Here is a 72,089-nt window from a genome sequence, read left to right as displayed (position 1 = left end):
TATACCAAACGTTACCTTAATATATGGTATATGTATATATAGATTTTGGTAGATATCTAAATAGACTCGAGATATGTATCATTCAAATTCTATTACCCAAATTCTTCCTCGAATCTTCAAATTAAACACATCAGTCTAGATGCAGCCTAAAGGTATATTTTTGTGGTTCCCAAGACTCTGACTAGAGCGATAATTTTTTTTAAAAAAATTTTACATGCTACAAAGTTACATAAAAATGTGTAAATGTAATTTTATCCACAATATGTTTCAAAATTATATATTGGCTGTTTTCAGAATCGGACCGGTTCGAAACTTCACCAAAAATCGGTCCAACCAGTAAAAAACTGGTTGAACCGGTTTTTCGAAATTTTTTAATTTTTTTTTTGAAATTTTAAATTTTTTATCTTTAAAATTTAAATTTAATATTTTTTTATATATATAATATATACATGATTATTTGGAATTCGTACTTCATTAAAAAAATTATTTTAACAATTATTGGTTTTTTTAAAAATTAATTTTTTTTTATTTAAATAATTTTGAACTATAATTGATATTTTGAATATATTTACATATTTATTTAACTTTCAAATTATGATATAACATATATATATATATATATATTATAAATATATTATTATTATGGATGATTATCTTATTAAAGATATGTTGTGAGACCTCGTTTCTAATCAACTAATATCAGACAACAAGCGATAAGTGATCAAGAACCCAATATTTTTTTTTTTAAAAGGGAGGCTCGCGCGCCCGCGCTGACATCAGCGCGCCCGCGCCTACGCCCCGCAAATCCCAGCGCGCCCGCGCTCATACCTCGCAAAGAGGCCGCGCGCCCGCGCCGTCCCCTCGCCCAGAAAGGTTAAGGCACTGAAATAAACTCAATCAAAACCTAAACACTTGCATTAAGAGTATTTGACATACCAATAACAATACAAGAAAGGTTTAGGGAAGAGCAACATTCAATTCAATAGCACCTACATCGTTTCTTGCTTACAAAACATATACGAGAAGTTCAAATGACTAAACATGATCGCAAAACATAACTAGGTTGACATGCTGATTCGACTTCTAAACGAGTCTCACTTCTATCTCTTGCTCTGGATGCTAACCAGGTCTATGCTGACTTGATCATGCCCTTCCTGTTGCCAAGTACACATACAAAACAAAGCAACAGCCGGATAACCGGTGAGAATGATAATCCCAGTAAAAGCAACATATCAAGTAATGAATATACAAACATGCTATCAAACCACATATTCAAGTCGAAGTTAATGATATGCATGTCTTTAAAAACCAGGATAAAGATTCTGATAAACACGGGATTATTGCTCTGCTTTTGGGATCCCGAGGATGAGATCACGTAACGACTCACCGACTCTCCCAATTGAGGTGGTGCCACGTATCCCACTCCTCTAGACTTTGAGCAACCATAATGAGTATGCTAGCACTAGGCGAAATACTACAACCTAGGCCACTCAATCATAGTTCCCAAACGTCTAACAAAAAGGGCGGTTCTGCCCGCTGAAATCAAAGTAGGCTCAAGATGAATGCATAACAGAAACATAAACATAAGCCACATAACAAAAACTCAATCAATCAACAATTACAAGTTCCACGTGCTAGAACAAGTATCAATGCAATATGTGATTTAAAAAGGGGAAACTCGAGAACCAACAGTCCCGAGTATGCTATCCCACTACGATAACTGCTTTTACCTTTCAATGCAGTAATTCCAACTCTGGATAAGCTACAACAAAAGGTTTAATCAACAACTAAACAATCCAACAACAAGGCAACGGTTCAAGGTAATCTCTTTACCGTTCTTCGTCCAATTCTCGACGACCAAATGCTGCTAACACAGGGCTTGACAACTCCAAACGAATCTGTTCAGATACAATCAAAGATCAATTACCATGATCGACTTACAAGCCAAGTTCAACAACTTCAAAAACGGTTCAAATCTCCAAAACTCAAACCGACGGCATAACGGCTATAACTGAACAAACCGACAACGCAGACAGCAGTTCAATAGAGATATAACCTCATAAAAATTCTAAGACAACCAAAACAAAGCAAACCCATCAATCTCAAAATCCACATTTTCGAAAATGGCTTCCAAAAATCATAACAAATCCGAACGTCGCTCTAATTCAAAACCGACAGATAATAAACGATCAGAACTCTGTCTAGAACAACATACTCGAATCTAGAACGATTCTAACAACATCCAAAAACTAGAATGTATCCGATCGTAGAAAAACTTACGATATAACAGAGCTCTCACTGCAGTGATCGATAATCTGCCTTCAGAAATAAATTCCAACGGTCGGATCGAGCTCGGACTGAAATCTGAAAGCTTGGAAAAGGTTGGAGGCGTCTTCAATGGAGCTCACGGTTTGGAGGAGGAAGAAGAAGACTTTGTCAACCAATTTCTAAGAGTAGATAATATATAAAATCCACAATTTGCGTTTTAGTCCCTGAAAAATCCATTTTTTGCAAAAAGGACCCTGATCAAAATCGAGTCGGCTCGTGAACTCTGTAATCTCCGATTAACTCAAATAAACTCATTTAAGACAAAAATGAGGCGTTACATATGTGATCAATATAAATATGTAAAGATAATATTTGTACATAAATATTTGTATCTTGTAATCTTTCCCTTGAGTTCAATGAAATTTGCACCTGAGTATTGACTCATATGATTTCTCTCTAATCTCATGAATTCTCTCTACTCATCTCTCTATTTTTATTATGATTTATAACACGTTATCAGCACGATGCTGTAACCAACTGAGAATGAAAATAATTATCGTTTTATTGATGCTATTGAAATAGCACAACGTGTTGTCAATACTTAAATTTATGAGAGATATTCATTGGTGCTTTAGAAGTAGCACAAAGAGATATTCATTGGTGCTCTAGAAGCAGCACAATGAAAATAATTGATATTGATGCCCATGAAATATCATGAATATGTTGATGGCTATAAAGTAGCACAACATGATTTTATATTGAGAATTTGAAAAAATTCATGATCATGATATAATATATTGAGAATTTTGAGAGATTCCTGATTACAATTTTGATATATAGAAAAATATTCATGAATTCATGATATAATATATTGAATATTGAGATATTCAAGATTAAGATCTTGTATAAGATCAAATATATTGAGAATCTAAAGAGATTCCTATTTATAATATAATATATTGAAAATCTGAATAATTCATGATAGATATGTGATATATGATTTCGTATATTGAGAAAGTGAAAAAATCATGATTGATATCTGATATGATATCAAATATCTACAAATATCATTAAAGAAATAGATCTCATGTCAACATATATCAATATTGAAATATTGATAAAAAGATGCAAAATTTGATAATATTCTTGAAGAATATTAATATAAGATCCAAAATTTGTAAATATTCTCTAAGAATATAATTTAATGTCCTTTTGGTTGTAAAGGATCTTATGAATTGGGAAATTTAGTACAATTTCTCAATGAATATCTATATATGATCTAAAATTTTCAATATTCATAAGAAAATATTATTAAAGATATATATGAGATATATATCAAAAGATATTGACTTGATATCGATTCAAATTATATATTTGTTCTTAATGCTCTAGAAGAAGCATGATTGTTAGAACCTAATGGAGGGGGGGGGGGGGGATTTAGGTTTTATTGGCAACTTTAGCAATTTAAAGCGATTATGCAAATACGCAAGCGGAAGACTTAAAGCAATCAAATATAAGTGCAGTAAATAAATGCGTAATGTAAATAAAGCAGTAAAAGGGATAAGAGATGTTTATGGAAGTTCGACGATAAATCGTCTACGTCTCCCCTTCTTGATTAAGATCGATTAACCAAGAATCCACTAGCACTTCAACGTCTTGGCCTTGATGGCTCCAAGGATAACCGTAGAACTCAAAACGATCACCGCGCCGATACAACTCAACACTTGGCCTTAAGGGCTCCAAGGATAGCCTCAACAATCACACAACACTTGGCTTCACACTCAAGTGTTTACACTAACGATTTTCTCAACCCCGGATACAACTCGATATATGAATATATTTTGAAAGCTCAAAGGGGCTACAAATTGCTCGACAAATAGCTCAAATAATGCTTAAGAGGATTGAGAGACTTGAAGATGTTGGGATGCTTGAAATGGTCTCGGAATGCCTCTATTTATAGCTGAAAATTCGGCATCGATCGGAACTTCCATTCCCAGCATCGGAGCTTCCGAAATTTGAATTCTGAGTCACGCGGTTTGTACAGGATCGGAACTTCCGATCCCACTTCGGAGCTTCCGATCGGCGCATTAAATATGTTGTCGGGCAAAAGTCTTCCGGACAAGATTATCAGGCCGCCGTTGCAGATCGAAACTTCCGATCTATGATCGGTGCTTCCGATCTCGTCACTTCGTAGCTTCCGTTCTGCTTTCGAACAATATAAAATTTATTGAAAATAGATCGGAGCTTCCGAACTTTGATCGGAACGTCCGATCGTTCCTTAGCTTCCGAAGGTCCTTCTGATCCTGATCGGAGCTTCCAAACTCAGATCGGAGCTTCCGAACTTGTAGCAGTATAAGTCTTCGAAATTTGTTTCTGATCTTGAATAAACTTGTTCGCAATTGAGCCTTAATTCAACTTGAAAATTTTAACTCTGTAATAAGCTCATTGTAAACATTAGTAACATTTTAACCTAGTTTTGTTAATCATCAAAACATAGAGAAAAGGGCCTTGTTAATGCATTAAAAACATTAATCTCACAATCGAGATTTATATGTGTTTAAGGCGTAACAATCTCCCACTTTTTGATGATCCCAAAACTTGGTTAAAAATTAAAAATAAAAATAGACGGTAAAAAGCATATAAGTATTTAAATGCATTTAAAAACTCCCCCTGAAATAAGCAACAAAGTTTTTAACAAATAAATAGTTTTTACTCAATTTAACTGATTAACCAATTAATTCTCCCCCTTTTTGTGATAAGCAAAAAGTAATAATAAGTGAATAAAAGAGAATGAATATAAACTATTTTATTCCAATAAAATTTAAATTTTACATAAGACCAAATACAAGTTAAAATGCAAAATAAAAATCTAAGAGTCATCATCGCGAGTCGGCGGAGGATAGCGAGAGGTGAACTCATCAAATCGGGTCTCCAAAGAAGCAACTTTAGCAGTCAACTCGAAAAAGTGAGTGGGCATGCTCATCTCCATACGATGAAGTGTCTCGAATAGACGGTCGCTAGGGAATTGGTTTGCTGGGGTTGCAGGGACCTCACGAGTTTGGAAAGGAACATCTTCAAGGTTGGCCGCAAAGGCCTCAAAACCGAAATAAGATGGAATATCAGAGTTAGGAGGATCAGTCGGAAAACCTTTGATTTGGATAGAGTGAGGAAGATTGGAATATGGTAAATGAAAGGCAGAAATAGGTAAAAATCTAGAAAATACTCTTCCTCGATCTTCAACCCATCGAGAGTACACAGGATTCCAGGATAAATCCATCCTGGTGATAGACTGATGGTTAAATATGTGACTTGGTGGGATTTCAATAGAAGGTATCCCCTTAAATTCAACATCGAAACGACTCAAAATCCGGTTGATAAACCTGGCATAAGGAAAAGAAACCTTTTTCACCGTCTTTGCCGTGTGATGCATAGTCTGCATAACAAGGCGCGGAAGGTTAAAAGGTCGAGATGAAATGATATAAAATAGAATGTATAAATCTAAATATTTGCAAGTGGAGAGGTCTCCACTGCGAGGAATGATAGAAGTGGTAATGAGTTTTTGAATGATTTGAAAATCAGGACAAAGACTCTTGAGGTGGATACGATCATCAGCAGCAGTAGCTGGACGACCAAGAATGGTAGAAAGTAACAACTCGCGATCAAAAGTAGGATCATTTTGAGGCCAGTTTTGCGAGAAGTATTCACCGGGTCCATTCCTGAGAAGATCAAACCAGGAGGACAAATCAGCAGAAGAAAAACGAATATGCCTGCCTTGAACAATCGTGGCAATGGTGATCTCACCATGACCTAATTTGAGTTCAAGATTGGCATAAAACTCGTGAATGAGAGAAATGTAGATGGAGTCAGGGACAGATGGATGAAATAAAGATTCCCACTGTTGTGCCTTGATAAGGTCCAACAGAAGGAGATGAGACTGGTCCAAATAGGCGGAATCTAAGATACGACCAGGATGAATAGTACGACCCTGATAGTCTTCGGGAATGGGCCTAGAGATGGCAGGCTGGGTCGGATCATGGGATTGGGCTTGGCTTGTAGTGGCTAAAGCACGACGGCGTTTGGATGCCATTTGGATCGGATTAAAGGGAGAAAAAAAGATGATTTCTAGGTGTGAAAAATCGGAATGAGCGATCTGATATTTATAGGGACGGAATCGATCGGAAGCTCCGATCTGTGATCGGACGTTCCGATCGTGCGGTCGACTTAAATCAAGACACGTGTCGATCGGAAGCTCCAAACGTTCTTCGGACGTTCCGATCCTGAAGCGGTAATTAAATTTTAAGGCAGTGAAATAATTCAAAAAGCCGGATAAGATGTAGATCGGAAGTTCCGATTTATGATCGGAGGTTCCGATCTATGTCTTGGAGGGAAAAATAACCGCGCAGAATAGGAAATAGCGGGATAGGGATCGGAGGTTCCGATTCTCAATCGGTGTTTCCGATCCGGAATCGGTGGTTCCGATCCACCTGAGGTAAAATTGCGATTTTTGACTCTTTAATTCTAAATTTTGCAAATTAATTCTTAAACAGATAAACCATATAAAAATGTGAGCTTTATAATATTAAAAAATACAATTAATTTGTATTATCCAACATTAATTTGCTCGAATTTTAATATTAAGCTCCTCCTTAATATGACATTAAATTTAACTTATGTCTACAAGCGATTACAACTCAATCATGCCAAGTTCACCACGCAAATGAATAAAAGTATTTTCATCTAGTGGTTTAGTAAAAATATCAGCAATTTGATTTGATGTGTCAACATATTGAAGTTCAACTTCATTTTGTTCGATGTGGTCACGAATAAAATGATGACGAATGTCAATATGTTTGGTGCACGAATGTTGAATCGGATTCTTTGTAAGACATATGGCGCTAGTGTTGTCACAAAAAATAGGGATTTTTGAAAAAGATACACCATAGTCAAGTAATTGATGCTTCATCCAAAGAATTTGCGCACAACAACTACCAGCAGCCATATATTCGGCTTTGGTCGATGACAACGCAACACAATTTTGCTTTTTGGAAAACCAAGAAACTAAACAGTTTCCTAAAAAGAAACAGGTTCCACTAGTGCTTTTCCTGTCCACCTTATATCCACCAAAGTCGGCATCACAGTAAGCTTTTAAATCAAAGAAAGAATTTTTCGAATACCACAAGCCGAGATTTGGAGTATTTGAAAGATATTTGAAAATGCGTTTTAAGGCGAACAAATGTGATTCCTTTGGACATGATTGAAATCGTGCACACAAGCAAACACTAAACATAATGTCCGGTCTACTAGCAGTAGCATATAATAAGGAGCCAATCATACTACGAAAGGAAGATTGATCTACAGTTTTACCATTTTCATCCTTGTCGAGTCTGATTGCTGTGCTCATCGGTGTGGATGATGATTTTGTGTTCTCCATCCCAAACTTTTTTAGAATCTCCTTGATGTATTTGCTTTGGTTCACAAAGAACCCATCCTTGCACTGTTTGATTTGCAATCCGAGGAAATAGTTAAGTTCCCCCATCATGCTCATCTCAAAGTGTTCATGCATAAGCTTGGAGAAATCTTGACAAAGATATTCGTCAGTAGAACCAAATATTATATCATCAACATAAATTTGCACAATCAAAAGATCATTTTTGACATTCTTGGTAAACAAAGTAATGTCAATCTTTTCTCTCGAAAAATCATTTGAGAGAAGGAAAGTTGATAGTTTTTCATACCAAGCTCTAGGAGCTTGTTTCAAACCATACAAAGCTTTGTTTAATCTATACACATGATCAAGCAATAATGCATCAACAAAACCATCAGGTTTTTCAATATAAACTTCCTTTTTTAGTTCACCATTCAAGAATGCACTCTTAACATCCATTTGAAATAACTTGAAATTTCTAGAGCAAGCAAAAGCAAGTAGCATGCGAATAGATTCTAGTCTAGCAACAAGAGCATATGTCTCATCATAATCAATGCCTTCTTCTTGACTATAACCTTTTGCTACAAGCCTAGCTTTATTTCTAGTGATCGTACCATGCTCATCAAGTTTATTCCTATAAACCCATTTAGTGCCAATAATAGATCTATCATGTGGCCTAGGAACAAGATTCCAAACATCATTACGTTTAAACTCATTCAATTCATCTTGCATAGCAATAATCCAAGAATCATCTAATAAAGCATCATCAATGCACTTAGGTTCAACATGTGAAACAACAGCAAGATGATTGCAAATATTATTAAGAGAAGAACGAGTGGTTACTCCCTTCGAAGGACTTCCAATGATAAGATCTATAGGATGATCTTTGTGAAGCATCCAATCCTTTGGAAGTGGTGTTTCCTCAATAGAAACATTTAAATCATTTAGACTTGATGAAGCCATCTCTTCTTCGAGTAATTCTACATCATCATTGTTAGTGCGAGAAACTATTGACATAGATTCATCAAATACAACATGCATAGATTCTTCAACAAGTAAAGTACATTTATTAAAAACTCTAAAAGCCTTACTTGTTGTGGAATACCCAAGAAAAATACCTTTGTCGGATTTGGCATCAAATTTGCCAAGGTTGTCCTTACCGTTATTATGTATATAGCATTTGGAACCGAAAGCCCGAAAGTATGAAATGTTAGGCTTTGTTCCTCTCCATAATTCATATGGAGTTTTCTTGAGAATTGGCCTTATTGATACACGATTAATGATGTAACAAGCAGTGTTCATTGCTTCAGCCCAAAAATATTTTGGTAGAGAATGCTCACATATCATGGTCCTCGCAATCTCCACAAGTGTCTTATTTTTCCTCTCAACGACCCCGTTTTGTTGAGGAGTCTTAGGACAAAAAACATTGTGACCGATGCCTTTCTCTTCACAAAAAATTGTAAAACTCTCATTTTGAAATTCAGTTCCGTGGTCACTACGGATCTGTTTTATTGAAAGATTTTTCTCATTCTCAACACGTTTGACAAAAGTTTTAAAATAATCAAAGACATCATTTTTGTGGGCTAAAAACAATGTCCACGTGTAACGTGAGCAATCATCCACAATGACAAATGCATAAAGCTTCCATCCTAGGCTAGCGTTCCTCGAGGGACCACATAGATCTAGGTGAAGAAGTTCAAGGGGCATAGAAGTAGATACAAAATTTTTGCTTTTAAAAGATTCTCTTTTATGTTTGCCAAGTTGACACGCATCACAAACAGAATCTAATTTTAAATTGAGTTTTGGCATACCAACAACTAAATCAAGTTTAAAAAGTTTTTCTATGGTACTAGGACCAACATGACCTAGTCGTCTATGCCAAAGAATGTTGTCATCAACATTCAAGGATACAAGGCTTTTAATATTTGATAAAGATAAATTGTTTAAAGAAACCTTGTATACATTTTCACTTCTATATCCTTTGAAATTTATGGATTTGTCAGTCGTGAGTGATATAGTGCAGTGTTGGGGAGTGAATTTGACTTCATAACCTCTATCGCACAATTGACTTATGCTTAGTAAGTTATGCTTAAGCCCTTTCACTAGGAGTACATCATCAATAAAGCAGGATTCAGATATACCTATTGAGTCTATTCCTTCGATAACTTCTTTGTTGTTGTCTCCAAAGGTGACAGTTCCTTTCTCCTTTGGTTTGACCGATTGGAGTAGCTCCTTGTTTACCGTCATATGTCTAGAACATCCACTGTCTAGATACCATATGCTAGGAAGAACAGTTTTCCTATTTCCCTGCAAGAATTGATTTTGGTGCCCTTTAGTTCTTTTGGGTCCACAGTGTTAGAAAAGAGAGATACAAAATAGACTTCTAAGAGTTCAGTCTCTCATAGCAACATCATCGCCACTTTCCAAGAGTGCTCCCAGTAGTAGGTAGGGCTATGGACTCTTTAAAAACCTATTTCCTTGGACAGAGCAGCGTTCATCAGGAAGACCAGTCGCAAGTCAAGGCAGTTTAAACCGGTCTATGATGAGCTCCCTTGGATCATGATCTCATAATGCCGATTAATGAGTTGTTAAGTACTCTTAGGCCTCCATTTCATATAGCTATTTTGATCATATTGAAATTTTAAAGATCTACATTTATGTCTAACATGACCTATTTTACAACAATAAGAGCATGTAGGGTGTAATCTCATTTTTGCCTTAGCAATTAGGCTAGTAAAGTCAATTGATTTCTTACCATACCCTATTCCACCCTTATCAAAACTGCATTTTTGCATGCTAAGTAAATTATTCAAATTATTACTACTAACATTGAACTTATCAAAAGATTTTTCTAAGTGAGCTATGTCATCTTTTAATTTTAGGTTTTCATGCTCCTTAGTTTCTAATTCATGTTTGAGCTTTCTATTTTCCTTTCTAAGAGATTTAGCCATATCAAACATATGTTTATATGCATGTAGTAGTTCGTCATAGGAAGGTACCTCTTCATCGTCGTCGGAGACGATGTTATCACTTTTAGCCATGAGGCAGATGCTAGCTTCCTCCTCGTCATCGTCGCTATCACTCCAAGTGGCTATGAGTGCTTTCTTCTTTCCCTTGTCAACTTTCTTCTTGAGAGGACATTCATTTGCATAGTGGCCTTGTTGTTGACAGTTATAACATGTTACTTCTTTTTCGGTCTTCTTTTTAAAGTTGTTTCCTCGCATAAATCTTTTGAATTTTCTTGCAAAGAGTGTCATATCATCATCTTCATCTTTTTCTTTGGATTGGCTAGATAGAGCAATCCCCTTTGCCTTGATATCTTTTTTTTTTATTTCCTTCCTTGTAGAAAATTCCAACTCATGGGTTTTTAGAGTTCCATGGAGTTGATCAAGGTCATAGGAAGCGGTGTCGCCTTTGTTGGATTCTATGATAGCCGTCCTCTTGGCATCCCACTCCTTGGGTAAAGTGCGTAGAGCTCTCCTCCACACTTGCTTGGTTGGATATTGTTCTCCAAGTTGGGCTAGCTCATTGATAATTTGAGTAAGCCTTCGCAACATTGTGTCAATATACTCATTGGCTTCCATCTCAAATGTTTCGTATTTGAGTTGGAGTAGATCGATCTTCGTTTCTTTGACTTGATTAGTCCCTTCATGGCATATTTCCAACTTGTCCCATATCTCTTTAGCGGATGAGCACATTGAGATCCGATTGTACTCGTTCATATCTAAGGAACAATGAAGAATATTCATGGCTTTAGCATTTTGAGATTTAAGTTTCATATCCTCCTTAGAAAAGTCGTCCATTCCTTTAGGAATTTTGACACCCTCAACCTCTTTAGTAGGTATGTAGGGACCTTTCACAGTAACCTTCCAAAGGTCATAGTCTACGGATTGGATATATAGGGACATTATTTTTCCAATATCCGTAGTTTATGCCATTGAAAAGAGGAGGACGATTTGTTGATTGCCCTTGAGCATAGTCGCTCGCTATATTTGCCATAAGAACCTTTTTGAAAATATTTTGTAAAAAGGTGACTCTGATACCACTTGTTAGAACCTAATGGGGGGGGGGGGGGATTTAGGTTCTATTGGCAATTTTAGCAATTTAAAGTGATTATGCAAATACGCAAGCGGAAGACTTAAAGCAATCAAATATAAGTGCAGTAAATAAATGCGTAATGTAAATAAAGCAGTAAAAGGGATAAGAGATGTTTATGGAAGTTCGACGATAAATCGTCTACGTCTCCCCTTCATGGTTAAGATCGATTAACCAAGGATCCACTAGCACTTCAACGTCTTGGCCTTGATGGCTCCAAGGATAGCCGTACAACTCAACACGATCACCGCGCCAATACAACTCAACACTTGGCCTTAAGGGCTCCAAGGATAGCCTCAACAATCACACAACACTTGGCTTCACACTCAAGTGTTTACACCAACGATTTTCTCAACCCCGGATACAACTCGATATATGAATATATTTTGAAAGCTCAAAGGGGCTACAAATTGCTCGACAAATAGCTCAAATAATGCTTAAGAGGATTGAGAGACTTGAAGATGTTGGGATGCTTGAAATGGTCTCGGAATGCCTCTATTTATAGCTGAAAATTTGGCATCGATCGGAACTTCCGTTCCCAGCATCGGAGCTTCCGAAATTTGAATTCTGAGTCACGCGGTTTGTACAGGATCGGAACTTCCGATCCCCTCGGAGCTTCCGATCGGCGCATTAAATATGTTGTCGGGCAAAAGTCTTCCAGACAAGATTATCAGGCCGCCGTTGCAGATCGAAACTTCCGATCTATGATCGGTGCTTCCGATCTCGTCACTTCGTAGCTTCCGTTCTGCTTCCGAACAATATAAAATTCCTTGAAAATAGATCGGAGCTTCCGAACCTTGATCGGAACGTCCGATCGTTCCTTAGCTTCCGAAGGTCCTTCTGATCCTGATCGGAGCTTCCGAACTCCAATCGGAGCTTCCGAACTCGTAGCAGTATAAGTCTTCGAAATTTGTTTCTGATCTTGAATAAACTTGTTCGCAATTGAGCCTTAATTCAACTTGAAAATTTTAACTCTGTAATAAGCTCATTGTAAACATTAGTAACATTTTAACCTAGTTTTGTTAATCATCAAAACATAGAGAAAAAGGGCCTTGTTAATGCATTAAAAATATTAATCTCACAATCGAGATTTATATGCGTTTAAGGCGTAACAATGATATATTATTTGTCACTATTTTTATGAATATCGACTTGATGTTCAATGATGAACTGCATAGGCTATTGATTGACAATTATGAATGTGCGGTAGTAAGATCGCAACACTATCAATCGAAAAACAAAAATAAATGTTAAACCCAATGTTTTGGACCATCATCTATATTGGACAACGACGATGATGGATTGATGGTAGCCTATGCATGATGATGTCAATGGGTTGATTTATGACTAACTTCAAGTTATTTTATTTATTTATTGAACTAATTTATTTTTGGTAAATCAATTTTGTATTTGTTTAAACTAAATTGTGGAAAACTCTAGCATGTGTTGTGTTTTGATTCACATAAAATATTTTGATGATATAAAATAAGAACTACAAATTTTGTGAATCTATTCTATTAGTCAATATATTGCATAAGATATTGATTATGCAATTTGGTGATAAATTTTCTGATTTGAGAATTTTTATATTTTAAGGATATATTGGGTTGTTAAATCTTTAATTTATTTAATAAAATTTGATTATGGATTTTAAATTCATCAATTTTGATTGTGGATATAAATTTTGAATTTTTTAAATCATTTGATTAATCTATCATTTTTTAAATAAATGATAGAGTATTTTTATCACATATTATTATCTTACATGTAGGAACATAAATTTAATGTGAGATGACATTTGTTATAGATTGAATGTCATTGTTGAAGGTAAAAGATCTACTTGGTGTATACAAGAATTTTAAAAGGTACGTCAGATTTCACAATTTCAATTATTTTAATATAATATATTATTTATATTATTTTGTTCAAGGAATGACAATTATGACAATTGTATAATTAATGTGGTCCATTTTTTTAAGTGAATGTGACAGTGCCAATGAACACAATTGATACACTGTAATTTAATTCTTCAATGAAGAATATGTCATCTCGTATGAAGCGAGATATGAATCATAAATTCGCACAAAATATTGATATATACGTCATAATCAAGTATTGTACTAAACGTACATCGGTATCTCGTATCACTATCGTACCTGAAGTACGTAAAAAGATTTATTGATATCTATCAAGCAAGATATAAAAGTTTGTGGAGACCATTGATGTCTATCCAAATCATATGTTTCATCGTATGTTGATTGAATGTTTGAAAGATCTATAAGATCGCTTGATTGACGATGAAAAAAGATGATGTGCTTGATATTATAAAAAAGTGATACACAATAATGACGAATATGTATTTTTTGAATCTAGTGGATATTGATTTGGTTTAAATAGTATGTTACAAATCAATATTTCTAGAAAAGTATCATTGATACAAATACTTTCAGAGTTTGGCATAATGGATTGAATTGAGCATTCAAATTATATAAATAGTTGAAAAACTATTGATAGTGCACAAAGTTGTTAATGAACAAGCCAAAAGTTCCTGGATCGATAAATATGGATGTTTTTGAATCAAAGATCCAGAAGATTTTATGAATTCTTATTGCTTATTAAATTTGATATCACTATCATTAGCTCAAATTGGTAGAGAATCCCCATATTATCTGGAATGAATAAATAACATGTGCCCACGAAACGTAACATGATGTTTGCGAATACGTATTGAGAAAATTTCCAGAATATGTAATCAAGACAATCTTGATCAAAAGAGGATATGCATATCAATTTCATGATTATAAATACATTGGTTTAGTTGATTTATTTTGCCTCCAATCAACTATTAAACAATTAAAATAAATGCGTCATATTTGGGGATATCTGAAAGATATATTATAAATATTATACCAAATGCTCATGTACTGAAAGTTAATGTTTGTGTGAGAAATGCACTAAAATAAATCTCTTGAAGGGATTGTAAATATGTTGAAAATATATTGAATCTTATGATCAATTATCTTGAGAAATGAGATTTTATGATGCGACATTCTTATTTATTATTATTGTAAAACAATTTTTCTAACATTGAGGGGAAGAAAATAGAAGCTACAAGAATATTTGAGATCGATCCCAATGAAATATAAAGTGAACATGATGTTCAAAGTTTAAATCTCAAATACATTATTTGATCTTGTGTATAAGATCGTTTAGCTTCATTTATGTTCAAGTTGAATAATTTAAATCGTCTTTAGTGACGAAGAACCCCTTTAAAGAAAATGAGTGAACATCTCAATGTGAAAAGAACAATGGAGGCTGGTCGTTATGAAATAAATCGACGTCCTGCAGGACCATATTTTATATTACTTGCAAGTAAATGAAAAAGGACGCTAGAAGCGTGAACGATCAATTATTTCAATGAATCCAATTTGGATTATGTTATTCATGAAGAATAACAAGTATATCAAAATATGAGATTTCGCAAATTATTTGGGATTAAAATGATATAATCATTAGTGTGTTTTGCTATTACGAAAAATGATGATTATTTTGAACTACAATTTGTTGAACTTTCAATAACAATGATATGTGCCAATATGAGCAAATATTAGCAAAGTTTCTCAAAGTATTTCAAGCGGATTATGAGAAAATATTTGTACTTGTCGTTGATGCACTGATTTGATGGTGTTACATATAGAAACATCATCGAAGGATTCGATGCTCAAAATATTATTTTTGCCAACTTGAAAAAGAAGAAGAAAATATATTTGGTCTTGAAGTACCATATGTATGACAAAATCAGAATCTGAATCAATTTTTGGCAAAGTAGTGCATAATATTGAAATATTAAAAGTTAATAATTGAAAGTGATGCTTGCAAGAGGGGGAACAAATAAAGTTGTACTTTTTTTCCCTTGTCTATGATTTTTCTCACGTGGTTTTTCATAACAAGGTTTTTAATGAGACAATTAACAAGTATCAAGAGATGTACTCTTTTTACTTCATTAGGATTTTGTCCCACTGGGTTTTTCCTGATAAGGTTTTAACGAGGCGCATCCATCGTCGGGAAGATATCCAAAGAAAATATATGTTGTTGTACTCTTTTTCCTTCGTTCAGATTTTTCCCACGAAATTTTACTGTCAAGGTTTTAACGAGGCAACACTTAAGTCCCGATGAAGTTCCTAGACATGCATCTTGCCAAATGAAGATTTTGAAGAATCGATTGCTTGTGCAAATAATCATCTAAGGAGGAGTGTTACAAATATATTATTATTATAGATGATTATCTTATTAAATATATGTGATCAAGATAAATATGTAAAGATAATATTTGTACAGATTTGTATTTTGTAATATTTCCCTATAAATATGAGTAATCGAGTTCAATGAAATTTGCACCTGAGTATTGACTCATATGATTTCTATCTAATTTCATGAATTCTCTCTACTCATCTCTCTATTTTTATTATGATTTATAACAATATATATATATATATATTTGTCTATATATAGATTTGATATTATGAGCACTCATGATGTGCACTTTTGTGTGCACCGCTGACGTGACATCTTTTACATCCAATAGGTGAACGCCACATCAACAGGTGCACACATAAGTGCACATGATAGATGCTCACCATATCAAAACTCTGTCTATATATATATATAAATATATTTTAGTTTTTAAAATTTAAAATATATTATTTATTATATTATGTTATATAAACGATTTTCCGATTCGACCGTCCGGTTAAAACGGTCCGACCGATTGGACCATTTTTTTTAGATAGACCGGTTCAATCACCGGTTCAATTATGAAAACACTGATCACATCAACAATTGAAAGTTTGTCAGCAATTAATTCACATTCTTTGGGTCTATAATATATACTACTAGTAAGCATATACACAAGATTAGCGCACATAAATTAAAATTTTATTTAAAATATAATGTTATATTTATGCCTAACAAACTTTTATATAAAATATAATAATATTTGAGTAATTTATATTTAAGATTATGGTTTTTTTATTATTATTGAAAAAGAATTATGGTAGTTATGGGATAAAAATATTTTGAAAAGACAAAAATTGGTATGACATAACTTACCAAAAGCAGCTACTGTCCACGCCTAAACTTAAATAATTACTAATAAAATTGAAACAATTACTTAAGAATATAGATGAGATACTTAGTGATTGAACATACAAGAATCTATATAATATACAAAGGTGATGTTTGTAAGTTCTAAAATAGATTGATTATAATTTTATTTTCTTACAATTTTATGAATAATAAATCTATATTCATTTTTTTACGAAGTCGAAAACATTTCATCATTTATAGGAGGAAATGAATCGGAAAAACAAAAGGTCTTGGACTTTCAATGTACATTCATATGATGCCAAGAAATATGTGACAATCACTTATTATACATAAGTAGAAAAAAATCAACCTTCCAACTTTGAAATTTCAAACTAATTTAACGATAAACCTTAAATGCCCACGGTCTCATTTAAACAAAATAATCTTATTTTCATTTAATAAAAATATTAATTTATAACCATCATATATCATAATAAAATAATTCTTTATATTTTTCTATTTTTTGAGTTTTTAAGTGATCGTGTCATATAACTCATAATTTTTAAAAATATCATAAAAAACTATTTCTAAAGTTTCTAATTTTAATAGTATCCCCATATTTATGACATAAATAAATTATGTTGCACCAAAAATTCTAATATTTGTGCACATTGATTTCACGATGCTTTAAAACGACATCGAAGAAACGCCTCTTGTTACTAACCTCCAGCCACTCGATGACAAAAACAACCAACCCTCACCAAAATCATCCGACACCAACCAACAGAATCGTTACACGTGTCTCACATTTAAAATTCCCAAAATTAAATAAATATTTCATTCGTCTGTCGTCAATCTCTCCGTCACCGACGTGTGTTCTTAATACCTAAATCACCCATGAAATTTCCCTGCAAAGCATATAAATGGAGTCCAGCTATTTTCTCTCTCTAAAGATCCCTCGATTCTCTCTCTTCGTCCATCTCTGACCGAGATGTCATTGAGACGATCTTTCCTCCCGCGAAGAATCATCCACCGGTCCTTCACACTCTCCAAATCTTGCAAAGAATCCAAGTCCTCGGAAATCGAATCTATCTGCGATTTGGATAACGGTATCCTCCGGGAAGGGGGCAGCAAATTGGAAGGAATCGGTGATGATGATGGAAACGGGCAGCATCAGCGTGGCGGCGTGGCTTCTGGTGGATTGGGTGGACCTGACTCCGGTACGTGGGCGAGTTTGTTGCCGGAGCTGCTCGGGGAAATAATACAGAGGGTGGAAGCGAGTGAAGACAAATGGCCGCAACGCCAAAACGTCGTCGCATTTGGATGCGTTTGCAAGCGGTGGAGAGAAGCCACGAAAGAAGTGGTGGAAAAGACCTCTGTACATCACCCCGGGAAAATCACCTTCCCTTCCTCCCTAAAAAAGGTCGTTTTTTTAATTTCTTTTTCACCGATTTTTGCTTTGATTTTTGCATATACTTGTATAGTTTGGGTGTGTGATCCAAGCAGTTTTGGATGGATGCACATTCTGAATGGTAAATTAGAGGGAAATCGATGTCAATTATCATGATTGGCTGATTGCTCGTAAAAGTTGCATATGCTTGGATTGTTTGTGTGTGTGATCTAAGGAGTTTTGGATTTATGCGCATTCTGAATGGTGAATTAGTTTGAAATCGATGTCAATTATCAGGATTGGCTGATTGGTTGTGTTATTATATAAAATCGGAATACATATGTTGATCACATCATGAGTGGTTTCGTTTCAATCTCTCAAATTTTGTTTTGGATTTTCTTAGTAAATTTTTTGCATAACTGCAGCCAGGGCCGCGAGACTCTCCGCTTCAATGTATCATAAAACGTGACAAGAAAAATGCAACATTTTACCTTTATCTGGCTCTCTCACCATGTAAGTACGATTGCTTTGTTAAGATAACCTGCAGAATGATTTGAGTTGTTAATAAATTGCTTATTTACCAGCAGTTTAACTATGAATTTTGAGTGAACATAACTTTGACTGACTTTCAAGTTAAGGGTATCGTCACAATTTTTTCGAATTATTCTTGATATTTGATCAACCACAGCCATCATTTTTGAAAATTGTGAAGTCAACTCTGCTTAGATTGGTAGATATAACTATCCGCTGTACCTATCTTTGATTTATTGGTCAATCATTCAAGTTCTTGGACCTAATACAACAAAATCCATCACCATTCAAATTCCCATAGTCAATAAATCTTTGAAGTAAATTTATAAGAGAAGATTACGATATTTGTAATTTTTCAAAATTTTGTCATGACTTATAGATTTCAAAATATCTATATGTCAATTTATTTGGTGGGTTCTTGGGAATTTATTTATCAATCGCTTTTGTCTGTATCACTGAATCTTGCCAGTTGGTCCTGGCTTAGCAAGTTTCCAGTGCTATATCACATAAAGGAAAACGACAATTGGATTGCACAAGGCGTAATCCAACATTTATCAAGGTGCAGAAACATTCCACGATTGAATTGAATCGAATTCTGCATATCACTAGCATTTAAATATCTATGTAGAAGGTTGCTCCATGCTTATTGCACTAATCGAATGAAACCCTTGATAGCTGTAAATTGACTGATCAAGTCAAAGGTCTCTAGACTAGAGATTCATGCCTCTTTTAATCTTAATCTATTTATTGTCGTCGGTTTTTTGCTGCTTTGTGATTTTTTAAAAGCTGATGTTTTAATGCTTGTTTTTTTTGCAGCATTTACGGACAAAGGCAAGTTTCTCTTAGCAGCACGACGCTATAGAAATGGTGCCCACACCGAGTACATTATATCTCTGGATGCTGATGATCTATCTCAAGGTAGTAAAGCCTATGTTGGAAAATTGAGGTTAGAATCCCTAACTGACAGTTCTGAACCGTCTCACTTTTTCTACGATGTAATTATTGTTTCTGCAATTAAAGGGAACAAAATCCACAACTTCTTTTTGATAAAAAAAGAAAAAAGAAAAAAAGAAGTTTAGCTTACTTTCATTGGCATGATTGTCACTTCATGATTATGAAGTTACATTTAAATGGATGAATCGATATTTTTATTGGGTGGTCCAACCGACGTGAACTCATGTTCATATTTTCTTATCTTGGCTGTTGTGCACATAACTCGAAATCACCAAATACGAGGGTAGACTTGGATTATTATTAAATGATTAAAAGAGAAGTGGGGACAATGGAATAGGATGAAGAAGAGGCTTTACATCACGGCCCTTTGTACTTCAAGCCACATCTTTCTATGGAATAGTAGCTTTAAATTTGAGGCTTAAGGGGATTTGGTTGATAGATTTGAGGCTTAAGGGGAGTTGGTCCGCAATCCAATAGAAATTCCTCGACAGTATATGATCCTTCCTAACCATAACAATAAATTTGAGGCTTAAGAGGAGTTGGTTGATAAAACCATGGATGATGCGGGATTTGGAATGAGTATCATTGAGATGCAGACAACTTAGCTAGTCGAATTGCATTTGGAATTTTCCAGAAAATGGATGCTGTGGCTTTATAAAGAAACTGCAGAAGGTCCACTTGGTAATTGCATCTGTTGTGGAAGATTGCACGGAAATAGGAGGCATTTTGTGGCCAAGGGCTGGGCGGTAGTGACTCTGCAGTTGTGTCACACGTGGCAAAACCATGCTAGAGTGACTGTTGGTGGGGTTGGGTGACAGCAACTTTGGTGACCGTGGAACTAGCAATGGTTGTACCTAACATCACTTAACAATTTCTATCCGCATCAAGTCTCACTCTTAAAGGATTTTTAAATCATTCCCGTTTTCTTCAATTTTTTTCAACTTATCTGTGCCATCTCATGTATTTGAAGAACCCAAATATTTGTGTCACAGGTCAGATTTCCTCGGTACCAATTTCACCATCTATGACAGCCAACCACCGCACAGTGGAGCGAAGCCATCAAGTAGTAGAGCTGGCCGCCGTTTTGCAAGCAAGCAGATAAGTCCCCAAGTCCCAGCTGGTAACTTTGAAGTCGGGCATGTGTCATACAAGTTCAATCTCTTGAAATCAAGAGGTCCTAGGAGGATGGCGTGCTCCCTTAAATGCCGATTTCTTGAGGAATCAACTGATAATAATCAAGACGTCGTTAAAGCGAAGAAGCCAGAGCCCTATACTCCAGCGCTCACAATTTTGAAAAACAAAGCCCCGCGATGGCACGAACATTTGGAATGCTGGTGCTTGAATTTCCATGGCAGAGTAACTGTCGCGTCGGTCAAGAATTTTCAACTCGTCGCCACTATGGATCAAAGTCAGCCTGGAGGAAAGGGTGATGAGGAGACGGTGCTGCTTCAGTTTGGGAAAGTTGGTGATGACACTTTCACAATGGATTATAGGCAGCCCCTATCAGCTTTCCAAGCCTTTGCTATTTGTCTGACCAGTTTTGGGACAAAACTGGCATGCGAGTAATATAAGATTTTCGAGGCTTAAACCGCTAATGAGTTGAAGATTGTTCCTTGCTCACGCCCTTGTTTGATTGATGAAAGAATGCCTTGTACATTAATCTTTTTACGTGGATTGATTGTTACAATATTTGATTTTGAATCAGTGGATCGTTTTGGGTTGACAATGGTAGAATTTACTATCTTGGGGCTTCGAGAAAGCTTACGGTGTAAATTTGGCTGATACAATTATATGTAATTTTCATGAAGTGTAAGTTTTATGAATAATATACAAGCAAGTTGTAGATCATGAGCAGCAAAACTTGACATATGACCTGGACACATTCAATGTTGATAAAAGTTATTCAAGATTTCCAGATTTTCGAAATTTTTGGTTGAAGAGGCCAGCTTATTTTTCCATTTAACTTAAAAGCAAACAATAGGGTTCAAATAGTGAACCAGGACAAAACAACTTGCGACAATTTTATTTCCTAAAAAAACGATCAAACTTAATTAATTCAAGGATCGGATGAATCTCGAACGATGTTTGCTTTTTCACCGTAACAATTTTAAAAAGAAATTAAGTTCAAACACCAGGAAGCTGGATGATGATTCCATAATTCGGATAAGTGGAATTGACAAGTATTAGCGAGAATTAATGGGTCTTCAAAAGAGAGAAAATCATCAGAATCGGAATCCAGGTCTTTTAAGTAACAATATATTCATCATATTTCATAAGGAAAGCCAAATCCATTCTCCAGAATTCTGACATATGAGCAACACCAGTGGCCAAAGGAGAAAAGAAGAAAATTAAAAACAGGTTCATTTACACAACCACTTTCAGAACTCAAACGACACTTCGATGCGAAAGACCGACTTTCCTGGTCGCTAATTTTATTTTTTCCCACGCAGTTTCACACCAAGAGATTTCTCCAGTTTAGAAATGATCTGCTGGTTAGGAATTGCTTTTCCAGATTCATATTCCTGGATGATCTGGGGCTTCTCATTAATAAGCTGCAATTCAAATGTCGTATTAGGATGAAAAAAATTCATATCAGGATCATCTTGGTACGAAAGTAAATCTTCGTGAACATAAATTGTGCGAAATTGGGAACTGGAAAGAAGAGTTGGAATAACAAACCTGAGCAAGTTGTGACTGTGTCAGTTTCTTATCCATTCGAGCTTGCATGATGGCCTTTTTCAACTCGGTGGCAACCTTGTCATCTGTTAAGAAATGAAACCATGATAACAAAGGAACTCGAGCTATATCGTTGATGTGCGGCAATATAAAGTGGAACAATTTGCTGTTACAAAGGGATGAATGAATCATTCGCAATCGTATTGAAATGCTGGGGAGAAATAAACATATTCACCGACTTGGGCTCGGGCACATGCTAAAAGCCTAAAATTCGCCCACTAATTTAGAGAAGCATGTCTCCAATCGTGACATTTGATATCTATGAAACAGAACTCAAGGAACCAATGATTGCTAAAAAAAACATGGAAAGACTTGGATAAGGAGGTGAAAGAGCAAAGAATATTGGGGAATTCAATGCAATCCGAGTGATCAAAATCCCATCCCATAATTCTGTCATGTGCCCGAACATATTTCGGACCGCAAATCCAGGTTACTGTTATGACAAAATCTTTCACACAGTAAGGGCATTGTTTCCACAACCGCACTGGAGCGGTATCAAACAAAAGAGATATTGAACACTTATTTTTCCGTCACAAGGAGTAGCAAACATCTTGAATAATAAATAATAAATTATAGAAAACACTCTAACATCAACAGTTTGCTGCACTATAATTAATTGCTTTCTGTAACATGGAAAGCGTGATTCACCGGAAAAAGTTCTAGGGAGAAGAGAGATCATGCTTATGATCTCATATTTGCCAATTTCTACACAGAAATAAAATGTTTCACCCACTTGGGAGGAGTGACAAACACCCTCCACCGCCAACTTTCTGCCAAAAAGTACCATGTAGGCATGTAATCTAAACATGACTAAGCAGATGATTTAGCCTTTGCAACAGTCTGAATGTGGGTGGGAACGGACAGCTTCAGGAGAACATGATCAACAGTGAGAGTGTCTACATAGTTTACAAGTAGATGATAAATTATTTAATACACATGAGAACAGTACTATACACAGGATAAGAAAAACAAATAATTCAGATCCTCACTGTGTAAGACATGGGTAGAAATGTTAGGGCACACATTCGCTTCATACATGTTCAATTTTTCCTTTTCCCTTGAATTCCTATTCCCAGACTAAAAAAAGGACCAATGAGTTAGACCGATTGTATATTTTCTCTTGATTTTAAAGAGGTGAGGATAAACACGCAAATGATATCTCTGGAGGAACAATCAAGGAAAGTAAACAACATGATACTTAAATGAATATCTGAGGAAGAATGAAAGTTCCGATGCAGATATCTCATGGATGCATAATATAACCAGTCAATAGAATGCAATAAAAGAAGAAATAACTCCAAAACTCACGAGCCAGATTTTCTGTTTCATCATCAAGCTTCCTGGTGTTCAAAGATGTGCTGCTCGAAGCAGCCTTGTTTGTCCCCGCATTGGCTGCAAGCGAGCATTTAATTGTTAGCATTCAAAGTGGCTTCATCAGTTGAAGTTTTAATCCAATTTGGGATGATAGTTTACAAACAACTATGCGCACAGGTGAAACAAAATAACATGATTTTAGACCCAATCAAAATACAAGAGGGTTCAAACATTGCACTTTATGCTGTTGGAACAAAACTATATCCTAAGCAAACCTCAAAAACTGTAAGAAAATCGCATGGTACAAAAACTGACCAAAAAAATAACATTATAGGCAGCAACACAAACAAAATTATACAACATAAGTGCAGTGAATGTTACACGAAGTGAATTTTAAACATAAGATACAACATAAACACCACCTAAGAAATGGAAAGGATGCAAGAATTCCATAACCACAACTTACGAAAATGTCCATCGTCAATCGTCCAAATGATCGAAAATTGAACAAAACCTCCCCAATAAAGACAACAAAACATGAAAAATACCGAGAATATGTAAATTAAAGATCAAAATCGCATAAAGAGAAAAGAATTTCCACAAACTCGGCTGTTCACTGGCGATTCTCCCAGAACAAGGATCCATGTCTATCGCTAACGAAGAAGACGCAAATATAAAATTTCGCCTAAGAAAGATTAGAGAAACTACTCACGACTAAAGAAAAGATAATGATAATTAAAATAAAACCTAGCTCACGCACGTATAAATAATTTAATACAATCAGTGCCTTTCATCTGAACCTTTTCTTATGGTTTCGATGTCAGCGCCGGCACGTCGGGCGGCGTTCACAGCTTTCTCATCCTTACGCGCGGCGGCGGTGGGTGCCTTCTTGCGGATAACAACCGGCTCCCAGTCCTGAGAGATTCCTGCCATTGTATTGTACTAATATTTCTTCTGATGCAAATATCTCGTGGGCTCGTTAGATAATGGATAAGTCAGGAAATGGAGTTATTATATTAGAATTAAGCTATACATATTCTAGAAACATCACCTCACCTCTAGGGGGTTTTGTTTAAAATCATCATTTTAATTAATTAATTCCACCAGCATCACCTTTTTATTTCATTAAAAAGTTGGTCTAAAATTTCCTCAAACCATTACCATAAGATAAGATAAACTTTCCTCTTAAGTTCAATTTCGGCTCTTTCAAATGTTTGAACTTGTTTTTAGTGTATTAGCTCAATGAATTACAATGAATTGATTTTAACAAAAAAATAAATCAAGTTAAACATTTTCATTCGATTACTGCTATCAATATTTTTTCGGGTGTATATATAACTTGTCCAATGTGATTTATAACTTGTTCAATAATATTATTTTTAATTTATTTCACATTATTTATTGTTTATATTTATATTAATGATATTTTTTGTTTTTTGATTTATGACCTTCTTTAAAAACATAATTTGCAAAATGACATTCAAACATAAAAGAAATATAAAAGCGAAATAAAAGAAAAAAATTAAGTAAGTCATAATCAAAATCACAGTCAAACTAAGGTTATTTAGGTGAATAATTACAATAACGTAAAATTTATTTATGTTTCTTATATTTATCGTAAGTACAAATTAATAAACAATAGTATTTTATATTGTATTAATTAACAATTTAAAAAATAATTACGCAGTCGCAGTATCCAGTATATGTTTTGTGAAGCGGAAAAAAAAATTAATATCTCTTGGCCAGCGATGCCTTGAATTTCTTCCTCCTTTTAATGTCACGCCGCTACCACACGACGGAGCTCGGCTGCATCGCCGGCGAAGATTTATCTGATCTCGGCGCCGGAAAGGAAGGCTGGCTTGTGGAGAATGCCAACCTCCTTGTTTCCCTGGATACTCGCTCGCTCGCGCTAGCTAATCGCTCTTTGATCCTCCTCATCCACTGGTCAAATTCAAGAGACGGTCGACCGGATCCGGATAACAACCGGACCGTCAAGATTCTACCCGATCTCTCCCCCATCGAGGCCGAATACATCTCCGCCGTCGAGTGTCTCGTTTTCAACGATGATGCTAAAGCTCTCGCCGTCGGCACCTCGTGCGGTTACCTATTGATTTATTCGTTCAGTGGTCATCTCATTCATAGACAGGTGAGCAATTCTTTTTTTTTTTTTTTGCCGTTTTCGTGCAGCGAGGCGTTGGATTTTCATGGATGATATCTGTGTGTGATTCTGGACTGTGGGAGAAGGGTTAAATGTTAGTTGTTAAACATTTTTTGGATTCAATTGAGTAAAGATTGTGCCTTTATAGTGAAAGTTGGGTTCTCCAGAGGATTACGTTGCCGATAAATAAGTGGAAATATGACACTAATTCGTTATTCTTATTTCTCAACACCAGATTGTCAAGTTGTCCGACAAATGCAAGCAAAAAATGACGCTCCAACTCAGAAGAATCCTGAAATTGAACTGTTTTGGACTTTTTTACACAAGTAGTTCTAATAGGTTATTGGAATTCAGGAATTGAACAGTTGGGAACTCGAGCACATGATCCCACAGTTCTAATAGGCTGATTGGTTAGCAATCACTGTTTGTACTTGCAAGTTCACGATGTTTGAACACACTACAGAGTTAAGAAATGTTTCCTTGTACATATGTAATTAAATCTTAGAGCTTGATCGATATTACAGGTGTATTGAGAGTATTCATAGTTTGTACTTCTAAAAATCAATTTGCACAATGTAAGCGATTGTTTTTGTTTGTAATTTGTGTTCATTGAGATACATTTTTAGGATAAGGTGTCCAAACAGATAACAATACCTCTACCCACTTGTCAAACCTCGACCTAATTAATACGGGAATGATGGCCCCACTATTGTTCTGATTGACAAGCTACATGTATATAACTAGGCCTTCTTGGTTTCGGTTTTGTGCCGATTTGATATGTCCCTTTAAGTTTAGCAATAAAAAAATGTATCTGAAATAATCAATGCCTTTTTTTGCAGTTTGTAAATTCTGGAAGGATTCTTAAGTTAAGGGTGCGTGGAACTAAACAAGATCTTACGAGTGATGCATCTTCGGAGGAGGTTTGTGTTGTCATGCCTGGTGTGATTGCTCGTTTTGAAGGATCTGATATTAAGGTAAGTCAGCATCTATCCATTTTAATTTGACTTTAATATGATAAAAGATCCACGTATGTTGTCCTACGGTCCTACCAAACATTGAACAACTCCTCATCAATCTGTATATATGAAATGCTTGCTGCTGGTATTTTGTAGTTGTTTCGTCATTTTATCCAAATGTTTTGAGTTTTATCTAAAATATTTGTCTTGCATGAAATGAAGAATTTTCTTCAACGGTGGTTTCAAGGAGCACATTCTCGGTTTTGGGATCAGGACTTGGATGATGGAAATTCAGGGGATTCCAGAACTGATACGAGAATTCCTTACCAGCTATGGAATGTTAGCAAGTATGGCCTATGCGCTGACGCAGCTATAACTGGTGTCATGCCTCCACCTTTGATGGAGATTCAGGTGGTTACTATTTTAAGTTGTATTTTTGCTGAATCTTGATTTGATTGTTCAACAATGATTTCTAGGCATTTTGTAACTATAGTAAAATATTGCAAAATTTAATGCCCTTCCTCTACTCTTTCTTTCTTCCACAAACTCTTTTACAGGTTCAAAATCGTCTTTTTTTCTTATTCCCTGAAATAATTTTTTCTTCTAGTGACTTTTGGGAAGCTTTCTGAAATTATTCTGGTATTTGAATTCAGCTGATTTTATTGTTGGGCAGTCAAGTCAAGGCTACTATCGTGCTGTCACTATTGGAGACGATGCTGTGATTTCAGCATTTAGGTCAGTCTGGTGGAATTTTAATCATATGGCTCACTCGATGGAATTTTTTCCTTGTACAGTTAATGACGGTTGATTTATTGTTTTTTGAAGACTTTCAGTGGACAAGAGTAGATCACTGGTTGGAGCTATCTTGTCTAAAGTTGTTCCTGCAACTTTTTCCACAATAGCTTCATTTTCAAAATTTATTTGGCGGAGCGAAGAAAAGCCAACTAAAAAGCCAGAAGCAAAATCACAACCCTTCGCCCGATGTGAGTCAATCGATTCTAGATGTTTGGATAATTTTTTCAGTTACTTCATCCTGGAATAACCAACAATTTTTATTTACTGTGACAGCATCCCCTCTGACTTGTCTGAAGGATCACCCAAGGAAGGGTGAGAAACTCACATTATCACCTAGTGGTACTCTGGCTGCAATAACTGATTCGCTTGGCCGTATTTTGCTCTTAGACACGCAAGCACTGGTCGTTGTTCGCTTATGGAAGGTTCACTTCAGTACACATGTTATTTGTTCGATTTTGACAAAAACAAATGACAAATTTTGAATTGAATTTCAGTTTCCAATTTAAAGCCTTAGTTCTTTATTACTGGCCTCTAAATTTGTTTTTGTTACAGTTAAATATTATTTTTCTTTCACAGGGATATCGTGAAGCAAACTGCTTGTTTGTGGAGATGCTTGCAAGTAAAGATACTGCAGCTTCACGGCCTGCAAGTTATGCATATTTGAAAAGTGATTATTGTCTATGTTTGGCCATCCACGCTCCTCGGAAAGGAATAGTTGAGGTGTTTTTCTCGCTGCATCCCCTCCCCTCAAGAATCTGTTTTCCCTTCATTTATCTCCAGCATACACTTGAAGACACACACAAGCACACGCTCATGCACACACACGTATATATAGAAAGAGTGTTTCGACCATACTGAAATTGTTAGTTTCTGTTGTTTGTCATAGCCTTGAAAACGTGTATTCTTTCTAATTTATTTTTTCATCGAAATTTGCCATTAATACAGTGAACACCTAAACAGCATTTCACCTGCACCTGGCCGGATGTAAATGCATCCCTCATCACTTGGCCTTGTTTCGTGGTGATATTCAAATTAGTCGATAATTCTTGCAAATCGTTTCTGACTGTGATGGATGATAAGGTTTTACACCCGCATGCCTTAGCACCTATTAACAAAACTTGTTCCCGCAGGTTTGGCAAATGAGGACAGGACCTCGGCTTCTGACCATTCCGTGTCCTAAGGGTAGTAAAATACTGCAACCCACGTACAGATTTACTTCAGCAATGTCATCTTCATCATCGTACGTGCCCTTGGAAGTTTTCTTTCTGAATGGAGACTCTGGTCAAATATCGGTTCTTAACCGATTCATTCATTGAACCAACTCGTTTTCTTGTACCTACATTTTTTACTTTCATGTTCATACGTGTATAAAGGATCATTCAAGTTCATTACATGTTCATCTTGTTATTTATCAACTGATTATGTGATGGAATTTTTTCCACATTAGCATATTAAAAAAAACAAGACAAAAAAGTGAGCCTTACAAGAATTGCTTGATGTTCTGGTCTGCCAGATTATGTAGGAGTAATACACGCTCTACTAATATTTCAACCAAGATACTCTTGAAAGTAAGATCTGTTGCCATCTACGTCCCTCAATATACATCTATGGCGACCATAGAAGTAAGAATCAAAAAAAGAAAGAAAGAAACAGAGAAACTATATACGAGAAAGGATTCTTAAAATTTTGTTGGAGAAATCATTGCCGGCAAAATTGGACATCCCACCTTTCTTGTTTAAGATAGTGACTATCATTGTTTTGTATTTTTGTACTCCAAGATTCTATGGGATTTCCGTGATTTGGTATTAACTCCATCAATCATTTGGCAATGACTCCGCCTCTCCTCTACCTACCCCTCCTCTGTTGTCTCAGTTTTTTCCACCGACGGCCGCTCGCCGCCGCAAACCTCCATTCATCAAGATCCATTTTCTGGCCAAGTCCCAGTTCAGAACCCACCTCGTTGTCCACCGGAGACACTCCTCCAACCACCTACTTCGAAGTGACAAACCCCATTTCACTTCCCAATACCAAACCTTGCTCATATTTAGTTTTACAACATGATTTTGCATTCACTTACGGCAAGCCCCCTGTTTTTGCTAACTACACTCCCCCCTGGGATTGCCCTTCTCAGAAATTTGCAAGAATCGTTCTTGAATGGACGGCAACTTGCAAAGGCCGGCAATTTGATAGAATCTTCGGTGTGTGGCTTGGTGGGGTTGAGATACTTAGGAGCTGCACTGCTGAGCCTAGGGCCACAGGCATTGTTTGGACAGCGAAGAAGGACATTACTAGGTATCATTCTTTGCTGATGAATAATCAGATTCTTGCTGTTTATATGGGAAATCTTGTGGATAGTACATACACTGGTGTGTACCATGTTAATGTTTCTCTTCATTTCTATCCCACGGAAGAGGGTTCTGGTTACAGTGAGGTTGGCTCTGCTGAAATGGGTGATACGTTTGGTTCTGGAGCTGATTTGATCCTGCCCATTTCAAGAAATATTCCTCTAAATGATGGGTTGTGGTTTGAAATTGAGAATTCCACCAATGTAGTGTCCAAGGTATTCAAAATACCCCAGAATGCATACAAGGCTGTGTTAGAGGTGTATGTGTCGTATCATGAAAATGATGAATTTTGGTATGGAAATTATCCGAATGAGTATATTTCTGCTAATAACCTCACTGGTGCAGCTGGGAATGGACCCTTCAGGGAGGTGCTGGTGAGCTTAGATAATATGATCATCGGTGCAGTTTTCCCGTTCACCGTGGTCTACACCGGAGGCATAAATCCTCTCCTGTGGAGACCAATCACTGGCATTGGTTCCTTTGATCTCCCTTCATATGACATTGAGATTACTCCTTTATTAGGAAAGATCTTAGATGGAAATGCTCATGAATTTGCATTCAGCGTGACAAATGCTTTAAATGTTTGGTACATCGACGCAAATTTGCACGTTTGGTTGGACAAGGGTAGTGAGAAAACACAAGGGAAGGTGATCGAACACAGTACCTCACCACTTTCCATGTCTCTTCTTTCCAATTTCACAGGTCTTGATGGATTGTTCATCACAAATGCTACTAGGTCGGTGATTTTAAGCGGATGGGTGAATTCTTCTCATGGATTGCTCATGACCAAATCACTACAGAGATTCGAATATACCAACAGCATGGTGATGAAAAAGAATGGGAATTTACAGATTTTGAATCAAGAAATATTTTTCAACAGCAGTGTCAACACCAATATGCCATCTTGTACCAAATCTTTGAAGGCATATCGCCTTTACATGTATTTGGAAGACGTTGACAAAGGGAATGGGAGCTCTGTTTCTGTGTCTAATGTGAGTTTAGGTATCAATGAGAAGAAACAGATGGCTTCCAATTCGGGACTCTCTACCACCAAGCTCAAGAATGCACAAAAGGCGCAAGGTTACGTTCTTGTCAAAGGAAACTTAGTAGCGAGTGGATTAGGAAGCACCCAACAAAAATATGATTTTGTTGGTGATAAGTCATGCTATTTTAGGAGTATTAGTAGTTCAAATTACACCATTTTACATGACAAAGAGAGCAATAGTTGCGCGGACAATAGACCACATGCTCGTGGGAAGGATTTTATTGGGACTAAATTTATTGGTGGTAGGAAAAGGCTCATTTGATTGTTCTTCATTCTCATTTTCGTGTGAGAAGATTTAGCTTGTTAGATATTTGGATATAGTTCTTCTCCAATAATATAAAGTGAACTCGCAGAATTCTCTAAGTTCTGTAAATCTGTGCAATGCGTTTTCGACCACGAAGTTTATTTTTCGAAAATCTTGTTCTACTCGTTACAGTAGTGTACAATTATTTCTACTAGTGTTTCGTTCCACGTGTTGCGTGTTTCACAATTACAATAATTTTCCGTGATTATAATTTGTTATTTTAAATTAATAATTTTTTTCATATATATTTTTAAAATTTGGAGTGATATGTAAAAATTTAATAATATTAGGTAAAGATAAATAGACAATTTTTATAATTTTAAAATTTTTAAATGTGGATAAGATATATGATAGATTTAGATAAGTTACGAATTATTAAAATATGTTTTTGTAATTGTTTAAATTAAATAATAGTTTAGTATTTTTGTAATTTGTAAAGATAATTTTCGATACTTGTTAGTTGTTACATTAAAAAAAAATCAAAAGTGGTTTGACTCAAAGATTTTATAATATGATATATACATATAGATATATAATAGTTGTATTCGAGCAACTTGATTTTACTATCAGTCGAAAATAAACAATGATAATTAATATAGTATTGGATTGATTGATAGATTATATATTGATTAATTTGCATAAAACATTAAAATGTTAAATGATCATTTTGTTCTTATAATTTTAAATAAAATATATATAATATTATTTATAAGGGGTAATATAGTAATTTAAATTAAATAATTTGATTGATGTAAAATAAATTATTAATGATTTGATTGATGCAAAATTAATAATTAATAAGTAGATAAATAATACGACGAGAAGAACGTGATATTTGATGAGAAAAATTGTACATGAATTAATAATATTGTGTACCAAACGGTACCTTAAGATATATAACTTATTTGTTGATATTCTACTACAAATTATCATTCATAAATATAGTGGTTTATTATTATTTAAGGTAAATCAAAATCTATTATACAATGATTGACATTATAGAGCATTTATCTAATATTACATTAATAAGATAAGGTTAGGCGTTAATGACACATTTTAGAGCGTGAACTATTTTTCTAATTATTCAAACGTAAAAATATAACGAAATTCGTACACTAAATATAAGCATCACGTCCCTGTTGGTTTTGGGAGTTTTGATCATCATATGTTTCGAATTCGCTCTGTAGTTGTTGTTCGCAGTAACGATCGCGATGATCATCACGGATACTATAATTCCAATTACAATGTCATTTCACGGAGCAATCACGGGAATGTATTAAAAAAACAAAATATAATAAAAAATATAGAAAATTAATAGAAAAATATATAGATTACATTAATAATGATGATAATAAAAATATAAAATACAGTTCTTCAAAAAAAAAAAAGTATAAATACAATAATTATTAAAAAATTAATAAATCAACATATAATGTCTTCCAAAATGCATTATATATATATATATATATATATATATATATATATATAGAGGACTTTTAAGCTGCTCAACAATATTTTTTCACCTCGTCTCCGATCACTAAAAACCTGTTATGTTATAAACTCATGAGGTGTCCATCTCAAAAGGTTTGCCTATTGGATGAGATTGCTTCATGAGTTTATAACTAACTCTTTATTAGTTTAATATTTCAATGAGGGATATCATAATATTGCCGACCCATTGAGAAGCCGACGTCCGCGGCGGCCAACTTTATACGGCTTTCACTCACCTTTATTTTTTTGTGGTAGCCTTTCCTAGGTCGCCCCTTCCGCGCGGCGGCCAACTCTAGACGACTTTCACTTACCTTTTTTTTTGGTAATAGCTCTTTCCTAGGTCGCCCCTTCTGCTACGCCGACTCTCAACAAGAGAGTCAATGTTAGATTATAAACTCATGAGGTGTCCAGTCCATCCCAAAAGGCTTGCCTATTGGGTGGAGTTGCCTCATGAGTTTATAATAACTCTTTATTAGTTCAATATTTCAATGTGGGATATCATAACAAACTCGGTACAGGGATTAGTTATTTTTTATTTTTTGCATAACTAAAACACGATACCGGATTTTAGTTATCGAGTACGAGTTGTGCATAATTAGTTGACAACTGAAAATTTATATATATATATATATATATAAATAAGTTTTAAATAAACCTACACAGAGAAATGGATCAGTGATTATACATAGAAATAGATCAATGATTTTAAATAGAATTTAGTTGACTAAGGTAGTGTTTGGGAGAGCTTCTAAGAAGCAATTCTCAGTTTTTCATTAACAAAATTTTGAATTTTTGTAAAATTTTGTTAACGAGAAGTTGAGAAGTGCTTCCTAGAATCTCCTCCAAACACTACCTAAAACTTGTGAAGGTAAATTTCTTACCCAAGAACTAAAAAAATTGAAGTAAAATAGAATTAATTTTATTTTTTTATTATATAAAATATATATTATATATACATTAAAAATAAAAAATTTATTTTCATTTTATATATTTATATATATGAAAATGAAATAATCAAATTATTTTCTAAATAATAACTCATATTTTATAAATTATAATATAATAAACTGTAATATAAATTATAATATAATAAACTTTAATATAATATAAAACATAAAATAAAATAAAATAACAAAAAAAAAATGTTTACAGGCCAGCCCATTTCTATCATCCATCTCACCTCACCGTCTCTCCCCTTTCGTTCGTCAACACACAGAAACAGCCACAGTCACAGTCACAGTCACACAGAGCACAAGCAAAAATTTGGGCAGACGTTCTTCTCCGATTTATCGGAAAAATCGACCCGTTCCACCGTTCCGGTGCTATTTCACCGTTATATCCCCGTTTTTTCCCTCTAAAACGCCGACTCAAGACAACTCCCTTCAAGCTCCGGAACAGCGTAAAGGTGGAGAGTGATCCGGTTCCGGCCGTTCCGATACCGTTTCTGCGAACCATGAATTCTAGTCGTTGCTAGGAATACAGTGAACCTCAAAGGGAAAGGTGTTCGGATTGAGGTTTGTTTTTCACTTTAATCTGGGATTTAGCTGTGTAAATGTACTTGAGTTCTGCAAGTAATCTTGATCGTTTTCTGAGAATAATCCTAGGTTTTAATTGGATATGAGCTTCTTAGTTATTCCTTTAATATATCAATAAAAAAAAATTGGTTGGCTTCTATGGGAGCTTAGCTTGAATGGTGTTGAATGAACTTGGGGGAATCTTGGGTTTTTTCACCTAATGGATGTCAGCTTCCTATTAATTCCTTATCTTCTATTTTGATGTTTTGTGGGCATTGTTCTCTTGATGAAACATTCTTTCTTTGCTTTCCTTAGTGAAAATTGTTATTTTTTGTGTAAATTTTTTTTTTGGTGTAAATTTTATAATATAACCTATTTTACTGTTCTAATAAATAGATTTAAGACTCAATTAAATTGAATGAGTCAGCAATTGATTTGCCTAGTCCCTTTGATCTGTTTGGTTTCGAGCCTTTTCGAATTTGCCCATCAATTCATCGAAACTTCAAATGAATTTTTTGTATAAATGGGTATTACAGTGACGATAATGCGACTTTGCGGAAGAGGTAATACAGCAAATCTGCTTCATTATCCTGCCACTTTCCGGACTAGATTCACCACAGCAGCAAAAGAAACGGTTGGTACTAAAAGTGTGGCAGCAGACCTCTTGTTAGTTGCCTCCATTGCTAAAGCTTTACAACACCCTGGAGGGATTCACTATCTTGAGAAAAATGGCGAATTTATTCCCTTGTCTGAGGATGTTGTTCTACACACTCTCCACCGTAATTCTCTTGATGCAACCAAGAAATTGGATTTCTTCCACTGGTGCTCTTCTAGGCCTAATTACAAACACTCAGTGGTCGCCTACTCCCAAATGTTTAAAATCCTTTGCCTTAGGACCCATCAACATAGCGACGATATTTTTGAGCTGGTTTCCTCCATGAGAAATGATGGTTTGGTGCTTAATCAATCAACTTTTAAACTGATTCTTAATGCATTCATTAGGTGTGGCAAGTTTGATTCCGCATTGGAAGTTTTGGATTATGTCGAGAGAGACTCAAATGGTAATAGTTGTTTGAGTCCCGATATATACAGCTCTGTCCTTGTTGCTCTTGCAAGGAAGAATCAGATTGGCATAGCTTTGTCGATGTTCCTCAAGCTTTTGGACTCATCCTCTGCTCTTGGTAATGGCATTGTAATTCCTGATGCCATTGCTTGTAACGAGTTACTTCTTGGTCTCAAGAAGGCAGACATGAAAGATCAATTCAAACAAGTTTTTGGTAAACTACGTGAGACAAGGCTATATCCCTTGGATAGATGGGGTTATAATATATGTATTCACACGTTTGGTCAGTGGGGTGACTTTGTTACAGCTCTCAGTTTGTTTAAAGAGATGAAGGAAAAGAGTGGTTCCTTTTATCCTGATTTGTGTACCTATAATAGTCTCATCCATGTGCTTTTCTCCCTTGGAAAGGTGAATGATGCCCTTATTGTTTGGGAGGAACTTAAGGGATCCTCGGGTCATGAGCCCGATGCATATACCTATCAGATTCTTATTCAAGGCTGTTCTAAATCTTATCTGACCAATGATGCAGTGAAAATCTTCCATGAAATGCAGTGTAATGGTATACGTGCAGGAACTGTTGTTTATAACTCCCTCCTTAATGGTTTGCTCAAGTCAAGAAGGCTAATGGAAGCTTGCAGTCTTTTTGAAAGAATGGTCGATGATGATGGTGTTAGGGCATCGTGCTGGACGTATAACATATTCATTGATGGATTGTATAGAAACGGAAGGGATGAAGCAGCTTACACCATGTTTTGTGACTTGAAGAGAAAAGGTAATGATTTTGTGGATGGTGTTACTTATGGCATTGTCATTTTGCAACTTTGTCGGGAGGATCGACTTGAGGAAGCATTCCAGTTGGTGGAAGAGATGGTGACACGTGGTTTTGTCATTGACTTGGTCACTGTTACCTCTTTGTTGATTTCACTTTACAAGCATGATCGATTGGATTGGTCGGAGCGGCTCATGAAGCATATTAGAGATGGGAATTTGGTTCCGGCTCTACTTAACTGGAAATCCTCGATGGAAGGTTTGTTAAGGGGTCCACAAAGCAAAACCAGGGACTTGACGCCCATGTTTCCATCAATAAATGATGTTACCGAGATTTTGAATGTCTCAAATATGGTCGATACAAACGGTGATGGTTCACTTGGTTCAGAAGATGTCAAAGTCCATAATGACGAAAATGATAGTTGGTCGTCTTCTCCTTATATGGATCTGCTGGCGAATTTGGTCCCCTCCGATTGTCAACCTTCTCAATCTTTCTCGCTGACGAGGGGGGTTCGAGTGATGGCTAGAGATGGAGATTCTTTTGATATCGATATGGTGAACACCTATTTATCTATTTTTCTGTCCAAGGGGAAGTTGAGTTTAGCTTGCAAGGTATTTGAGATTTTCACCGATATGGGTGTCAACCCTATCACCTTCACTTACAACTCCATAATGAGTTCCTTTGTCAAGAAGGGGTACTTCAAGGCAGCATGGGGGGTTTTCCATACCATGGGTGAGACTGTTAGTCCAGCAGACGTAGCAACATACAACGTGATAATTCAAGGCCTGGGAAAGATGGGAAGAGCGGATTTGGCAAATGCTGTTCTCAACAAATTAACAAAGGAAGGTGGTTATCTTGACATTGTGATGTACAATACCTTGATCAACGCACTTGGAAAGGCTGGCCGAGTGGATGAAACGAACAAACTGTTTCAACAAATGAAGACTAGTGGTATAAATCCTGATGTGGTTACATATAATACACTTATCGAAGTGCACAGTAAGATGGGTCGACTTAAGGATGCTTACAAGTACTTAAAACTGATGTTGGATGCTGGATGTGCTCCTAACCATGTGACCGACACCATTCTTGATTTTCTTGGAAAGGAAATTGAGAAGGTGAGGTACCAGAAGGCTTCAATTATACGCCACGATGCTTCCTAAGGATCCACCACATTGCTGCAACATATTCTGTTGTTGCTCGTCCATTTGCACGAGGCTTCTATTGCTTAGACCAACTTCTATGAAAGAGCATCATGTGGGAACAAGAATTCTGGAGGGAAAACAAAAAAAATGAATGAAGTTGAATTTGGAGATGGATGGGTATTGACTTGGACCATGCTGTCATACTCGTGTTTATTTGCTCTTTGCTTTGATCTGGCTTCCGCAGCTTGTTTTTCAGAGGAGGAGGACCAATGGAATCTCAGCCAAGTCAGCCACTTGCACCCCTCCTGTATGTCTATAATCTGTCTCTCTGTTTCTCAGAACAGAAAATGAATCTTTTGAAGTTGCCGTCAGCTGTTACTTTATATTTCTTGCAGAAATCCGGCGATGGTCTTGGATTTGGATCTGAAGAATCTCATTGACGAATGGGTGTAGACTTAGTATTACTTGGTATATTCCTCTCTTATCATATGTTAAAATTTTCCATCTTTGTTATTAAACTAATTTAATACTCTCTTGTCAGGGAGCTGTTGGTCCGAGGATGAGAATTTACGGTCAAGTCATGTGCTTTGTGAATTTCACTGCACATGCAGAAGCTGTCAATCGCCGAAATGCTGATCTTGACCATGCATATAGGCGAACAATGGTTTTTCCAGCCATCTAACCTTTTACATGCTGCTTCTGGTATGGTGTTGTATTTATTCTTATCTCGTTTGCTTGCCTAGTAGAATATTTTTTGCACATGTTAATTGTTTGCTTTGCCAATTATCCTTTTTGTTGCAGCTGGGGTTTCATCTGCTATCCAAATGCTTCGCGTGACAAATGCATGTAAATACTCTGGTTCATACTGCTGCCATTTTATTTATTTTTTTACTGTTTCAAATTTTCATAGTCGCATTATGTAAGAAAGCCTCCTTCTGTTTCAAATGGTAAGAAATTTTAAACGCTTATGCTTGTGCAGGCTATGGAAATTAACCCTGTGGAAGGAATGCCTGAGCTTTCTGAGGCTGACGTGGTTGTGTTTCTTGGAGATTTCTACCATCGTCTTGGTGTCATGTCTTACAATGTTTGTTTCTCAGAGATGCTTTGACTGGCTTAAAGAAAGAGATCAGTTGAGAGTAGAAATGGAAGCAGGAAATGTCTTTCAAGGAACTTGGGAAGTTTATATTGGATTTCCTCCATCTTATAAATTCGAAAAGCACCAACCAGGTTTGGCAGGTATCAGGATGAAATATTTGTTGTACCTTGTCCACAATCTCATGATGGTGGTTATAATTCCTTGAATATATGTATTTGAACTTGAACTGGAACTGGAACTGGAATCCAACACTTTTGTATTTCAGTATCTATGGATGGCCTTGATACGATAGATTAATTATTATTATGTTCAAAACTATTTTTGTGAGAGATCTAATCATGGTTTGTTTGTGCTGTTAGGATATGATTCTGGGGAGAAGAAACAAATACCTGCCTGGTGTGACAGAGTATTTTGATAACCGTTCAGCTTTGACGTCTACCTGCAGCTTAGACTGCCCTTTTGTCTCCTCTATCGTACAGTAATTTTCTTGCCCGTTTTATTCCTAATAATGGCAGCCAGGGATTATTCTGAAGCTCTCTTTCTTGTTCTGAAATATTTAATTTCTCATGATTACCTACTCATGTGAATGTATTCTCAGATATTCAGCGTATTTTAGACTTCCTTTCTCCTTTTTTCTGAGGCTACTAGACATCTTGGACAGCTTAATTTGCATGAATGTGACTGATAGTAATCACAAGCCTGCCCGTTGCATTCTAAGTGCGGAGATTGCCTGAGTTGACGAATTGGTTAGAAGACAAGTGTTTGAAGAAATCATCAGATCAAATGAGATCTAAAATCAAGCGTTTCTTGAAGAGCTGTCCCAAAAAAATATTTCCTGGAAATATCTACATATATGAAAGCGTGAATAAGTTGAGAGCGGCCAGTTTCCCTCCGGTTCCCGGTCATTCAATAGCCACGTGTCATTTCTTCTCTCACGATGTTTAACCATGATCAAATGTGTTGAAAGAAGAATGGTGGAGAGGATCGGTGATCACCGTCTCTTGCCTCTCTTCATTTTGTTTGTGGTTTTCTTTCATAATCTAACATTCAACATTCTCATCTCTCCCTATCTTTCGTTTTGAGCCTTACGCTATGCTCTTCCGCCGCTCGTCATTTTATCTGAACCGGCCGTTATATCATTCTTCAGACAGTTCGTGTGCCTTCTATTTCGGAGTTTGAAACAAATTGTACGGGTGACTTGTTTCTTATCTGTTATTTTACCCTTCTCTTGCATCCAAGTGTTGTAAAATTTGCTTTATATTTTCAGAACTGCTTTTCGTGTGGCTTCTATTTGGGATTTGGAAACTTTGTACTGGTAACGAGTTTGTTACTCTCCAATTTTTTTTACCTTTGTTTGCTTACACCTGTTGCAAAATGTTATATAAATTTTTAGATCTGTGTTTTACTGAAAAGCTTCGTCTGGGTTTTTGTTTCTGGTTTTTTCTCCTACGGATAGTGTACAACATATGTGATTTATGTGTTTATATTTGTGTTTTGTCTTGTTTAAAACAATTTTTCCTCTTTTGGTTTTTTCCCATCTGTTGTAAAATGTGATCTATGTTTGTTGATATAGGTTTTGATTTGTTTACAGTGGAAAACTTTGTGCAGGTTTGCGCTGTTGTTCGTTCATATTTTCTCTGCTTACACATGCTGCGGGATCGCTTCTTTGGGGTTTTTCCCTTTTGTTTGTTTATACGTTCTGGACAACTTCAGCTACGTTTTCTTTGATCTACGTTCTTAGATTTGCTTTTTGTTTCGTTTACACCAGAAAATAAAATGAATAGCTAGATGTTTACTAACAATGTTCAAATACTTTTACGACAGAGTCCTTCAAACATTATGTCCCATTATCCAAAGAAGTCTGAATAGTTCAAAAGCTGTTAACTTTGATATTCAATCTTTCTGAAACTTGAGAAAACTATTACATCTCCATATTGGGTCTCGACAAGAAATTTAATTTGTTGAAGTTCCTCGTGAGTGACTTCTTATGCAGTTTATTTTTCATCATTTTTGGTATTTACTCTTGAATTGACTCTCGATCGTTATGCTTTTGGCATGAATATTGTACAGGTTTCCTGGGAAGGCTGCCGGATTGAGCCTTGGCGGCAAAGGTTCCCCTTCAGAGGCTGCTCCTGCTGGAAGCCAAGGTAGCTGCTTCTTTGAGCTTGTTTATGTATAGAATACATTTACAAATATGGGTAGTAACTTTGTTTATGTGTAGAATACATATCACTTGATGCCTAGCGATCTTAATCTTCAAGTTACCATCGATTTGAGGAGGCTTTTCAATAGGTGATTTTGTGCATTTTCAGCTGGTTTGAGGGGGGTTTTGAATTTGCTTTCCATGTCTGTACATGTGTTGCAAGGTGATGGGAGGGGGGATTCCTTTGGGATATGCATGGGTTGTTCCAAACTTATGCCACATATTATCTCTTATTGGTTTAGTTAATCTGGTTTCACTTTTCTGATTTTACTTAAAATTTTTCCAGGAGGCTGCAGGAAACGATGATGACGATGATATGGGTCTCTTTGGCGATTAGCAGGAGGAGGAAAAGAAGGCAGCTGAAAAGAGAGGCTGCTGCAAAAAATCCGCCAAAAAGAAAAAGAGTGAGTTTAAAATACTGCGAACTATATGAGCATAGAATCCAAAATCATTATTTATTCACATGATGCCGATCTTTGGTTCTGAAAAAAAAAATTCTTGAACTATGAGTTGACCTGGTTGAATTACTGGATTAAGTACTGAAAATCTGCTGATTGAATGTATCCAGGTGGAAAATCCTCTGTTCTCATGGATGTGAAACCATGGGATGATGAGACAGACGTGAAGCAGCTAGAAGAGGCTGTGATCGTTGAAATGCTGGCCTCTTTTGGGGAGCATGTATGATTTCCTGCTAATTTTAATGGCAGTCATTTTTAGTTTCTGTCGTATTGGTCGACTGCTAAGTTAATATTCTCAGGCTGAAGCTTTGTTTTTCTCCCCTTGTGCTAAGTTAATATTCTCAGGCTGAAGCTTTGTTTTTCTCCCCTTGTGCAGCCAAAATTGGTCACCATTGGATATGGAATAAAGAAACTGCAGCTCATGCTTACCATAGTTGATGATCTCGTCTTCAACGATAATCTCATTGAGGATTATTTCACCTTTTTATAGAGTACAAATATTTTTATGTTTAAGATATATATGATAATTGTTTTTATGTGTTTTTAGTTATTTAAGGAGTAAAATTATTTTGGTACATGAGCTATTGATAAAATGTATTGAAAATGATTTAATTGGTATATGACCAAACGATCAATTTTGCACTTTACTTAAATTGTTTTTATGTTGAATATTGTTATTAAATTGATTAATTGAACTTCATATATATTTTTTTGTTTTAAATTATTATATTAATTACAATTATAAATATACATTAATTATTATAAATATTCATATTCACTAATTATTATATTATAAAAAGAATATTTTTATCATGTATACGAAAAATATTTAACATAACATTCGTAGAGCATAAATGAAAAGACGCATTCGTTACTCGTATAAATAATTTTTATATTACTTTAATTAATATAAGATAAACAGAAAATATCTTTTATTATATATTTTTAATATATATTATTTTTGAGTATGTAATTTATCAATTGTTATATATATGTGTGTATATGTATGTTTGTATTAATTAATATTTACAATGTTTCGTACAATGAGTACGATCTTTTTTATAATATAAATTGTAAATAAATATAAATTTATGCTTATAATTGTATTAATAAAATAATTTTGAAAAATAAAATGTTTATCTATTTTAATTTAAAAAAAATATCAACTTTAAAATAAAATAGGTAAATGATAAAATTGACTTTATAACTTGATTATGTATCAATTAAACCATTTTCAATAGTTAATGTACCAATTTGACATTTTACCAATAGTTTATGTATCAAAATGAATTTTACTCGTTATTTAAGTGTAAGTGAAATTAGGGAGTATATATATATATATATATATATATATATATATATATATATATATATATATATATATTTGTGTGTGTGGGTGGTGTTTTTCAAATTAAAATTTAACATGTAATAATAAATGCATTTTTGGGAGACAAATTTTCGTCTCGCCCTCAACATTATTTTTTAATTAGTTTGCCACTTCCAATAAATGCTTTCTTATTAAATCATATTGTAGCCCAGATTCTTATTAATTTAAAATAAAATAAATTTATCTGATAAATTTTTATATGGTTCAATATTTCTGGTAACAGTTATTTTTTCCCACAATAAGACCAACACAAATACACAATGGCGTGATACGTTATCAATTGAAAAGGCTGATGTAGATTTGACAACTTTCTCAAATTAAATCTCTAATGACTTGAGTTACTTTGGCGCGATCATTTCGATGTTCAGATCAAAGTATGAGTCACAAACTTAGAGAGAATTTATTTTTTTAGAGATTTGAGAAAAACTTTAAAGTATTAAGAATATTGCAGTACATTTTATGAAGAAAGTTGGTACAATCCTTGTTTTATTAGTTATGGTAGTTATATCTTGTATATTTCCCATTAATATTCGTTAATGTTATTTTATCCCGTTGATCATTAAATATTCTTTAATAATTTATCTTGTTTGTATTAAATTTTAAACGACACAAAATTATTATAATACTATCTTTTGGGTGTCTTTCTTATCATTTATTTGTTTGTATTAAAAATAATAATTTAATCGTTCGTTCACATAGAAGGAAAAATATATCCAATTGACACAAACAATATTAAAAACATATTTATTCCTGTATTTTTTTTGCCACGATTTATGAAACCAATGCGTTACATGACAATAACCGGCAATAAATTATTGTATCGATTGGTCAACCTCTCCCGTAGTTGCGCCAAAACCTTGTAAAATGTTCCACAACTTTAGCTTGAAGTTATCAAACTCTAATTTGTCAACCTTTTTTTTGAATAAAATATGTTTGGTGTATGTGATTAATAACTTATTAAATTCGTGTTTATTGACAAATTTGATTAGGTTTTAAAAAAATTTAATTACAAATATAATTTTATGCATCAAAATTGGGTATTTTGTATTAAAATCTTACAAAATCTTACCTCGAGATTCATTATCAATATTACCATATTTTGGGGGTGATCAAAATTTTTCAAAAACCGCCCGAACCGATCGCACCGCACCGCATCGTTGTATTTCATTTTTTTTAAAATAATCGCGGTTAGGAAAAAAAAGAAAAGAAAACCGTCCCGCCCCCAATATTTGGTCAAAACCGCACCACCAATCTACCATGTATAATTTTATTTAACTAGAGTTATATTTATTAACTAGCACTATATACACAATATATTTCTTATTTGTGTCACTTCTACTCTCTCAACTCTCCTTCAATTTTTGTTCTCTCTTTCTCTCTTGTTATTTTGTCGCTTAATTATTTTTTATATAGTTTTATTTTGTTTATTATAGTTTTCATTCATTATTTAAAACAATGTGAGTAGTTCATTTTTTTTTTCATTTTACTTATCATAAAAAAAAAATCTCGAATTGACAACTACCGCTTAAAATCACCCAAACCACAAAACCGATTTTACATGCAAAACCGTAATTAAAAAAAATAAAATATAACCGAATCGCAAGTGGCAATTCAGTTTGAATTTCTTCGAAAAAACCGCAAAATTGCACCGTGATCACCTCTACCATATTTTACTCACCAAGCATAGATGTATATTGATTGTGTCGAATTCTAAATGTCTAATTTTTTTCCTACTTGTACACTTCTTGGTTCATTGAGGGATAAAACCTTAAAATATCCTTATAGTTCATTTGTTTTCCCATTTATGTCCCTCAAAATATTTCGGTGTCATTCATGTCCCTTATTCTAACTTTGATTTCCAATATACATCCCTGGCGTCAACTGTGCTGTTAAGAGATAACGGATTAGTCACGTGCAAAGCACATGAGTCGGGAAACACCAATATACGCCCAAATCGAAGACTTCAACACACCATTCTCTGAAATTGGCAAACCCTAATCCCCAAGATTCACCTTTCCCTTTGCTCCAAACCCATCGGACCACCGGCCATTGGTCGGCAACGGAAAGCGACAGGAACCCAACAAATTCGAGAGTAGCAAATGTAAGTTTTTTTTTTATGTTTCATATTCTTTGTTACTTTTTTTTTATGCTACCGATCCCAATCTAGTGGTGAGATTTCATGGAATCCCGAGATTTCATTAGGTATGTTTTGTTTCTCTTTTTGTTGATTCAAAATAGATTCAGGGTATTTTGAGAAGCAATGTTTCATATTTTGCAGCAAGTTTTCTGATATGTGTACGAGTTGTATTTCTTACTCCAAGTGGAAGACATACTGATTCTTTTATGGGATTGTATCGTGTATATGTGTATATGCTGACGCTATTGTTTACATTATTGCAGCAGTGTCGTAGCTTGCTTTCTGTACGATAATGGTTAGCGCTTTGATTCGATGTTCAGCTTTCTATTCGAATGTTGACAATCTATATTATTTGAGTATAATTTATGTTTTGAAATGTTTGTTTATTGAAATGTAGGAAAAAACATATGTGGTTTTTGAAGGATATATCCCCGGTATTTATAATAGTTGGGAAGAATGTTGGGAGCAAGTTAATGGATATAATGGTTCATTGCACAGATCATTTCCCATTAGAGAGAATGCATTGAGAGCTTATGATGCATACCAAAAGAAAAAACATGCTTTCTCTGCCCCTACTGCCCAAAATCGTTCTAGTAGTTCGAGCTCAACTCGGGTCCAAATGTGTGGGGACCTCGGGTTGCTAATCTCATCTTAGGACAATAAACGATTAATAAGCAATTAATCATAGCCAAAAAAAAAATATTCAAACCAAGAGCTAATTTTTTTTTTTAAAACACAGTGTCTCGCTCGATCGGTGAAACTTGCCCGATCGAGCGAGCGCAACATAAAAACTCTCGGTCTGCAACATTTTTGGTCTCGCTCGATTGGTGAACTTTTACCGATCGAGCGAAAAAGAAAATTGATTTCTCTGCTTTGGAAAATAAAGGCCTCGCTCGATCCGGCATATTCTACCGATCGAGCGAGCTACTCTGCTTCAGAATGCTGCAGACTTCATTTGCTGATAAAAACAACCATTCCAACTATGAAACATGGTATATCAAATCTCAAACATCCATACACTCTTTCAACATGATTCTATATATTTACATGCATTCAAACTAATATCAAGTGGTCTAGAATACATGAATTCTCAAGTAAAAATCTATACTTGACATAAACAACCTATGTAAAGGTTCTTGCTCTCTAACATGTATAAGTAATACAAGTACGAGTCTTTCTGCTAAACCCGAGTCCTCACTTGCTAAAACTCTTCTTGATGCTATCCAAGCCAACTCTAGCTTGATCATGCCCCCAACCTGATGCAATGCACACATACAAATAAAGCAACAGCCGGAGAGAATAAATCTCAGTATGAATAGCATGCATATACATCATTTAAGCATATAAACTAATTCACATCTTGAATACCATATAATAACATAACATGCTAGCATTTATAAACGCATAATCTAAACCATAAAAATCTCTAGGTTAATGCATAAATGCAATGCATGTGCCAAAGGATAGGCTAGCAAAGCTGATATCAATAAAGCTTGGTTCTTTGGATCCCGAGGAATAAAATAGCTCTCAAACTACCGACACGCCCATTCGAGGCAGCATCAAGTATTTTACTCCTCTGACTTTGGTGCAACTATAGTGAGTCTTCTGGCTCTGAACATAAATCCATATTCTGTGCCATGAGTCAAGCTGACTCTAGAAATAAATCTACATTCTATGCCACTCACTACAGCTCTCCAAACGTTATCTGCACTCTAGGCGATGGCTGCCCTTTGTGCTATTAAGGCTGGAGTTCAAGATGAATGCAACATAAGCTGTATGCATTAAAAGCTATAAAACACCTTGAACACTTGCTCAATAACCAACTAAGCAAAACAAAGCAGCTAATCACATAAAGATAGCAATAAATCTGCAAGCATCTCATAAAACATGTAAAACATGTTCAATACAGCAAATAATACAAATCAGCTTACACAGGTAAACATTTACATAAATGTTCTGGGAAATTCAAGAAAATAGCTATTCTGAATAATCTATCCCATTTATGTAAACGTAAACCATAACATATATAAAAACAGGCAAATATGTGATTTTAGGCAACTCGATAAGCAAAACAATCTCGAGTTATTCTGCCCATCTTATTAATGTCTATTCATACCTGCATTTCTGATTCAAATAGCTGACACTCTGTCAATTCTTGATCAACTACAAGCTGTCCAAATCTGACATCAAATTATGCTTATTTCAATCAGTGCTACTTGAAGGTATTCTTGATTCAACTTCAAATACTTCAAGTCATTCGAACTCGAACTCGTCAATTCAACTTCGATAATCTTCAAGTCAAATCTGAAATAATGTATAGCATATCTAAACATCAATTTCCAATCTGAATCGATGTTTCTTTAAAGCTGATACATTTCAAATCTGACTAATACAATCGGAATTCAAACCGACGTCGCAACTATTCGACTTCGATAATTCTTTCGATTCAAATATCATTCTAAACTCAATTGCATATTCAATTCATCCACTAAACACTTGAGGATGAGCTTTAGACATTGATAATACATATCAATTCAAAATCTTAAACCGGCGGCGTAACGATATGATTTCGGTCTATCCAAAAGCTTAAACATCATTTAGACAATCATATCAATCACATATCATCACCACTTCTAGCAGCAAATAACGTGAACATCATCCCCTAAAAATCAGAATTGCTATAATTCTTTCAATATTCCAAAACATATCCAAACGACGATCTTTTCTCGATCCGTCTTAGATATACTATCGTCGTATATGCTAGAACATGTTTATACAATCAAATCTTAATTCTAACAACAACATAAAATTCAAACATGGTAGATCTTCATAAAACTTACGTCAAAACGTAGCACTCGAAGTTGTGATCGCAAATATATGATCAATCGGAAATTCTACCGGGCGGATTGAATTTAATCGGGACTCGAAAAGGCAAAAATGGTTGAAACCCCTTCATTTTCCCTTCTCTCGTTTTCTTCTGAAGTTTGGGCTGCAATATGCCCATTTCCTAAAGATTACACGTTTTTATATGGCAAGTTGCAAACAAAATTGCACTTTGGTCCCTGAACTTTGGCCTAATTGCAATTCAGTCCCTGAACAAGCGATTTAATTCAATTTCAATTCTAAATAATTTAAGAATATTAGAATTCAAGTCTAAACTCTAAATATTCTCAAATTAAATATTCTTGGATTAAAATTAAATCATTTCGGACATTATTGCACTTTAGTCCCTGAATTGCTCAATATTTGCAAATTGGCCCTTTCTCGGATTTATCCTCAAAATTCATTATTGATATTTATCATCTTGGAATTCACATCTTAAATTCCATAAATATCAATTGCAAATATTTTTAATCTTTTAATTTAAGAATTTCGGATAATAAACTTCTTAAAATCCGAAAATCCTCAAATTAAATATTTCTGACCCGAAATTGCAATTCCACATTTCTTAACTTCTTCAAATAAATATTTTCTCATATCCGGAATTTAAATCTTAAATCCCGTCATTAAGAACTTAATATTTACGGGCCTTACATTTCCTCCCCTCTAAGGAATGATTTCGTCCTCGAAATCGCATCGATCTTACTGCTGATTCTTGTAGGCTGTGTAGCTGACTGAAGTAATACTAACTTCAATTCTCTGAGCTATCGATATCTATTCTGATATCTTCTCTTCTATCATAGCTTAATCTTCTTTCTGATTGTTTCTGCAATCATATCTATTCGCATTCACATATAATCACTGAGTCAACTTATATCTAAGTTGCTCTTTCTTGTGATCTAACTCTGCATCAATTACTTTGTCTTACTTACAATCTTATCAACTTCTGTTGCATCTGAATTGAATACACATACATGTTCTAGCTGATATTTTTCAGCCAATGCATATGGATAACAATTCATCTATCTGATACTTCATGCTTGAGTATTAATCAATAAGCTAGATCAAATACTCATAGAAATCAATTCTGAAATTTCTTTCTAAATCTACTGATGCTCGATAAACAATTTCTGAATTGATCATTTTGCTCAGGCTTCAAATCTCTATACCTGTTGCCCATTTTCTAGCTCAGTCACTGCTGTTCTATTTCTGTTCAAAACAATCTTCACATTCTCTATCATTTCTTGACTCATAGCTGGTCAAATAGCTGATAGTTCTGAAAGATCATTTCTATATAAAGACATTTCTGTGTTTCTGATCAATCAATCATCAAAATACTGTCTTTATAGCTATTCAAGAGCTCTTACAGGAATCATAGTAATCAAGTGGCAAATAATCAATCAATTAGTACCGAATCTAGTACTCTAGTTCTGAGCATATCCTCGGAAATCTGGATAATCACATCTGATAGTCCACTAATCAGAGGATGGTATACTGAAATCTCATACAACCCAACACTCAGAACATCTGACAATCACTGCCACAATCTAGAAAACCAATCTAAAGTCTCTATCTGGACAATAGATTTCACTCATTCCTGTAATCTGATCATCTTGCTCAATGCATAACCATTATCTTTTATGGTTGTATCATATCTAATACACCATATTCTTGAATCTGTCGAAATCGAATACAATCTAAATTTGCACAATCATGATGATTCAAGTAGATTTGAACTAAAGTTGTTCGTAAAGTTGATCTTCTTTCAACTTTTATGTAACTAATCTGTTACATAACTCACTTGAGTTCTTCTTTTCTGCTTCTTTTACTGGAATTCTAATATTGGTAACGTCAATTCTGTCGTATCTGCTTTCATTTCTTTCACTAATACTTATTTCCAAGTAATACTACATGTAAATCATACATGTTTAGACAACTGAATGGATATTCATCTATTGTCATATGCCTCTTTCAGAATCTGATATTCCATATCTAGAATATTTGGCATAATTCAACAATTAGTCACTGCAAAATTCATCTGTTCTGCTCTGCTGTCTTATCTCTTATCTTAATCTTGCATTCTCAATCAATAGTCTATTGCTTGATCTAAAATCAATGTTGCTTTTATCTTTTCAAACCAATCAAGTTTAGCTTGGATCGCAACAATTTTGATCTTTTAAATATCTGTCAAGCACAAACTTACAACAAATACAGATCTGTACCCAATAAATCCATCAATTAGCTAAAACCCATAAATCTTGCTGATGGTCTGAATCTGAATTTCTATCAGTTACGAGCCAAATACTTCAAAATATACTAAATAAACACATCAAATCATCAAGAATTCTCAAATTTCCAAATAAAGGAACTCGCTCAAGGAAATGTCAGTCAAAATCAAATATTCTGAATGACAGCGAGTGAATCAAAGTAGACTCTAGCAAAGAAATAAGAGTCAATCAATATCAATCGAGGTCAAATAATACAACCTCTGCATCGATATCAAGAAATTCAAGAATCATGATTTCTATGATGTAATAGCTTCAGCAAAATTGAAGATATAGCTCAACTGTAACTGATTTTTTTGATTCTCTAATGATATGAGTTCATTTATTAATTCTGAGCTGACAATAGTCGAATATAATCTTTTCGACATAACTTATCGTCATAGAATCATTTCGGTACTACATAATTCTTTTCTACTCAATCTGCTAGTTGTTTCTGAAGTTCTTCAGATCAAGTAATGCTCTTCTATACAAGTTGTCATAATACTTTCGTACTAGACACCACTCTAAAAAGAATTGCATTCATGTCATAGAAAATTCGAAATAGGCTTGAACTATTTGTGTACATTCTAACCACTGACATAGCTGTCAATTCTAGGTTAATGTTGTACTAGTTCAGTATATCGACTAGACTTCTACTGACATTCTTCTACAGTCAACATGATCTAATCAGTACCGAAATAACAAAATCTTATGTCTGAAACTCATATCATACATTTCTATACATTTCTATTGCTTTATCATTGCACAAATTTCTAACTTAATATCCCATATCTGATATCAGTACATTCAATCTTATTTCCTCAATTCTGCATTGCATCGTCTATAACTAATCTTGCACATGCATTCCATCTACTTAAAGACAAAATCTCAGTAAATACAATAAATAAAGGCTCATCAGATATAGATTATAGCATAACAAATCACTGGTCTATGAATGTATGCTATATAATCAATATACAAGTGGTTAACTAGAATTAACTCACTTACCTGTAAGATTCTTATCTGATACAACTTGAGCCGCATTTTCTGTACTTGCTTATTGCCTAAGAAATTATCTGTCATTCAACTGTTCTCTTGATCTGTTTCAGCTAGGGGACTTATGCTTATAGTTATTCATTTGCTGACGTTGAGATTGAATCAATCTTTGCTGATGTTGTCACTATTTCTTGCTGTTCTTGCTGCATAGCTATACTGCTATGGAATATCTGGTGATGATCATAATTGTGAGGCGTGAATAAGAATTCAACTCTGCCTCATACTACCGGTTCATGATTTTGTTTTTTTTTTTTGGCGTGAAATCAACTTGTACTTCTATTCTGCAAAGTCTACTATTCTATCATTTGTAGCATATATGGAAATAAAAAATTCTGTTTACTTACCTGCCAAACAATTGCAATACTTTTTCTGGCTTCACCAACTTCTAGCTAAGTCCTGGAGTTGATATAAAATCAAGCTGATTCTATGTTCATCTGAATATGCTTCTCTTGAACAGCTGATCCAACTCGTCAATTCAACCCCTTTCTAGACATAGCCTATGCTGTATCTTTCTGGTTGGTGATCAATAGCTTTGGAGTTGTTCAACTAACATACTCCTCAGTGTACTGAATTCAAATACTTACCTCAACACTGTTCTGTGCTATCTGCTATTCTGTTCTATCTGAGGTTCTTATGCTATCTGCACAACCTGTCTGATTTGATAACAGAAGCAATATATATGGCAGGGATTATAAAATACAATTACAGTATAACAACATACATATAATCTCATGCTTCTGACTAGAACACATACTTGCAAAATATCATGCTTTTTCAAATAATACATGCTTGCAACGAATTCATTTATGCTAATGAATTCAAGAAATCAGGCATACATATCAGCATATAAGCATGTAATTCTTATCTCAATAAAGCAAGTAGTGTTCAATCAAATAATCATAGTCGCATACAAAGAAGCAAAAGCAAGTAAAGCATAATCATGCAATACTATAAATGCATGCGACTCAATCTACCCCGCTCAACTTATATCTTAGTCCAAGACTTTACGCTCTGATACCACCTGTTGTGGGGACCTCGGGTTGCTAATCTCATCTTAGGACAATAAACGATTAATAAGCAATTAATCATAGCCAAAAAAAAAATATTCAAACCAATAGCTAAATTTTTTTTTTTTAAAACACAGTGTCTCGCTCGATCGGTGAAACTTGCCCGATCGAGCGAGCGCAACATAAAAACTCTCGGCCTGCAACATTTTTGGTCTCGCTCGATCGGTGAACTTTTACCGATCGAGCGAGAAAGAAAATTGATTTCTCTGCTTTGGAAAATAAAGGCCTCGCTCGATCCGGCATATTATACCGATCAAGCGAGCTACTCTGCTTCAGAATGCTGCAGACTTCATTTGCTGATAAAAACAACCATTCCAACTATGAAACATGGTATATCAAATCTCAAACATCCATATACTCTTTCAACATGATTCTATATATTTACATGCATTCAAACTAATATCAAGTGGTCTAGAATACATGAATTCTCAAGTAAAAATCTATACTTGACATAAACAACCTATATAAAGGTTCTTGCTCTCTAACATGTATAAGTAATACAAGTACGAGTCTTTCTGCTAAACCCGAGTCCTCACTTGTAAAAACTCTTCTTGATGCTATCCAAGCCAACTTTAGCTTGATCATGTCCCCAACCTGATGCAATGCACACATACAAACAAAACAACAGCCGGATAGCTCCGGTGAGAATAAATCTCAGTATGAATAGCATGCATATACATCATTTAAGCATATAAACTAATTCACATCTTGAATACCATATAATAACATAACATGCTAGCATTTATAAACGCATAATCTAAACCATAGAAATCTCTAGGTTAATGCATAAATGCAATGCATGTGCCAAAGGATAGGCTAGCAAAGCTGATATCAATAAAGCTTGGTTCTTTGGGATCCCGAGGAATAAAATAGCTCTCAAACTACCGACACGCCCATTCGAGGAAGCATCAAGTATTTTACTCCTTTGACTTTGGTGCAACTATAGTGAGTCTTCTGGATCTGAACATAAATCCATATTCTGTGCCATGAGTCAAGCTGACTCTAGAAATAAATCTACATTTCATGCCACTCACTACAGCTCTCCAAACGTCATCTGCACTCTAGGCGATGGCTGCCCTCTGTGTTATTAAGGCTGGAGTTCAAGATGAATGCAACATAAGCTGTATGCATTAAAAGCTATAAAACACCTTGAACACTTGCTCAATAACCAATTAAGCAAAACAAAGCAGCTAATCACATAAAGATAGCAATAAATCTGCAAGCATCTCATAAAACATGTAAAACATGTTCAATACAGCAAATAATACAAATCAGCTTACACAGGTAAACATTTACATAAATGTTCTGGGAAATTCAAGAAAATAGCTATCCTGAATAATCTATCCCATTTATGTAAACGTAAACCATAACATATATAAAAACAGGCAAATATGTGATTTTAGGCAACTCGATAAGCAAAACAATCTCGAGTTATTCTGCCCATCTTATTAATGTCTATTCATACCTGCATTTCTGATTCAAATAGCTGACACTCTGTCAATTCTTGATCAACTATAAGCTGTCCAAATCTGACATCAAATTCTGCTTATTTCAATCAGTGCTACTTGAAGGTATTCTTGATTCAACTTCAAACACTTCAAGTCATTCGAACTCGAACTCGTCAATTCAACTTCGATAATCTTCAAGTCAAATCTGAAATAATGTATAACATATCTAAACATCAATTTTCAATCTGAATCGATGTTTCTTTAAAGCTGATACATTTCAAATCTGACTAATACAATCGGAATTCAAACCGACGTCGCAACTATTCGACTTCGATAATTCTTTCGATTCAAATATCATTCTAAACTCAATTGCATATTCAATTCATCCACTAAACACTTGAGGATGAGCTTTAGACATTGATAATACATATCAATTAAAAATCTTGAACCGGCGACGTAACGATATGATTTCGGTCTATCCAAAAGCTTGAACATCATTTAGACAATCATATCAATCACATATCATCACCACTTCTAGCAGCAAATATCGTGAACATCATCCCCTAAAAATCAGAATTGCTATAATTCTTTCAACATTCCAAAACATGTCCAAACGACGATCTTTTTTCGATCCGTCTTAGATATACTATCGTTGTATATGCTAAAACATGTTTATACAATCAAATCTTAATTCTAACAACAACATAAAATTCAAACATGGCAGAACTTCATAAAATTTACATCAAAACGTAGCACTCGGAGCTGTGATCGCAAATATACGATCAATCGAAAATTCTACCGGATGGATTGAATTTAATCCGGACTCGAAAAGGCAAAAATGGTTGAAACCCCTTCCTTTTCCCTTCTCTCGTTTTCTTCTGAAGTTTGGGCTGCAATCTGCCCATTTCCTACATATTACACGTTTTTATATGGCAAGTTGCAAGCAAAATTGCACTTTGGTCCATGAACTTTGGCCTAATTGCAATTCAGTCCCTGAACAAGCGATTTAATTCAATTTCAATCCTAAATAATTTAAGAATATTAGAATTCAAGTCTAAACTCTAAATATTCTCAAATTAAATATTCTTGGATTAAAATTAAATCATTTCGGATATTATTGCACTTTAGTCCCTGAATTGCTCAATATTTGCAAATTGGCCTTTTCTCGGATTTTATCCTCAAAATTCATTATTGATATTTATCATCTTGGAATTCACATCTTAAATTCCATAAATATCAATTGCAAATATTTTTAATCTTTTAATTTAAGAATTCCGGATAATAAACTTCTTAAAATCCGAAAATCCTCAAATTAAATATTTCTGACCCGAAATTGCAATTCCACATTTCTTAACTTCTTCAAATAAATATTTTCTCATATCCGAAATTTAAATCTTAAATCCCGTCATTAAGAACTTAATATTTACGGGTCTTACAAAATGCAACTGCATCTTCAAGATCTGGTGAAACAATGAGTCAGATTGAAGAACTAGGGAAGATGATAAAAATTCAACTGGATTTGGCTGATGCATACCGTCGTAATGCAGCTAAGATCGCTGAGCTTTATGAAGATGTTAAGAAGAAAATGGACTCTGCTCATAACAGTGATTAATTGATAGGGTTCCATGGTGTAGTGACTTTAGTTTTTTTTTTTATTTGGATGCATGCAAAATTTGATGATGGAAGAATGTAACAGACTTGAAATTCTATGTTATGTGTTTAATGAATGAACACTACTATTTTGCTTAATCTCTAATGATTAGTTATATGTTTTTAAAGCAAACATAGTTATAAAATAACCAAAATTCATGATAGAGTTTTCCCTTAAATATCATAAAACCTCAAAATCACAACAACAAATATTACCTAGCACAACAAATGTATCCATCAATTGACAGAAAATGTATCCGTCTAATGTAACCAAAATTACACATCACCATCTCCTCCAAAATGTACATATCCAAAAGCAAACATCACAATCTCCTCCAAAATAAATGTACATATCCTAAAGCAAACATCACCAAAAGCTTGGATAAACTAAAGTCATATGCTCTGTCAAAATTCTGGTATTGTTGTTGATTTTGCAGCTGCCCAAAATGCATTTTTAATTGACATACCTTTGAAACCATCATTTTTCATGTTAGTGTGTAAATGTCTCACACAAAAACGATTATCCGCAGCAGGAAACAAACTTTCAAATGCTGGAATTAGACCTTTTTGTTTATCAGATATGAAGGTCCAACCAAATCCATCTCCAAAGCCTATGTCTGCGTCTAGTAACTGTAAAAACCACATCCACGAATCTTTGGTCTCTCTTTCAACCATCGCATAACTGATAGGGAAGATGTTGTTGTTGGGATCTAGCCCAACAGCTGTTAACAACTGTCCACCAATTTCAGTCTTCAAGAAGCATCCATCAACACCTACCAGAGGTCTACACGCTTTTTTAAAACCTTCCTTGCACGCTGAAAAACAGATATACATGCGCTGAAATCTTGGCCCATCATCATCCTCAGTCAGTTTTAAGATAACCGACGCACTTGGATCGACACTTTTTAACTCAAGACAATAATTTCTGATCTTACTAAATTGTTGCGTGGTAGTTCCTTGTAGCAACTCAAAAGCTTTTCTCTTAGCTATATAAGATTTCTTCCTTGAAATACTTAATTTCAAGCTATTAAGAACCTGGTCTTGGAATTGTACGACGCCCAACTTTGAGTTCGACTTAAACTTTTTCACAAAAGTTTTTCCCAACCAACTACAAGTAGCATTTTTATTCTTGATATGCCAAAAACATCCCTTGTCTTCCGATTTGAAAGTCTTTATCTGCCAACAACTATCACGACCCATTGGTGACACATGAATCACCCAATCACAACCTTCAAGCATACACCGACCCCTAAGCCTCTGCTTATCAACTTTAACAAACTTCACAGACTTTCCCCGTCTAACACAATGACTTTCAATTGCAAATTTAGCCTCATTTCTTGAGCTAAAAATCATTCCAACTTTCAAGTCAGGATTCTTTGCATCCTTGATTGGGTCGAAAATTGGAAATTTCTTGGATTTACCATCACCATCATTAGAATCCAAATTACTATCTAAATCATCACTGTCAACACAATTATCATCGCCTTCTTCATTCTGCATCCCAACTAAAACATTATTAGGAATGTCTGGATTTACCATCACCACATCATTCAACATTCCCACATCATGATCGACATTACTGTCAAAAGCCCTATCATCTTCCTCAAACTCATAATCACTATCATGAAACTCATCTTCTTCGACGTAATCATCATCGTATTCTGATCCACTTTCTTCATTTTCTGAACTTGTTGCACTATTGCTATCAATCTCATCATCACATTCATATGCTATATATATCTCGACTTGGTGGTTGGTTGGGATGTTATCTTTAATTGTCGATACCTCTGCATCATTCCCCAGATATCTGCCATTACTCGAACTAGGACCTGTTTTATGCCAAAACACCGGAACCTCTGTGTCTTTGTAACCTAATTCCTCAGCAAATCCATACAAATGAAGCATTTTCATTTTATTTGCATCCACCCAGTCATAATATTCAACACTTCCCCCAATATATTCTTTTAATGTACTTGTGCCCTTCATTTTTTTTTTTATTATAATTTAGTTTCAAACTAACGAATGTATCATCTCCAATGCTATCTGTAAATCAATACACAAATTAAAAGGTTTAGTCCAACAAATAGTTACATAAAAGAGTTTTATATAGTTAATCAATAATTAAACAGTACATATAAAATAACAAAATCAGTGCTAAATAGAATAAATACCATAGTCTGGGGTGAAACGCAAGATGCTTCTACTTCGTCTGGATATTAGAGATCAACGACAATAGCTTTTAGTCACTTTAAACTACAAAAAATAACAAAATCGGTGACATAACCAATAACAAACGTTTTGGATACAATATATTTAAGAAAAATCTATTTTGAATCAACAAAAAGAGAAACAAAACATACCTAATGAAATCTCGGGATTCCATGAAATCTCACCACTATATTGGGATCGGTAGCATAAAAAAGAAGAAACAAAGAATAAGAAACATAAAAAAACTTACATTTGCTACTCTCGAATTTGCTGGGTTCCTGTCGCTTCCCGTCGCCGACCAATGGCCGGTGGTCCGATGGGGTTTGGAGCAAAGGGAAAGGTGGATCTTGGGGATTAGAGTTCGTCAATTTCAGAGAATGGTGTGTTGAGGGCTTCGATTTGGGCGTATATTGGTGTTTTCCGACTCATGTGCCTTACACGTGACTAATCCGTTATCTCTTAACAGCACAGTTGACGACAGGGATGCATATTGGAAATCAAAGTTAGAATAAGGGACATGAATGGCACCGAAATGTTTTGAGGGACATAAATGGGAAAGCAACGGAACTATAAGTATATTTTAAGGTTTTATCCCGTTCATTGATGGTACGATGAAGAAAGCATATCATAAGAATGAGTGAATAATAATAATAATATATTATTATTATTATTATTATTATTATTATTATTTTGTAGAGATTGAATCAAATATTATATTGCAAAAATAATAATAAATCAATATTTTTTGAAGTTAGAATAATCAATTTCTTGTCCTCCACTCATTTTTATTAGGGTGAGAGTCATTACTACATTTTACAGTACAAAATCTAGTTTTGTGAGTGATGCGAAAACAATTGGCTTTAGAAGTTAGAAAAAAAAGACATTTTTGTTGAATATTGAGTTGTAAAATATGGAAAATTAGTGTGTGATGATGTAGATGATGATGTTTTAATTTTTGGACTAATCTCAAATGTGGATCTATAAATAGGTCTTCATTTGTGATGAAAAATACAATTGAGTTGAGAGAAAAATATTATAAAGTGTAGAGTTTGATATATTTTGAGTTTTGGAATATTTACTTCTTACCGCAAATATTTACTTTTTCACAACACGTTATCAGCACGATCGCTCGAAGGTTCTCTATATTTTCCGCCGCTCCAAAATACAAGAAGAAGTCAAAAATATTCAACAAGTAAGAATTTTTATTTTACTGTTTATATATTTTTATTGTGTATATATATTAATATATAATATCATGTTATAAAAAAAAATAGTTTTTTTCAAAACTTGTTATAAATCCTGGGAGGATGTTAAGACGACATCTCACACTCCCGGTAAGGGATACGACAAGTATAAAAGCCTCTAAGGTTTTTAAATAATAACGTGATATATATTTATTATGTATATATATTAACTGTATTAATATAATTTCATGTTATTATATAAAAGGTTGTTTATGACACTGACCTTATAATAACGTGATATGATATATATTATTGTGTATTTATATACTAACCATATTCGTATAATCTCATGTTATTATATAAAAGGTTGTCTACGACACCGATCTTATAATAATGTGATATGATATACATAATTATTTAATTATGATTATCATTATGTGCATCACATGATTATCACGATTTTTTATTCAACACATACACGATTTTTTTCCTTACCCCCAACGGTCACAAACGGTAATAAACGGCTAGTTTTTGCCCTATAAATATGTTCACTCAAACTCATTTTCAATCACACCAAAATTCATTCTTCATCTCAAAACATTTTCTCCTCGGTTTTTTTTCGAAAAAGAAGAAGATGGAGTTTTTGGCTTTTCTAAGGATATTTTTCATAACGATTATGATCATCATGCTCACGAGTTTTGTACTCACCAGAGATTTTCCACCACATGCTTTTTCTCTATTTGTACACTTACTTGTACTCATCGTTTATCCATTATTTTGTATTGTCATATTAATGGAAATTAACTAATAAAATGCATTGTTATTTTTCTAGTCACCATGTCAAATTTGGCAAAGATTGAATTCGTTGCGCTCGATATCACTGGAAAGAATTATATGCCATGGACTCTCGATGTAGAAATGCATCTTGAGTCATTGGGTCTAAGTGATACAATCAAAGAAATTAATATATCAACCTCACAAGATAAAGCAAAGGCAATGATTTTCTTACGCCGACATCTTGATGAAGGGTTGAAATGTGAGTATCTCACAGAAAAAGACCCAATGATTTTATGGAAAGGATTGAAAGAAAGATTTGAGCATATAAGGGAAGTGATACTTCCGACCGCCCGTGATGAATGGAATTCGTTGAGAATCCAAGACTTAAAAAAGTCAGTGAATATAATTCTGCAATGTATCGAATAGTCTCGCAATTAAAATTCTGTGGACTTCAAGTCACAGAGATGGAAATGCTTGAGAAAACGTTTTCCACTTTTCACGCATCAAATATAACTCTACAGCAACAGTATAGAGTGCGTGGTTTTACGAGATATTCCGAGCTCATTGCATGTCTTCTTGTGGCGGAAAAGAACAACGAATTATTAATAAGAAATCATCAATCCCGACCCACTGGATCAACGGCATTTCCTGAAGCAAATGTCGTAATGAAAAATGAAAACCAAAATCAAAGGCATAGACCAGATTTTGGTCGTGGACGAGGTCGAGGAAGTGGGCGTGGGCGTGGACGTGGACGTAAAAATTATCGTGGTCGTGGTCGTGGCCGTGGATATGAAAATAATCGAGATAGTTATTTCAATAACTCATCTCAAAAGAACGTCACGAACCACCCACCAAAAAGGCAGCATGAAAATACGAGTGAAAATGAAAATCACTCAAAAAGATCTGAGAGTGTTTGTTATAGATGTGGCACTCCAGGACATTGGTCACATATTTGTCGAACCCCTGAGCACCTATGTAAGCTCTATAAAGAATCGACAAAGGGGAAAGGAAAAGAGACCAATTTTGTTGAAGATAGTGATCATTTAATTGGTTCAACTAGTTTCAATGCTGCAGATTTTTTGAATGATTTCGAAGACATTGATTAAAAGATTGGTGGGACTATATTGTAACAAATTTGTATTTTTTTTAATGCATTCTTGTATTATAAAGCATGTTATATTTTGCATTTGTTTTGTACTTAATTTTTCTTTATCGTATTTTTGTGAAGTTTAATATGGAAAATGCTATGAGCAAACATGAAAATAATATCATGGAAATTTGCATACCAGATAGTGGTACAACACACACTATTCTGCGAGATGAAAGATATTTCTTGGAAATAAAACCAACAAAAACAATGGTGAATACCATATCAGGTCCTGTAGACTTGATTGAAGGTTGTGGAAAAGCACATTTTTTGTTACCTAATGGTACAAAATTTCTGATAAATGATGCTTTATATTCACCACAATCGAAAAGAAATTTGTTGAGTTTTAATGACATATACTCTCATGGGTATGATACTGAGACGATAACTGATGGAAATCAGAAATATATGTGTCTTACCACATATAAATCAGGAAAGAAATATGTGGTTGAAAAATTATCAATGCTCCCTACTGGATTGCATTATACACATATAAGGCCAATCGAATCAAATATGGTGGTTAATAGTTCTTCAATATTAACAAATTGGCATGATCGATTGGGACATCCTGGTTCAATAATGATGCGAAGAATTATTGAAAATACGCATGGTCATCCATTGAAAGACCAGAAGATCTTTCAGAATAATAAGTTTCAATGTAAAGCATGTTCTCTTGGAAAACTTATTATAAGACCATCGCCAGCTAAAATCCAAACTGAATCACCCATTTTTCTTGAACGTATTCAGGGTGATATTTGTGGGCCAATTCATCCACCATGTGGACCATTTCGATACTTTATGGTATTGATCGATGCTTCTAGCAGATGGTCACATGTATGCTTATTGTCAACTCGGAATGTGGCATTTTCAAGATTAATGGCTCAAATAATAAAATTGCGGAATCAATTTCCCGATTATACAATAAAGAAAATAAGGCTTGATAATGCTGGAGAATTTACATCTCAGACTTTCAATGATTATTGTATGTCAATGGGAATCACTGTTGAACATCCTGTAGCTCATGTTCATACGCAAAATGGATTAGCTGAATCATTGATTAAACGTCTACAACTGATTGCTCGACCAATGATTATGAAAACAAAACTCCCTATTTCTATATGGGGACATGCAATTTTACATGCTGCGGCATTAATTCGCATCAGACCAAGTGCATATCATAAATTCTCCCCATTGCAACTTGCATTTGGTAAAGAACCAAATATCTCTCATCTGAGAATTTTTGGATGTATGGTGTATGTGCCTATTGCACCACCTCAACGATCAAAAATGGGTCCTCAAAGAAAAATCGGTATTTATATCGGTTATGATAGTCCATCAATCATTCGATATCTTGAGCCTCAGACAGGCGATGTGTTTACAGCACGCTTTGCTGATTGTCATTTTAATGAAGAAATCTTCCCAGTGTTAGGGGGAGAAAAGAAACACATCGAAAAAGAAATCACATGGTATGTACCATCATTGTTACATTTGGATCCACGGACCAAACAATGTGAGAAAGATGTACAGCAAATTGTGCACATGTAAAGAATTGCAAATCAAATGCCAGATGCATTTGCAGACACGAAAGGGGTAACAAAATCATATATACATGCTGTAAATGCCCCTGCTCGAATTGAAATTCCAAAGAAACAAATTGAAGACACTCATGATGTCATAAAACGCTTGAAGCGTGGAAGACCAGTCGGTTCCAAGGATAAAAATCCTCGGAAAAGAAAAGGCATAGAGAAACACGACGATCATAAAATAGAAAATGGTGTTCCAGAAGAATCACCTGATGATGAAAATATTCTGTCAGAACCACAAACTGACGAAAATCGTGAAATCTCTATCAATTATATTAATACTGGAAAAATATGGAACCGAAAAGACATAGAAGATATTGATGAGATATTTTCTTATAATGTGGCTTGTGACATCGTAAATGAAAATGAGGATCATGAACCAAAATCTTTTGGTGAATGTAAAACTCGTCATGATTGGGTCAAATGGAAAGATGCCATCCAGGTTGAATTGGATTCGCTGAATAAACGTAATGTTTTTGGACCTATAGTCCTCACACCTGAAGGTGTAAAACCTGTTGGATACAAATGGGTTTTTATTCGAAAGCGAAATGAGAAAAATGAAATAGTCAGATATAAAGCTAGACTTGTTGCACAAGGTTTTTCTCAAAGGCCTGGAATTGATTATGAAGAAACGTATTCTCCTGTTATGGATGCAATTACGTTTCGATATTTGATTAGTTTGGCAGTTTCTGAAAATTTGGAAATGTGTCTTATGGATGTTGTTACAGCTTACTTATACGGATCACTTGATAGTGATATATACATGAAAATCCCTGAAGGATTTAAGATGCCTGAAGCACAAAGTTCAAAACCCAGAGAATTTTATTCTGTAAAATTGCAAAGATCATTATATGGGTTGAAGTAATCAGGCCGAATGTGGTATAATCGGCTAAGTGATCACTTGATGAAAAAGGGATATGTAAATGATCCAATATGCCCTTGTGTTTTCATCAAGAAAACAACATCTGGATGTGTAATTATTGCTGTATATGTTGATGATTTAAACATCATTGGAACGAATAAAGAAATTCAAGAAGTTATGATGTACTTGAAGGAAGAATTCGAAATGAAGGATCTTGGAAAAACCAAGTATTGTCTGGGTTTGCAAATCGAACAAAAAGAATGTGGAATTTTTGTTCAACAGGCAAATTATACAGAAAAGATCCTTAAACGTTTTAATATGGATAAATCAAATCCATTAAGTACTCCAATGGTCGTAAGATCATTAAACATAGAAAAGGATCCATTCCGTCCATGTGGAGATGATGAAGTTATTCTTGGTCCAGAAGTACCATATCTAAGTGCCATTGGTACCCTTATGTATCTTGCAAATTGCACTAGACCTGATATATCTTTTGCTGTAAATTTATTGGCAAGATTCAGTTCATATCCAACAAAGAGGCACTGGAACGGAATTAAACATATATTTCGTTATCTACGAGGAACAACAGATTTGGGACTTTTGTACTCAAAAGACACCAATCAAAGTATCATTGGTTATGCTGATGCTGGATATTTATCTGATCCACATAAGGCACGTTCTCAAACCGGATATGTATTTACTCGTGGAGGCACCGCAATTTCTTGGCGTTCACAGAAACAAACACTCGTAACAACTTCATCAAATCACGTTGAGATTATTGCGCTACATGAAGCAAGCCGTGAATGTGTTTGGCTAAAATCAATGACACAACATATCCAAACTTCTTGTGGATTATCAGTAGACAAGAAGCCTGTGACGTTGTATGAAGACAATTCTGCATGTATTGCTCAAATGAAAGAAGAATACATCAAAAGTGACAGAACAAAACATATACCCCCAAAGTTCTTTGCCTACACTCAAGAGCTTGAGAAGAATAAAGATATTGATATCTGTTATATTCAATCAAGTGAGAACTCATCAGATCTCTTCACAAAGGCACTTCCCACGACGATATTCAGAAAGCATATATACAACATTGGGATGCGCAATCTACGGAATATGTGAAGAATCACTCATGTTAACATGAGGGGGAGTTTACGTGGCTGCACTCTTTTTCCCTTACTATGGTTTTTATCCCACTGGGTTTTTCCTAGTAAGGTTTTTAACGAGGCAATATAAAACACGTAATGAAGACAGCCATCATATCACGATCATCATCACAAGGGGGAGTGTTGAAAAATATATTATTTTATTATTGTTGAATATTGAATGTTGAATATTGAGTTGTAAAATGTGAAAAATTAGTGTGTGATGATGTAGATGATGATGTTTTAATTTTTGGACTAATCTCAAATGTGGATCTATAAATAGGTCTTCATTTGTGATGAAAAATACAATTGAGTTGAGAGAAAAATATTATAAAGTGTAGAGTTTGATATATTTTGAGTTTTGGAATATTTACTTCTTACGCAAATATTTACTTTTTCACAACAATTTTAAAAATCTAAGGATTAAATTATGGCAAACACTTGTATGCAACCGTTGCACGGGTCATATTCGTGTGACGGGTCTCTTATATGGGTTATCCATTAAAAAGTATTACATTTTATGTCAAAAATATTACTTATTATTATAAATATGGATAGAGTTGACCCGTCTCACGAATGAGACCGTTGCACAGGAGTGTTACTCTTAAATTATATCGAAGATAAATTCATAATATATTCTCACGCGTAAAATTTCGTTGCCTTCAAAAACTTTTAATCTCGAGGCTTGTGAAGGTTACTCCAGTTTTAGTTTATTTTTAAAATTTCTTGTACTATATCAAATTTTCAAATATTGTAAAATAAATAATCTAATTCTGTCGGTGAATTATAATATAATAATAATTTGATTACCCAATTGCCAACCTAAGTAATTAATTAGTCGTAGAGCCTTTCCGTGGTACCAAGAGTCGTTTTATTTTCACGGAAAGTACGCGGATAGCCCACATGTACCAAATTATTAAATAGTAATATTTTACGTTTATTTGTACAAGTCAAAATGATAATAATTCCAACATATATTTTTATTTTTTAAAAAATACATGCTTGGGTGATGGATCCTTTTAGAACATGAAACCAGGCGAATCCAAGTACCACAACCCCTTTTTTCCATGTGAAATTTGGTCGCTCAAATTAGATTATTTGCTTCGATCATTCAAAATAAGGCGATCAATTTTTTTGGGTAAATATCGTTTGATTTGTAAAATAGGATAAATAAGATCTCATTCATTTATTTTCAAATAAGATTATCGATTGAGCATTTTATACAAATACATGAAGAATATTTTTCAGACGTAACCTCGGATTAACTTTTTTATTTTATTTTTAAAGTGGAATCAACTTAATTCTTATATGACATAAGTTGTAGCCACGTCCACAGGACCTTCCATTGTGTCGGTAATATTATTTTAATGAAACATATCCACATATTTCAGTTGACCAATCTGAGATCTCTGATTTTTTTTTAAAAAAAATATATTATATAAAAATATAGATTTTGATGGGTTACACCCAAAAATTCAACTGTGTATGAGCTCAATCATGAAGGTTCACTCCAAATATTTTTGAGGTCCAAGCTTATTTAAATATTATACATATTTAATTCAAGCAGACCCTGAATTCTACAAAAGCCCATAAGAGGCTCAAGCTCGTGAAACCCTCCGAATATCTATAAATAGCTCAAGTCACCTCATTATTAAGGTACACACTTTCTTAAGCACTATATCGGTTTACTCTCGATTATTATTCCTTGAGTAATCATTGACTTGAGCGTCGGAATGCCTTCGCCGGAAACCCTCCCGGCTCCTCTGACTTTGTTTTGTGACGTAAGAACAAAACACTGAAGATCTTCATCGGAAACATACAAGTATTTGTTGATACTCCGAACTTTGCGAAAGCAACGTGTTGGATACAAATGATTTTTAGCTACATCGGATCTATTTCTGAATTTAATTAAAAATACCTGCTTCTGAATTTAATTAAAAGTACCTGCTCAAAAAATAAAAATAAAAATTGGATTATCCTACAAAACAAATAATGACCCAATCTTCTTCTATAAGTATACAACTCAAGATATTTGACCATGACACGGCAAAAATGTCTCTCCCCTCTTTCTTTACACTTTTCTTTCTAGTTTACTCATTCTCCTCAATTGCCCAAGCTCTTGTAAATTCTTCACAAACTTTCAGTTTTATCAATCAGGGAGAATTTGGAGACTTCATAGTGGAGTACGATGCAAATTATAGAGTTCTACCCATCGGCACTTCTCCATTCCAACTAAGTTTCTACAACACAACTCCCGGTGCGTACACTTTGGCTTTACGTATTGGCACCACACGTTCCGAATCGCTTAGACGTTGGGTTTGGGAGGCAAATCGTGGTAAACCCGTCGGAGAGAATGCGACGTTTTCTCTCGGGACGAACGGAAATCTCGTGCTAGCGGAAGCTGATGGACGTGTGGTGTGGCAATCAAACACGGCCAACAAAGATGTGGTAGGTTTCAAGTTGTTGCCTAATGGTAACATGGTACTATACGATTCCAAGGGTAAATTTAAATGGCAAAGTTTTGACTCCCCAACGGATACTTTGTTAGTGGGCCAATCTCTTCGACTTAAAGGCCCAAACAAGCTGGTGAGCAGGCTTTCGGAAAAAGAGAATAAAAATGGGCCATATAGTTTGGTCTTGGAGCCCAAGAGATTCGCATTGTATTACAAGAGTGACAATTCTCCCACGCCCATGTTATATTTCGACTCCACGGATTATCTCTTTTTTGGTAATAACACCATTGATGTTTTGACATTCACTAGCAATCCGGAGACGGAGGATGCGTTTGCTTACGAATTAAGGTTTGTGAGCCCCGACGGCCGGAACCGGATTTTATCCCGGCCCAAATACAATGCTACGTTTACGTTTCTACGACTGGGGATCGACGGAGGACTACGGGCTTTTACGTTCTACGATCCCGTGGACTATCAAGCGTGGGAAGAAACATTCACTCTTTTCCCGAGAGACACTGGTGAAGAATGCCAAATACCAGATAGATGTGGGAAATTTGGGCTTTGCGAGGATAGCCAATGTGTGGCATGCCCATCTCCCAATGGGCTGTTGGGCTGGAGCAAGACTTGTGGGCCTCCAAAGATAAAGACTTGCAAAGATATAAAGTACTATAAAATAGAAGGAGTCGACCATTTCTTGAGCAAGTATACCAGTGGAACAGGGCCCGTTAAGGAGGCGGATTGCCAGAAAAAATGTACGTCGGACTGCAAATGTGCGGGCTTTTTCTTTAATCGGGCCGACTCAAGGTGTTGGGTTGTGAATGATTTGATGACCCTCACGAGAGTTGATAATGCATCACACGTGGGTTTCATAAAGACTCCGAGTGGTTGAAAAGTGCAAGTTTTTTTATGAATAAAGTGAGTTAAAACCAATATGGTTTTCTGGTTCGTTTGTTTTGTTTCCATCTCGTGTTGGTTAAACAAATTTATGGATTTAAAGTTGTTTCGTTTTCTCATATTTCAAATGGGAGAAATTATTATCTAATAAGTTATTGCATCATTTTTTATCAGTTAGGTATTGTTTGGTTCGTGTCTTAGGATAAACGAAGGATGTGTAATCCAGTGATAATAAAAAGAAAGTTGAGGATAAAAAGTATAATGCGATAAAATATATTATATTTGGTATGATTTTAATACGAGAGACTAATTTTATGTATTTTATTACATGACCAAAATATCCTTGTCTTTATTTTCTTGTTCGTAAATATTTTTATATTGACATTAAATTATAATTTTAGATTAAAATTGTGAATTTAAAATATTTCAATTCAAAAAATATATTTTTGGGTTCCAAAATAAAGCCTACTATTATTATTTTTTTCCTACGAATGGTTCATCAATTTTCCCCCCCTTTTTTGGTTCTCTTAAATATTGAATCAATTTTCCTTTCAAAAAAAATATTGAATCAATTTTTAAGACCATTATAAAATTTACTAAATTCATTTAGGTTTGCTAATATTATGATAACATATTTTACGATTGTTACTTACATACTACATCTATATCAGGTTCAACATCCTGAAAAATAAGAATTTAAAGTCGCATATAAATTACAAATAAATTTTAATTATGAATACTTACATAAATATATTATATATTTATGCTTGTGGTGTGCTAATAACAAATAAATTTTATAAATTAAAGTAAGAATTGACAACCATTATCCCAGCTACAGTGGAATTATCACGAGTGGACAAAGGGATGGCTTAACGGCTCAAATAGTGATTTGTAACCGGCCTTGAGTTTGAAAGAATTTTATTAGGCATCATTCTCTTCACCATATTATTAATATATGTATAACACATTTCATCTTATCCTACGTTCTTTTCATCATATTATTCATACATATATTAATTATTTATTTTACATCAATCAAATCATTAATTATTTATCTCACATCAATCAAATCATTGAATTCAAATTACTATATTACCCTTTATAAATAATTTAATTTTTATTTTATTTATTGTTAAAAGGACAAAATAGTCATTTAACATTTTTATATAAAATTTAATCAATCAAATCAAACAAACTATAATCTATCAATCAAATCCAATACTATTTTAACTATCATTTCTTATTTATTTTTTATTACATTATATTACTTATCTATATATTACTTATATTATACCTCAAACCAAATTGTGCCTTAGTATATGAGAGGAATACGGGATGAGAGTTGATGTCTTATCAATCTGGCCTTTATCAATTCGACCGAGCATAGCCTTAGGATATAGTTTTTTAGGGCAGAGAGTTCTATATACGGTCATGGGAAATCCTCGAGTCTCTATTGAGCTAAATTTTGGAATGAGATTATATAGGTCTAAGTTTACAATCTTAACATGGTATCAAAAATTAGGTTCGACTGTTATGTATTGAATTACCCATATTTGAGCCACCGTGTTTGTTAGTGACTTCGAATGCTTTTGGATTGAGAAGCAAATAGACAAAAAGTGTTTTTTTTTTAAAAAAAAAAAGTGTTTTTATAATTTTGAATGTGTTTGGACGGGCTTTTTTTAGCTTAAAAAAACACTGATTTAAGCTAGAATTAGAGATTTTTAAAAGCCCATATTTAGAGCTTTTGGATAGCTTTTTATTAATTAACCTAAAACCAAAACAATTCTAGCGGATCAAAAAATTTCACCGTCTCTCAACTTTCCCCCATTCTTCCACAAGGTAAATTTTTTTTTTTCAAACTATTCTCCATTATTCTGTACAATTTTTTTAGCACAATCCATATCATGAATTTTTGGTTGATGTGTGGATGCTGTTAATGAACGTTTGTTTATATATATGTGTGAAATAAAATGGTGTTAGTATCTGCGTGTGTGTGTATATACATATTGAGAGAAACGTTTGTAGGATTTATGAAGGGGGTCTTTTCTGAATGCAGGGAATGCAGATCTAGTGCTTTTAATGAAATTAATCTGGGAAAGTTCGGATGATTAGTTAGCCTCATATATCGTGTCACATTTTTAGAAGTCAATAAATTAGGATTATGCTAAAATGGAGACTACCGTTGATGCACTAGGCTTGGAGTCATTTTTATTACTAGTCGTCATGGCATACGCGATGGGTGTGTAAAATATGAAAATGACGAAAATTAGACATTTAAAAGTATCTATATTTATAATTATGTATGTATGTGATAAAATATAATTAAGTGAACAAGAGATGTATTGCTACTTAAAAAAATTAATGTATCAAGATGTTGAAACTTATAACTATACAAAACAAAAATAAAAATAAATTCAAAAAAATATATTGTAAAAAAATATATGAAGTCTTGCAGGGCTTAAGTAGTGGAGAGGAAGTTTGGAGGATAGAGGTTGTCGGAAGGCATGAGAAGTGGGGAGGAAGTTTGGAGAGAGATAGTGTATGTAGGGGTATAAAAGTAATAAATAGGTGAAAATTCATCATGACACGATAAACTGTTTGTATAGGGTGCTTAGACTTAATAATATAGTAAAAGATTATATCAGTATTCTTATGAAGACATCTCAAGAATTTTCTTTAGCTTGACATTTCTAGAGGTTGTTTTCAACTCTACATTGGTTATGGTTCCCTTAATTCTTTAAAGGGTTGAATATTAACTTGGAATTTGACCGTGCACTTTTTAAGGTTTAGAGATCAGAGATTAGATCAGTGGAACTAAAATCCCGAAAAGACTGTTTAAAAATTTAACAAAAATAAATGGAAGGTAGAAAATTATTTCTATTTAACTCTTCTAATGGGTTTATATCTTCAGCGATCTTGACAAATATTAATCATAGCAAATTCAAAGTGCAATCCTCGAAGCATGGCTTTTGAGAAGGGTAGTTGCAGAATCATGGATTTTTTGTAGTAATAAATTTAAGTGTATGTAGTTTTATTTATTTTTGTATCAATTTATGAATCTTTCCTTGTCCATTAAATAAATTATTCTTGTTGTCCATTGAACATCTTTTGTGCAATTGTTTAATTTTTTAGTGGAGTGTCTGTTTAATTTTATTGAAAGATTGACATGAGCACTCACACATATTATGTTTTCACAAAATATCAAGTTTAGTCATAATCTACTATTTTTCTTATGCTTTAATTTTTTAATATAAAATATATTCGAAGTTAGCCCCTAAGAGAGGATTATCAGATCCAAGCCAATTACCTAGATATACAATTGAGACGGTTGACCTTGGATTTGTTGCTGATGGGAATAATAAGGCTGATTGGACCGATCAGAATATCGAAATATTTTTAAAAGTTTGTGAGGAAGAAATTGAAGCTGACAATAAGTTTAACAGACATTTAAACAAAATCCGGTATACAAATTTAGTTTCAAAATTTCATGAGAGAACTGGAATTTCTTTGATAAAAAACAATTCAAAAACAAATGGGATGCTATGAGAAAATATTTTGCATTGTGGGCACAACTCATCGGAAATAATGAAACTAACCTTGGTTGGGATCATAACAAGATGACCGTTGAAGCTGATAATAGTTGGTGGGAGGAGAAGATTAAGGTACATAATTTTTATACTGCATTTAAATTTATTTATAAATTTATTTATATTTATTTTGTGTTACATTGTAATTTACAGGAAAATCCCAAGTATGCAAAGTTTAGGTTGAGGGGACCCAAGAATTTAGACTTATTGAAAAAGATATTTAAAAGTTCTATATCAACTGGATATGATGCAATAACATCATCAGATGATGAACCAGCTAATAACAATTTCCATGATGATACAACTGATTGGGGTATTGAGTTAGATGAAGAGTTTCGAAGTAATGTTTATATTAATGTTGAAAACCAAGAAGTTATGAAAAACTCAAGAATGGAAGCTGACAACTCTAAGCAGCAAAGGAAGAGAAAAAGAAATGAGAGTGGGAAAAAAAGGGTTCATATTGCCACTAGGTTAGCTAATCAACTTGATTGTGTGCTCGAAGAATTTGAAACTCAAAAGTCTATACATGAAACACCAAAAGATAATCCATGTAGCATTGAAAATTGCCTGGAGGTTCTACGTAATTTGTTCGGTATGATGGTCGGTAGTGAGCAATTCTTCATAGTTACTAGAGTACTGGTTAAAAAGCAAAATAGACAAACATTTATCGGATTGAAGGACCCAAAACTGCAGCTTGGTTGGGCAACAACTTTCACTAAAGATGATTTGAAGCGTTACTAATATGATCTCTGCTTTTAAGAAAACTACTTGTATTTTGCACTTGTTTGTTTTCCCTTTAATTTATTGATGAGTTAACTTTATTTCATATTATGTTTTAAATTTTCATGCAAGAATCTAAAACATTTATTTTGTGTTCTTTTATGTTCTATATTTATCTTTATTCATACATTTTCACAGGATGTCTGAGAGTTCAATTTCAAATGTATCAGATGAATCTGATGCATCAAGTGATTCAGATCTTTCCATTAATTCCATGAGAAATAGACATCTATAATAAAAGAATAGTTTTATTATCATTGTGTGGTGTTACGAATTATAATTTGAAATATATTGTGAAAGAAGAATGTAGGACATCAAGGCTATCAGGTTCTCAATGGGTGATGGAGATACTGAATGGCAATGAGATGCGATGTTTTGAAATGTTTAGAACGAGAAAACATGTGTTTTATAAATTATGTGATGATGTACTCCATAAA

At 34.5% G+C, this 72,089-nt stretch overlaps 7 protein-coding genes across 17 annotated transcripts; 6 read left to right on the top strand and 1 right to left on the bottom strand.

Annotated features, from left to right (window-relative positions):
* The first annotated feature begins 17,806 nt into the window (after positions 1 to 17,806).
* Positions 17,807 to 21,596, top strand: LOC140894639 (tubby-like F-box protein 7). The gene is made up of 4 exons (XM_073303199.1): positions 17,807 to 18,296; positions 18,689 to 18,776; positions 19,611 to 19,740; positions 20,741 to 21,596. Exons 1-4 carry the CDS (start codon positions 17,865 to 17,867, stop codon positions 21,312 to 21,314), a joined length of 1,224 nt encoding a protein of 407 aa, XP_073159300.1. The 5' UTR covers positions 17,807 to 17,864; the 3' UTR covers positions 21,315 to 21,596.
* A 377-nt stretch (positions 21,597 to 21,973) lies between these two features.
* LOC140863716 (multiprotein-bridging factor 1b-like) lies at positions 21,974 to 24,788 on the bottom strand. Its single transcript, XM_073267332.1, has 4 exons — positions 24,599 to 24,788; positions 23,793 to 23,876; positions 22,428 to 22,510; positions 21,974 to 22,300 (listed from the first exon to the last, which is right to left on the bottom strand). The coding sequence occupies exons 1-4, from the start codon at positions 24,729 to 24,731 to the stop codon at positions 22,181 to 22,183; spliced, it is 420 nt and encodes a 139-aa protein (XP_073123433.1). The 5' UTR covers positions 24,732 to 24,788; the 3' UTR covers positions 21,974 to 22,180.
* A 721-nt stretch (positions 24,789 to 25,509) lies between these two features.
* On the top strand, positions 25,510 to 29,100 carry LOC140866213 (uncharacterized). The gene is made up of 8 exons (XM_073271139.1): positions 25,510 to 25,944; positions 26,796 to 26,930; positions 27,135 to 27,323; positions 27,586 to 27,647; positions 27,738 to 27,895; positions 27,981 to 28,129; positions 28,284 to 28,427; positions 28,838 to 29,100. Exons 1-8 carry the CDS (start codon positions 25,573 to 25,575, stop codon positions 29,021 to 29,023), a joined length of 1,395 nt encoding a protein of 464 aa, XP_073127240.1. The 5' UTR covers positions 25,510 to 25,572; the 3' UTR covers positions 29,024 to 29,100.
* Positions 29,101 to 29,535: 435 nt separating this feature from the next.
* On the top strand, positions 29,536 to 31,359 carry LOC140894577 (peptide-N4-(N-acetyl-beta-glucosaminyl)asparagine amidase A-like). The gene has a single exon (XM_073303125.1). It carries the CDS (start codon positions 29,536 to 29,538, stop codon positions 31,357 to 31,359), a length of 1,824 nt encoding a protein of 607 aa, XP_073159226.1.
* Positions 31,360 to 34,052: 2,693 nt separating this feature from the next.
* On the top strand, positions 34,053 to 41,042 carry LOC140894546 (pentatricopeptide repeat-containing protein At4g01570). 11 transcript variants are annotated; one of them, XM_073303077.1, is made up of 12 exons: positions 34,053 to 34,406; positions 34,943 to 37,690; positions 37,779 to 37,851; positions 37,925 to 38,085; positions 38,185 to 38,229; positions 38,363 to 38,619; positions 38,839 to 38,957; positions 39,141 to 39,666; positions 39,747 to 39,794; positions 40,088 to 40,452; positions 40,550 to 40,626; positions 40,969 to 41,042. In XM_073303077.1, the coding sequence occupies exon 2, from the start codon at positions 34,951 to 34,953 to the stop codon at positions 37,399 to 37,401; it is 2,451 nt and encodes an 816-aa protein (XP_073159178.1). In that variant the 5' UTR covers positions 34,053 to 34,406; positions 34,943 to 34,950; the 3' UTR covers positions 37,402 to 37,690; positions 37,779 to 37,851; positions 37,925 to 38,085; positions 38,185 to 38,229; positions 38,363 to 38,619; positions 38,839 to 38,957; positions 39,141 to 39,666; positions 39,747 to 39,794; positions 40,088 to 40,452; positions 40,550 to 40,626; positions 40,969 to 41,042. The 11 variants fall into 11 exon arrangements, with proteins under 11 accessions (XP_073159178.1, XP_073159177.1, XP_073159180.1 ...); XM_073303076.1 differs by having other exon boundaries at positions 39,078 to 39,666; XM_073303079.1 differs by having other exon boundaries at positions 38,839 to 39,466; positions 39,627 to 39,666.
* Positions 41,043 to 65,978: 24,936 nt separating this feature from the next.
* LOC140865953 (epidermis-specific secreted glycoprotein EP1-like) lies at positions 65,979 to 67,578 on the top strand. The gene has a single exon (XM_073270797.1). The coding sequence runs from the start codon at positions 65,991 to 65,993 to the stop codon at positions 67,278 to 67,280; it is 1,290 nt and encodes a 429-aa protein (XP_073126898.1). The 5' UTR covers positions 65,979 to 65,990; the 3' UTR covers positions 67,281 to 67,578.
* Positions 67,579 to 69,098: 1,520 nt separating this feature from the next.
* LOC140867236 (L10-interacting MYB domain-containing protein-like) lies at positions 69,099 to 71,718 on the top strand. Its single transcript, XM_073272311.1, has 2 exons — positions 69,099 to 70,947; positions 71,026 to 71,718. Exons 1-2 carry the CDS (start codon positions 70,828 to 70,830, stop codon positions 71,611 to 71,613), a joined length of 708 nt encoding a protein of 235 aa, XP_073128412.1. The 5' UTR covers positions 69,099 to 70,827; the 3' UTR covers positions 71,614 to 71,718.
* The last annotated feature ends 371 nt before the right edge of the window (positions 71,719 to 72,089 follow it).

The sequence above is a fragment of the Henckelia pumila genome, chromosome 4 (genome assembly GCF_033568475.1).
Source record: "Henckelia pumila isolate YLH828 chromosome 4, ASM3356847v2, whole genome shotgun sequence".
Lineage (NCBI taxonomy): Eukaryota > Viridiplantae > Streptophyta > Magnoliopsida > Lamiales > Gesneriaceae > Henckelia > Henckelia pumila.
Note: the sequence above shows the minus strand (reverse complement) of the source record. Positions and strands in the feature narration are given on the sequence as shown.

What these genes read in the sequence shown, in the direction of transcription:
- LOC140894639 (XM_073303199.1), top strand. Translation starts at nt 17,865, where the DNA reads ATGTCATTGAGACGATCTTTCCTCCCGCGAAGAATCATCCACCGGTCC. An exon ending in TTATCTGGCTCTCTCACCAT is followed by an intron (nt 18,777 to 19,610) that starts GTAAGTACGATT and finishes TTTTTTTTGCAG; the next exon opens with CATTTACGGACAAAGGCAAG. An exon ending in GCCTATGTTGGAAAATTGAG is followed by an intron (nt 19,741 to 20,740) that starts GTTAGAATCCCT and finishes TTTGTGTCACAG; the next exon opens with GTCAGATTTCCTCGGTACCA.
- LOC140863716 (XM_073267332.1), bottom strand. Translation starts at nt 24,731, where the DNA reads ATGGCAGGAATCTCTCAGGACTGGGAGCCGGTTGTTATCCGCAAGAAG. An exon ending in TGAAACAGAAAATCTGGCTC is followed by an intron (nt 22,511 to 23,792) that starts GTGAGTTTTGGA and finishes ATTTCTTAACAG; the next exon opens with ATGACAAGGTTGCCACCGAG. An exon ending in CACAGTCACAACTTGCTCAG is followed by an intron (nt 22,301 to 22,427) that starts GTTTGTTATTCC and finishes TTTGAATTGCAG; the next exon opens with CTTATTAATGAGAAGCCCCA.
- LOC140866213 (XM_073271139.1), top strand. Translation starts at nt 25,573, where the DNA reads ATGTCACGCCGCTACCACACGACGGAGCTCGGCTGCATCGCCGGCGAA. An exon ending in TTGAAGGATCTGATATTAAG is followed by an intron (nt 26,931 to 27,134) that starts GTAAGTCAGCAT and finishes CATGAAATGAAG; the next exon opens with AATTTTCTTCAACGGTGGTT. An exon ending in CTCGGAAAGGAATAGTTGAG is followed by an intron (nt 28,428 to 28,837) that starts GTGTTTTTCTCG and finishes TTGTTCCCGCAG; the next exon opens with GTTTGGCAAATGAGGACAGG.
- LOC140894577 (XM_073303125.1), top strand. Translation starts at nt 29,536, where the DNA reads ATGACTCCGCCTCTCCTCTACCTACCCCTCCTCTGTTGTCTCAGTTTT.
- LOC140894546 (XM_073303077.1), top strand. Translation starts at nt 34,951, where the DNA reads ATGCGACTTTGCGGAAGAGGTAATACAGCAAATCTGCTTCATTATCCT.
- LOC140865953 (XM_073270797.1), top strand. Translation starts at nt 65,991, where the DNA reads ATGTCTCTCCCCTCTTTCTTTACACTTTTCTTTCTAGTTTACTCATTC.
- LOC140867236 (XM_073272311.1), top strand. Translation starts at nt 70,828, where the DNA reads ATGAGAAAATATTTTGCATTGTGGGCACAACTCATCGGAAATAATGAA. An exon ending in GGTGGGAGGAGAAGATTAAG is followed by an intron (nt 70,948 to 71,025) that starts GTACATAATTTT and finishes TGTAATTTACAG; the next exon opens with GAAAATCCCAAGTATGCAAA.